Source organism: Cinclus cinclus, chromosome Z (assembly GCF_963662255.1).
Source record: "Cinclus cinclus chromosome Z, bCinCin1.1, whole genome shotgun sequence".
In the NCBI taxonomy this organism is placed as follows: domain Eukaryota; kingdom Metazoa; phylum Chordata; class Aves; order Passeriformes; family Cinclidae; genus Cinclus; species Cinclus cinclus.
In genome coordinates this window covers 7,796,914-7,869,002 of record NC_085084.1, presented here as the reverse complement: position 1 = coordinate 7,869,002, position 72,089 = coordinate 7,796,914, and the positions used below count along the sequence as shown (strand labels likewise).

At 46.2% G+C, this 72,089-nt stretch overlaps 1 protein-coding gene across 1 annotated transcript; it reads left to right on the top strand.

Moving 5' to 3' along the window:
• Positions 1-35,683: 35,683 nt before the first annotated feature.
• LOC134056899 (RNA polymerase II elongation factor ELL2-like) lies at positions 35,684-43,699 on the top strand (the record flags this gene model as incomplete). The annotated part of the gene is made up of 4 exons (XM_062513856.1): positions 35,684-35,821; positions 36,859-36,983; positions 42,751-42,922; positions 43,508-43,699. Coding segments are annotated over 4 exons (627 nt in total), but the record flags the coding sequence as incomplete, so codon positions are not given.
• Between the last annotated feature and the right edge of the window lie 28,390 nt (positions 43,700-72,089).

Sequence of the window (72,089 nt, the reverse complement as noted above, 5' to 3'; positions counted from 1 at the left end):
AGGTAAATATAATGACATCTAGAAATTGAGTATTATACATACAAACACAGAACATATATACCTATGCAAATACTAATATACCTATTGAAAGAGCCTTATACCTATAATTGCATCTATACAAAGAGATACCAACACATCTCATACCTAGGAAATACAACTAAAAACAGATAGGACAACATACATGTATACTCAGATACATATATACACATATATGCAATTACAAATATATATGTATGCATATGCATACACATATGCACAGCATAGGTCCATAAATAAAACAAGACGTATAAAAGTATTGCTATACAAATAGCAACCAACATATGTAAATATCTGTATAATTATCCAAGTCTATGTGCAAGTCCATCTATCTTGAACAAGGACGCTGAGCAGAGGATTCCAGCAGCCCCAGCTCCAAAGCCTCTCCCTCGGTCTCCTCGTCCCGTGCAGAGCAGCTCTCCTGGACAGGGACAGCACATGGCACATCTGGGAAGCAAAGGGAACACGGAGTCAGGATCAGGCCCTTTCCCTTGGCAGCACCTGCCCTTCCATCGGGGAAGCGAAGAGAAAACCTCAGCACCTCCCCAGGAGGGTTGGAAGAAAAAGCAGGCCCAGCGGGCCAGGCTGTGGTGAGCGCAGCCGCGGCGGGACTGTCCCACAGCCCCCGGCAGCCCGGCACAGCCGGCACAGCTCCCGGGCCCTGCCGGCACAGCTGCCTTGCCCAAGGACAGCCCCTGTGCCGGCCGGGGCAGCTGCGCTGAGCAGCCCCAGCACGGACAGGGCCCGCTCCTGCCCCGCCGGGCAGTGCCCACGGCCACAGCCCACGGCACCCTCACCCCCACCCTGCCTCCCCGGCCCTGTGCCCTCACCCAGGCTCTTGTGGGGCAGCAGCAGATCCCTGCTCGCTCCTCTTGCTCCTGCCCTTCAGCTCCTCCCCGCTGCCTCCTGTCAGTGCTCCTGCTGTCTTCCAGGCCTTCACTGCAGCTGTGGCACAAGTGGAGGCTCAGCAATGGCTTCCAAAGCCTGCCAGAGCTGCAGTCCCTCAGCCCTCTGTGCTCCCTGCTGGCCCCCTCCATCCCCTCAGCCCCGCCATGCTCTCAGCAAACTCCGAGTCCCCTTCAGGTTCTTCTGAGCCCCGCAGTCCCCTCACCCCCCTCAGTCCCTTCTGACCCATCCCGTCCCGTTGGCCCCACCACCACCCTTCTCAGCCTGTGCCACTTCCCTGTCACCTCAGTGCCACCACTGCCCTCTGCTGCCCCACAGCCTCAGCCCCAGCAGCACCTCCAGGTCACCGTCCCTTCAGTGTCACCGCCTCCTCAGCCCCCTCAGCCCCCTCAGTCTCACCGTCCCTCAGCAGCTCCTCAGGGGACAGTGCCTGGGGCCACCGGCAGCTCCCACCTCTCCAGGGACACTCGGGGCTGGAACTGCTGCTCCGCCCGGCCCGGCCGCCAGCTCGGACCCAGCACAGGAGGAGGGGACAGAGGGGGCACAGGGGAAAGACAAGAGATGAAAAATCGGCATGCCAGGGGGGAAAGAGCTTAAGAAAAGACCTGCACCTATACAGATATCAAGCTTTGTAAATGAACTCCCAAATATTAATACAAATATGTCTATTTATAAACATAGCTATAGATATGTAAATGCTATTCTAGATATGTATAAATGCATCTAGGCATATCTAGAACTATACATTCACATATAAAAAGATATATATCTACGACTACATATATAAATTTAACTATACAGATCTATAAATACAACTATATAGACATATAAATAGACCTATATAGATCTAGAAACATAAATGTATAACTATATCATTGTAACTCTATCAACAAACACGTTTACTGGCAGAGGGATTCACCTGCCCGATGGTCACAGGCCTTTCCTCTGTCTCTTCCTGCCACACAGGGCAGCCCTTCTGGAGAGGCTGATCAGATGGGATCTGGGAAGCAAAGGGAACACTGAGTTAATATTGGCCCTTGTGCACACTTCCCTTGGGCACCAATTGTCCTTCTATCCGGGACTGTTCAAGACAGTCTGAAAGGCAGACTCTCATTTGGAATTTAAAGCCTGCTCTTCAGAGAGCACGGATCCTTCCAAGTGTTCAAAACTGTGGAAAGCATTGAAAGCTTTACCATTTATCTTGATAAAGTCTCAGAGCTCATAGTGCAAATAGCACTTATGAGACCTTGAAACACAGTCTCAGCTCCCACAAGGAAGCCCAGCCTTGTACATTCTCTGTGCTGACACAGAGACCTCAGTCCTCACTGAAATGGCTGAAGCTGAAGGGTGCTGTGAGCTGGGTTAGGAACCAGCTCCATGAGCTGAGTTCTGCCAACTGCCCTCTGCACTGAGCAACAGCTGCTCCAACTCGACCATCAGCTCTGGCAGGAAGAGCTGGCAGGGAAGAGCTCCCTACCAGGACTGCAGGCTGTACCAGCTTGCTAAAGATAGGATCTATAATGTTCCCTCTGTCCTCTCAGGTCTTGCTAATTTGGGGTCATTCAGGCTTTTCCTTTTGTCAATAGATTTGCAATTTTTCAATTGATTGGCCTCTGATCTTTTGCTCCGTTTTTTTTTTTCCTTCTGTCTCAGGAAAGATAGCAGCAGACTGGTACTACATTTAGTCAGTGATCTGGACTTCTCTCCTGACTTTTTGCTCTTTTTTCCCGCCTCTCTTTCTTCATGGGCCAGGCTCAGACTGGCTTCCCTTGTCACCCTACAGCAAACTTATCCATGGACTTCAGCATAAAATTGGGACACCTGGCCTGTGGGCGACACAACTCCCACGAGGTCAGGTTTACTCCTGGCTCTCTTGCCCCAGCAGAGGACTCAGTGTCAGAGCCTCTGCAGAAGCGTGGAGGGCAGGGCTCAGGGAGGTTGTGTCACTGCAGGATTTGATCTAAAGGCACCCAAAAGCACCAACCCTGCAGACAGGAACTCAGCTCTTCTCATCTCCCTTCCTGTCACAGGCAGGCTCAGAGGAGCTGTCTCACACCTCCCTAATCCAATGTGGGCTCTCTCCTTACCAGGCTCCTCACGCTCTGGGGAACTGTTCCCGCAGCTCTCGGTGCCAGATGAAGCTTCCTCTGCTGCAGCCTTGTTCAGAGCGTCCTCTCCTGATGACTCAGGGGCAGCATTGATATTCCTCTTGAAAGAGAAACAGAAAGAAAGCAACCCAAAGATCATTCACTATTTTCTTGGAATCACATCAGGGATACAGGAACTCTCCTTCCCCACTCCCAGGGGACATGGAGAACAAGGGGGGAGCACTGCCCACATGGTTCACATGACAAGCATTTTCAATTCAGGATTTGAGTGACCAAGGTGAAACTGAAGCTCTCACAAAATGACCTTTGAGGCAAAACATGAACACAGAAAAACAGAAGACACCAAGTGAGGGGACGTGCCCTCAGGTTCTGACCCTGCCTTATCCCATGAGCTGTAAGAAATCAGCCAGCAGAGAGCCAGGGACCGTCCTTGTTGACACCACAGGCAAGGGCAGAGCTCGCTCCCAGCACTGCCCAGGGCTCTGTGCTGCAACCCCACACAAAAAGCACACATTTCTGCCAGGGACTCTCATCACCCCCGACCCAAACGCTCAGACAATCCATCACCAGCTGGTGATTTTTTGGAGCCTTCTGCTGCTGCCCCGTACGTATAATCCAAGCAAACATTTAGTGACCTATTGTATTTCCAGGATCAGATTTTCCAGTGGCAAAAATCTGTAAATCTGGAGGGTAAAAGTAAAAAAAAACCCGCTTCTTCCGCAATAGCCTGCCCGTCAGAATCCTAAAGATTCTAAAGATGGTTCAGAGCCTACAAAGTTTCCTTTCAGTGCAGAATAAAATTCTCTTGAAAAGTGCTACGTGTGAGTTTATGGAAGGCAAAAGACGTCCCACTGGAGAATTAGATATTAGAAAAACCTAAAAAATCCCGCTCCCTGCCCTGAGTCTGCCCTTCCTCAGTCATAGATGTACTGCAGCCAGTGGGATCAGCACATCAAGAGAAAGAGAGCCATTCTTTGGACAACACATGGAATAGCTGTGAAAAGGCTTTTATAACACTCCAGGCAAGCTGGGGAAAAGTTCAGAGAAATGAGATTCCTAATGCAAAGACGGAATCTGTCAATCAAAAGGACAGAAGGCTGCAGCTCCAGCCCATCCCCAAATGCAGCTCTGGGAGCACCTACACGCACAGCAGGGCTCACACAGCAGCTGCAGCAGCTCCAGCCCAGCCCTTGCTTTGCCTTGGCCTTCCAACACCAAAGAGGCAGAGCCCACATCTGCTGCTGCAGCAGAGGCACCTCTCACGTGCCCCTCCCTGCAAGGGACACTTGGCCTTCAGTGCCCTTCTTCAAACGCTCTTCTGTTCTTTCCCAACAAACAAAGCCTGGTAGAACCTACAAAGCATCACCACAACTGCCTCTGCACGAGGCATTCTTCCCAGGGAAAGGAGCAACCAAATGTGGCCAGCACAGGCTCACACCTCTTCATCCTCACTAAGGGAGGAGACTTTCTCATCCTTCTCCTTTTAGAAATCCTACCTTACCTAGAATAATTAGCTAGCTATACAATAACAAAACAAATTCAGTTCAAGAAGCCTTTGCTTCCTAGTCCAGCCCCTTTTCTTCCCATCCAATGGGCTTACCTGAGCAGAGGGAGACCTTTGAGGCAAGGATCTCCTGATCTCCCGAATCATTTTTTCTATTTCAAAGCCTAGATCTGCCATTGGTGATTGCTCTTCCGCAGGTGCATTCCGTGCTGAGCTGGAGGCCATCGATGCTGCACAACCAGCACTACCAGGTGGAACACTGAGGGCTGAAGTGCCTGGGTGGGAGGCTGCAGGAATCCAAAAACATTGGTCAGGTTCCAGAATGAGGCTTTGGGACACAGAGCTCTATGGCTGCCTTGGATCAAACATCGCAGGAAGCACACTGGAAAACCAGGCAGAGAATCTTTTGGCCTTCTCGGTGCCCCTTCCTAACAGTCTTGACAATTTCTGTCTCACAATGACAGAGCAGCGCTGAAAACTACTTCAAACGCTCGCTTTTCATGACCTTCTGGAAAAGCAAGGCTACAATTCTTTTCCTACCTGGCTCACCGGAGGCTGGGAGCTGCTGCTCCCTGTGCAGCTGCTGGAAGCTGCAGGGCTGGATCCTGAGCACCTCCTGCTCGGCCGGAGGCAGCTGCTCCCCGCAGAGCTCCGGCAAGCGGCTGGGGGGCCCCTCCCGGCCGAGCGGCAGCGGTCGCTCCCCGTGGAGCCCGAGGAAGTGGCAGGGCGGCAGCCGGAGCACCTCCCGCTCGGCGGGCAGCGGCCGCTCCCCGTAGAGCTCCTGCAAGCGGCTCGGCCCCTCCCGCCGGGCCGGCAGCGGCCGGTCCCCGTGCAGCAGGTGGAAGCCGCAGGGCGGGCGCCGGAAGAGCAGCGGCCCCTCCCTGGGGGGCTGCTGGAAGCGGCCGGGCCGGGGGCTGCGCAGCTCCCGCCCGTCCGGCAGCGGCCGCGCCCTGGGGAGCTGCTGGGAGCCGCGGGGCGGGTGCCTGCGCCCCTTCCGCCCCGCCGGCAGCCGCTGCCTGTTGGCCGCGCTCCGGCGCCGCATGCGGAACAGCAGGTCGGGGCGGTCGCGGCGAAAGCAGGGGTTGGCGTAGTGGAGCCAGGCGCCGGCATCGCCCGGCACAGCCGAGCCGAGCCAGCCCGGCACCTTGCGGAAGCCGTAGCGGTAGAGCTGGCGCACGAAGCTGCGGAACCGCGTGGCCCTGAAGGTGCGCGGGGCCGGAGGCCGGGCGGCGGCCGGGCTGAGCAGCTCCCGCTCGAACAGGCAGCGGTCGACGAGCAGCCCCTGGGCCCGGCCGTCCCAGCGCACGGACACGACGCGGGGGCTGTTCACCAGGCGCCACAGCTTGGCGGGGAAGGTGTCGGCGTTGAGCCCGGCGGGCAGCGGCAGCTCCGCCATCTCGCCCATCGCCGACTGTCGCCACAACGCCCGCGGCGCAACGGCCGCGGCTGCAACGGCGGCGCGCGGCCTGAGGGGGGCGCTGCGCTCGGCCCCGCTCGCGGCCCCCGCGCGGGCCGGACTTGGCGGGGACGAGCGCCGCAGAGCCGGGGCTGCGGGACCAGCGCGGGCGGGGCGGCTCCCGGGGCTGGCCGGGCACCGCAGGGCGGGCCGGGGTGAGCTGCAAACCCCTTCTGGGACGGGTTTGCCTGCGATGGAAAGGTCCTGCACATGAAGGTTGAGGTGCACATGTCCCCGCTGCACCTCTTGGTGCATCTTTGTATGGACCACAGGAATACCCACTGAGCCTGTGAAGCGCTGAGTTTGGAAAGTCAAAGTTCATGGGGGTTTCTTCTTTGTTTGTTTGTTGGTTTATTTGTTTATTGTTTTTTGTTTGAGTTTTTTCTTTCTTGTAGGCAGCATCCATTTGTGGCATCAGTCAACCCTACTTCCTGCCTGGTGCCACTGATCATTCCTGTGAGGAAGAGGGTGCTTGAGAAAGACTGTCAAAATCATATCTGGACCATTTACTCTACAGCCAGTTTATAATGTTAGAGTAGAACCCTAGAGTAGGAATGCAGAGTATGATTAGAGAGTAGGATTGTAGAGAAGAACTATAGAGTAGCATTGTAAATAAAGATATTCTCTGAAACATCAACTCATCTGAAGATTCCTTCTCACCATGTGTCAGAGACTGAAATATTCAAATTTTTGACTGAAACATTTTCTTGAAGGACTTGTAGGACTGAATTGCAATAGCTGCACATAATACCACCATATCCTGAACAGGCCTTTGGAGTGAGGCCCTGGATTGTTCGACAGTGAAGGTAAGATAAAACTCAGGAACTGGGGACATTCACCAAGCACAAGCTTAGCACCTCTGGGCAGGAGACAACAGCCACAAGGCTATCAGCTGCCAGGCTCACACAGAGCCTCACCCCAAAGGGTGGGCATAGAGAGAAGCTTTGGGGGTGTGTTGGAAAGCCTATGGTGAGAGGCTCAGGGACCACCCATCCTCCCATGTGCAGACCAGCCCCGCTGTGGGGTCCTTCACCCAGGGGAAAGCTCATCCACAGCAGAGGGGCTGACAAAGCCTGTGTCACCAGCTGACATGAAGTTGCTACATCAAATATATCCATTTCTTGGTTGCTTCCAACTTTTACTGTTAACAATCTGGAGTTGCTTTTTTACTTATTTTATTTGAATCTCAACACTTGAGTCAAATTTGTCTACAGTGATCTTGTCTTGATGTTTTAGGCTGGATTACATCTGAGTGAGTGCCATCAGAATTGAATTGTTCTTGTGAACAGTGGTGTGAAAATGCTTTTATAATTTGGGTGGTTTCAGGTCAATCTGGGCTGAAACACCAGTTTTTTATTGTGTTTTTAGTTTGCCATTTTGAAATTTCCCAGGCAATGCATCAATTGTTGTGGTGGGACTAGTACTTGTCAAATCACAGTGCACCTTCAAGTCCCAGAGACTTTATTTCTTTACAATTGTGGTCTCATTCCTCCTCTACAATCCTTTTCAACAATCCTGCTCTAAGCTTGTTGTCGTGTAAATGATCCTGGTGTGATTATCACAGTCTTCTCTCTTCCTTTTTCTTTTCACTGAAAAGATGCGTAGCACATTGATGGAACTAGGCTTAGATAATGGTACAGATGTTCAGTCACAAAAGGCTCCAAGAATTCTTCAACATCACTGGCATGGAGACAATTGAGGAAGTTCTAAAATATTCCCTAAGGGGAAAAGGACATTCAGAGACCCTTTGAATGTTCCCAAATATTCTCCTCCCTCAGTCAGTTGCATACACTTTCCCAAAAGAAGGTTATGGCATTGCTGGCCACACCTCTACTCTGTCAGCTGAATAAATCAACAGCAAGAAACTTAGGAAAAGGATTAGACACCAAACTTCATAGACCCCATAGGTCTGTGCACAAATCAATGACTGTCACTCTGGAAAGAGTGGTTGGAAGAGCATGTTTTGGAGAAAACTACAAAACTGCCAGAGTTTGCATATGGACAGATTCAACCAATTGCTCTTGAAAATCTGCTGAAGTACCTTGCCTGCAACATTTCTTTATGTGTTTTACAGAACACTTGCCAAAATCTGCACATTCCTTGGCTCACTGACAAGGTGAAACCAAGGTCTACAAATAGTCCTGGGAGGTGTTTCAGCTGACATCTTGGAGCAGCCTGTACACATTCCTCTGTAACCCTCCAAGGCAAGGTGATTTAGGGGGGGATTGTCTGAACTTCTACACTTTTGACAGCATAAGGCACAGCACTTAAACTATAAGAATGTTCAGAAAACACCCCTGTATTTATCATAAAGAATTTCAATTTGCCGCAATATTTTCTTAAAATGTGCACAACTTCATAGCAGAGGTACTTGGCTTCCACCCGCTACTGAAAAAGTTTATTTCAATGAACAAACCTAAGGCTTGAAGAAAAGAATTGACCTGAAGAAAGCCACTCCAAAGGCTGTATAAACAATGAGAGATAGAGTTATCAACAGTGAATTATTCTTTTTATTTTTAAAGGTCTAAACTAACTTTCAACTTCTAAAACTTTCTAAACATATTTGAACGAATCCTACATTTTGAACAAATATTCAACTGCTCAGTGCTGTGTGCTAACAGAACTGTTCATTACTAACTTAAGTAAGGCTCAAAGACTAATCTAATTGAAATAAAAATCCAAAGGCCAGAGATTTGATCAGGCTGAAGCATAAGTGCGGTGCTAGGACTCCACTACCTGCTTGTCAAGTTCAGATGTTTGGCTCTGAATATGGGACAGCTTTTTGTGGAGCTACTGGCACCTGCTCTTCATTTCAGAGTAGTTGGGGCTACCCTGTCAAGGAGGAAGAAAAAGAAAATGAGGGCATGCAAGCATCTCTGCAGAATTTAGAGTCTGTTGTCTTTTGATTTAAAAAAAGCCTTGAGCCAGTCTCAGCAGTAACCATGGCCCTGCAGGTCAGGTCTCACACATACCTCTTGTAACTGCTGATAATCTGCTAGGATTCGATGAAGCAGCATCTTCAAGAAAAAACCATGAAGAATGTTTCACTACCACTATAAAATGCAAACCTAGGTAAACACTAAAAATCCCCTCTGCTTGACTCTGTTCCTGTGCCTCTTCTCTGTGAACCACCACTCTTGTGGGAGGTTTGCAAAAACAAATCTCCAACTCCCAGTATCACCCAAGATCTGCAATTCAGCCTCTCAATAGGGAACACAAGGAGCACATGCTCTGAGGCTCTGCTTGGGACACATCTCACCTTCCTGTTTGTCCATAGACACCTCAAACAGCGGGTTTGGGGCTGCGTCTTGCAAAACTCAGACCCAGCCCAAGCAGTGACTGAGCACATATGGCAGTTACGCAGTTTCCATTTGTCTCACTGAGCAGCTCCAGGGGATCCAAAACAGTGCTGTGATGAAGCACAGCCTTCACAGTTTTGTCCTTCTTTACCTGGTAGACTTTGGAGCTCGATTCAGAGACTTCCACTATTCATGAAACCATCTGAAATTCCTGTTGATCTTGTCAATCTGAGTATGTCAATCCTGGTATTCCTCATACTCTGCATTGAAGTCATCCTTGTAATGCTGGCGTTGCTCCAAGGAGACTATGGCTATGTATTTTCTAATGGAAAAAATTAGTTCATTTTTCTCTGAATGAACTCCAAGTGAATATTCTAATGTGTTCCTATTCTATTAAACCACATGTGTAGTTTTACACCAAGCACATGGCAAATATCAAGCACAGACCCCCAAGCTCTGAGTCAGTTCCTCTGGCCCTCACTGTTTCTACATGCAAGTTCATGTGCTTGAAGAGAATGTAGACAGGTGACTCTAGAAATCTGCCACATTTCTATGACACTTAATTACTAAGATTTTACATAGTAGAGGTTGTCTTCATTAGGCAGTAGAGCACATTTAGGAAACACTGGCACTCATTTCAAATGTCAAAGGACCAGCAATGACCACAGCCTCAAGAAGAGAAGAAACATTACTGAATTATATTCTCTTTCAATATAGGGAAAGCTTTTAAGTTTACATTTGCTTTTGAAAATCTATTTGTAATTAATTTTTGCAGGGACTACGTTTATCGATTTGGTTGCACAGAGCTGGACTTCTGAGCTACATTTATATCTGCCTGTCTAACAGCAAAGCAGAGGTAATGATAATATTTGATTCTTCTAGTGGACAGCTGTTACAAAACTGAGTCTTGAACTGAGGCATTTGTAATGCAGCCATTAAGTAAACTCTATACATGTCTGAAACTACAACAACAAAATCCCAAACCACATCAGCTGCTAAGGAGGGCAAAACACATTAATGCCGCTGACGGAGAGAAAAATTTCTACACCATTTCTCCCTCAAGTTAACCAAAGTAAAATTTATAGAGCTCATGATACGAATCCAAGATGAAGTGGCAATGGGAATGATAGACACCAATTCCTAACACTGACACACCAATGCTTCTGGTCCTCTGAGCCTGAGCACCTGGCTCTTTTGCATGACAAAAACTCCCTCCACAAGGAAATGAATCCTTCAAAGCATCCTGAGATTAACTTTTGCAAGGTGTAAATATTTAACATGCTGAAATTTGGTACCAAGACAGACAGCATCTTGTGCCAGGGATGTGTCCCAGGCCCGATGCACCTGCCTGGTGTGCTGGTGTGTTCTGAAAAGGAAAGTACAGGTGTCTTTGCAGGTTTTGGCAGGTGCCTCAGAAGAAATAGCCTGGACTTGTGCCATGTGCCCAGTGCCATTTCCTAGCAAGAGCCCTAGCACAGGCCTCCCTCAGCTGCTCCCCTGCAGGGCCAGCCTTGCCCTGAGCCTTGCCACGGAGCATCCCTGGCTGTATCCAATGTGAGCCAGGGCCCTGCCGCGCCTGCTCCAAAGGCCACAGCTGCCCCAGAGCCCAAGGGCTGCAGGAGGCCTGACTGCCCTTGCCACCATCAGTGCTCTGACAGAAGCTCTGAGCCATTCCCAGCCTTTCATACCACACACACACACACACAGACACACACACGCACACACACACACACACACACAGACACAGACACACAGACACTTCTCCCTGCCCTCCTGCTCTGCAAATCCCAGGGGGGATGCAGCACCAGAGCTGCAGCTGACCCTGTGCAACTGCACTGCAGGAAGGGAGGGCCCGTCCAGGACAAACCCACCTCAGGGTCCATCTCAGCTCTCCCTCCCACCACACCCATCTCCTCCTATTCCTTTCTATCACTTGATCACATTTACTACTAAATACCTTTGTACTATTGATTCTGGAATATGGCCTTGCTTGCATCTTAATTCAGGCAGAGGCTTCTCTTAATAGTTAAATCATTACACCATGGTTATCCACACAGGAACTAAGAAACACAGCCCAACAATATCTTCATGAACATCCAAAGGACACTTCTCCTTCAGCCTCAACAAGTGTTTTTACTTCCTATTGGACTTTTGGTTCTACTTCAGTACCATGTCAGGCGCTGGGATTCTGGAGCTCCAAAATTTATCCGTTTTGGCACCTCATATTTGCAGGGGCAAATGGAGCCGACACTTGGGGCCAGGGATGAAGTGGAACGGGAATCTGGAAGGCAGAACCAAGGAAGCAGCTGCTGGAAGGACTTGATTGGGCTGCTGGTCAATCCTCTGCTTCTTGCTGTCCTGGATTAGGGAACATTTGGAAGGAAACCTCTGAATGGGTTCCCTCTGGGAAACAGACTGCCCTCATAGCGGCCCCTCCTCCAACTGGTTTGGGCAAAGATTTCCTTGGAGTGAAGTGGAAAAGAGGTGTTTATTTAACAGGCAAAGCAGTCCCCAGCACAAAAATGAAGAACACTAAACAACAAAACCTCTCTCTGCTCTGACAAATGAGATGACACATTCAGCAGAGTCCCTTTTGTGGGGTGCAGCCCGGCTCACTCAGGCTGTTCTCAGTCCCTCCAGAGCTGGGAAATGCCACAGCCCAGGCCAGGCATTCTGTGCCACAGGTGCCAGATCCTGCTGCTCTTCTGAGTTTTCCAGTCTAGAGCAGCTTCCAACAATTCCAAGAAAAAGGAAAATAACATACAGTCTAGGGAACTTCTGTGCCTCAGCTAGGCAAAAACAAAGTAAAAGCAAAGGAGAGCTCTCTCCTGCTGTCCACTACAGACAGCACAGTCTGTGTGTAGGAATGTGGGGGAGCAAGTGCAGTCCCTGATGACAAACTGTGCACCTCTTCTCTCCCCCTTCACTCTTGGAACCAGTCTTCAAGTTGCAGAACTTAATAGCCAACCCAAAGAGAACAAACAACTGGGGATGCAAGCATCATAAAGTCAACCCAGGACACTTGCTCATCACAGGGCTCATAAAGTCTGAATCTAGGGGCACAAAGTTTGCATGAGTTTCTGCACTCTTGTCAGAAGGAAAACCAATTCCATTCTAGAGGGGTTACTGGCACCAAGGCTCCAATAACTTGCACACAAAGTTGAGTGTTCCTCATTAAAATGACAAGATTGGGTTGGAAAGAGCCATGCACTTGTGAATTGCTCTTTGTCTCTTTTCAAAGGCATTTGGGAAGCTCTGCACACATAAGCTCAAAGCCATCATTTCAGAGAAATGTTGGAAAATTATGAAAATAAAATGATGTGGCATAAGGAAAAAATCAGCTGCAACAGGAAGGAACACTGAGGATCTTGGCAATCTCTCCTTGCTTTTCATCTGGTCTTTTGTGGCAAGTTTATCCCTTATAGTCTTTGTTAGCTTACATTGCCACTCTATACACACACCTCGGAATGTCAGCAGGTGGAGATTGTCATTTCATAGCTGAAATTGGACAAAATCGATACAGAACACTCCAAGTTCCTTGGGACGTAACCTATGGAGGTCTTACCCCAGCAGCAAGATGGGAGAACAAATCAGAGTCTAAAAAGACACATGAATAAAATTTGCAAGGAAACCACTGGGATGTGGCCAAAAGCACTTTCCCTTGCACTATCGAGGATCAGAATTCAAGTGGCTTCTAAAGAAAAAAGTGAGCCCATATGAAATGCTAAGTGGAAGACCTTCCCAGGTTACAATGCTTTCTAGAGACAATCATGTGATAGGAAATGATCATTTAAATCTGTGTGTATCACCTTTGGGAAAAGTGATCTCATCCTTGGGAAAAGTTCTCTCATCTTTGGACAGATTTCTGGTGTGAGCATCCCTGATGACTTTGGAGGTCAGGTACATACCTCATCAACCTGGGGACTGTGTCTATGTCAGAAAGCAAAGCAAGAAGGCACTGAAAGAAAAGTGGATTTGACCATTTCAAGTACTCCTAAGCACTCCTGCATCAATAAAAAGGGATGGGATAAGAGCATTGGTAGAACTTCCACAAAGGAAGCCAGCTACAACACTTGAAGATCTAGATGGCAAAATAAAGTCAACTGAGAATTTGAAGCCTCTAAAAGCATGAACATATGACTTCTTTACGCTGTATAGAATTAGAGGAATTGCCATGTAAGGAGTGAGAAGTCATGAAGGGGTAACCATGAAAAATCCTCTGTTTCAGCCCACTCTTGACAGCAACACTCTTGCATGTGGTTCCAAGCAGCAGCAGTCAGCAAGCCAAGGGCAGGCTCCCCAGCAGAATTCTCCCCATGCTCCCCGTGGCAGAGTTCCTTGTGCTGCTGCACTCCAGAGGTATAGGAGCAGCCCGTGCCCCAGGCAAAAATGGACCCAAATCTTGGGATTTAAGAGGTGACATTTTCTTGAACTTCACTGGAAGGAGAACAAAGGGCAGCAACAACTCAGCTGTTCAATCACAAAATGCAGCAAGATATCTCAGTTATGGGGACTTAACTGTGGTGGCATGGAGATAATTGAGGAAGTTCTAAAATACTCTCCAAGGAAGAAATGGGCTTTCACAGCCCCATTTGAGTCTTATCATATATTTTCTTCCCTCAGTCATTTTTCTATCCTTCCCCATAAAAATGTTATGACATTGCTCGCCAAAACTCCGCAGTGTCATCTGAATATATTAACAATGGGAGAATTAGGAAAATGGCTGGACTTCCAAGTCCCCATAGGTCTGTGCAGGAATCAACAGCTCTGTCTCTCTAGAATATCTAGTTGTGACGGACTATTTTTGAAAGAACTACTGAACAGTGTCTCCATATTGACACATTCACTAAATTTCTCTTTAAAACCTGCTCAAGTATCTTCCCTCCAACACTTGTAAATGTGTTTGACAAAACATTTGCCAAGATCTCCATATTCCTTGTCACACTGACAAAGTCAAACCACGGTCTACAAGGGGTCCTAGGAGGTGCTTCAACTGACATCTTGGAGCAGCCCATATGCATTCCTCTCTAACCCTCCAAAAGATGGTGATTAGGGGAAGGGATTTGCCCAAATTTTTATACCTTTGACAGAATAATGTAAAGATTTAAAATTACAAGAAAGACCAAAAATCACCCCTATACCTATCATAAAGAATTTCAGTTTTCCACAATATCCTCTTAGCATGTGCATCGCCTCATAGTAGAGGTACTGGGCTTCTACCCTCTACTGAAAAAGTTTATTTCCATGGATAAACCTAAGGCTTGAAGCAAAGAATTGACCAGAAGAAAGCCATTCCAAACAATGTATAAAGAATGAGAGATACAGCTATCAACAGTGACATTTCTTTATTGGAAAAGTTCAAAACTAACTGCTTTCAGCTTCTAAAACTGCCTAAACTTCTTTGGACTAATCCTACATTTTTAACAAGTAATCATCTGCTCAGTGCTATGTGCTAACATATCTAACTGTTCAATAGTAACTTAAATAATCCTAAAAGCCTATTCTTCTATTTCAAATAAAAATCCAGAGGTCACTGATTTATAAGGCTGAAGCAGATGTCTGGTGCCAGGACTCCGCTACCTGCTTGTCAAATTCTGATATTCGGCTCTGAATATGGGACAGCTTTTTATGGAGGTACTGGCACCTGCTCTTCATTTCAGAGTAGCTGGGGCTACCCTGTGAAGGGGAAAGAAAAAAAAAATAGGAAATACAAGCATCTCTGCTGAGTTTCGAATCTGATATCCCTTGCTTTAAAAAAGCCTTGAGCCAGACTCAGCAGTAACCATGGCCCTGCAGGTCTGGTCTCACACATACCTCTTGTAACTGCTGATAATCTGCTAGGACTCGATGAAGCAGCATCTTCAAGAAAAAACCATGAAGAATGTTTCACTACTACTATAAAATGCAAACCTAGGTAAAACGCTAAAACTACCCTCAGTTTGACTCCAGAGATTTTCTTCTCTGTGAGCCACCACTCATCTGGAATGTTTGCAAAAACAAAACTCCAACTCCAAGCATAACCCAAGATCTGCAATTAAGCCTCTGAATAGGGAACACAAGGAGCACATGCTCTGAGGCTCTGCTTGGGACACATCTCACCTTCCTGTTTGTTCATAAACACCTCAAAGAGGGTTTTTTGGGCAGGGCCTTGCAAAAACTCAGACCCAGCCCAAGCAGTGGCTGAGCACATGTGCCAATTCTGCAGTTTCCATTTGTCCCACTGAGCAGCTCCAGGGAATCCAAAACAGTGCTGTGATGAAGCACAGCCTTCACGGTTTAATCCTTCTTTACCTGGTAGGCTTTGGAGCCTCGATTCAGAGACTTCCATTGTTCATGAAACCATCTGAAATTCCTGCCGATCTTGTCAATCTGAGTATGTAAATCCTGGTATTCCTCATACTCTGCATTGAAGTCATCCTTGTAGTGCTGGTGTTGCTCCCAGGAGACTATGGCTATATATTTTCTAATGGTAAAAAAATAGATCATTTCTCTATGAATGAACTCTGAGAGAACATTCTAATGTGTTCCTATTCCATAAAGCACATGTGTAGTTTTACACCAAGCACATGGCAAATGTCAAGCACAGACCCCCAAGCTCTGAGTCAGTTCCTCTGGCCCTCACTGTTTCTACATGCAAGTTCAAGTGATTGAAGAGAATGTAGACAGGTGACTCTAGAAATCTGTCACATGTCTATGACACCTAATTACTACAAGTTTACATAGTAGAGGTTTTCTTCATTAGCAAGTGGAACCCATTCAGAAACATTGGGACTCATTTCAAATGTCAAAGGAACAACAGAGACCACGGCCTCAGGAAAAGAAGACCCATTGCTAAAGTATATTCTCTCTGTAGTTAGGAACACATTTGAATTTACATTTCCTTTTGAAAATCCATTTGTAATTCATTTTTGGCAGCGACTGCATTTATGGATTTGTTTGCACAGAGCTGGACTTCTGAGCTACATTTATGTCTGCCTGTCTAACAGCAAAGCAGAGGTGATGATAATATTTGATTCTTTTACTGGACAGCTGTTACAAAACTGAGCCTTGAACTGAGGCACTTGCAATACAGCCATTAGAAAAAAAAAAACAACTCTACACAAGTCTGAAACTACAACAACAAAATCCCAAACCACACCAGCTGCTAAGGAGGGCAAAACCCATTAATACATAATGACACTGATGGGAGAAATTTTTTCTTCATTCCCTTCTCCCTCAAATTAACATGAGTTAATTTTGCAAAGATCATTATATAAATCCAAAATGATGTGGCAATGACAATAACAGACACCAGTTCCTAACACTGACACACCAATGCTTCTACTCCTCTGAGCCTGAGCCTCTGTCCTGCCTCTTTTGCACGATAAAAACTCCCTCCACATGGAAATGAATCCTTCAAAGCCTCCTGAGATTAATTGTTGCAAGCAGTAAATACTTCACATGCTGAAATTCAGTACCAAGACAAAAAACAGCTTGTGCCAGGGATGTGTCCCAGGCCCGATGCAGCTGCCTGGTGTGCTGGTGTGTTCTGGAAAGGAAAGTACAGGTGTCTTTGCAGGTTTTGGCAGGTGCCTCAGAAGAAATAGCCTGGACTTGTGCCATGTGCCCAGTGCCATTTCCTAGCAAGAGCCCTAGCACAGGCCTCCCTCAGCTGCTCCCCTGCAGGGCCAGCCTTGCCCTGAGCCTTGCCACGGAGCATCCCTGGCTGTATCCAATGTGAGCCAGGGCCCTGCCGCGCCTGCTCCAAAGGCCACAGCTGCCCCAGAGCCCAAGGGCTGCAGGAGGCCTGACTGCCCTTGCCACCATCAGTGCTCTGACAGAAGCTCTGAGCCATTCCCAGCCTTTCATACCACACACACACACATGCACACACACAGACACACACGCACACATGCACACACACAGACACACACGCACACATGCACACACACACACACTTGTGCAGAAATGCTCTTTCTTGCCCACTGGCACATGGAACTGCTCCTGTTTTGTCGCCCTGTTTCCCAGACAATCCTGCCCAAGTCCTTGGAAACACAGGTGGGATCCCTGACGTCCTGACTGGCAGCTGCAATCTCATCTTCAGACATGTGAGTCTCACTAATCACATCTCTGAGTGCCTCCATCCATGTACTCCATCACCAGCCAGCATTGCTTATCCACAAGGTGGCTGAAAGAAGGAAATAGAGGCATGGAGATCAATGTGCAATGCAACATTGCTGTTTGGAAAATAGAGTGATTCTTGATTCTTCTTTCTGGATCCCTTTTTAACAGGGATAGAGAGAAGGAATTGCTTTTTTTTCCGGCACCTACTATTTTGTATCCATGGAACTAAGGCATATTCACTACTTTGCACAAACACATAGGCTAAGCATTTCTGCAGATAATTTTACTTTTATAAATCATTTCCACAGAATTATTTGTATTAGAATAAAGGTCTCTTAAAAGTCTCTGGTGGTCATCTGGGGAACATCCCATGTCTTAAACTATCCTTTGATGGTCAAAAGCCTCCTAAAACCAGTTGATTCCCCTTAAATACATTGCAGCGATCTTCTCAGAAGGCCCACTCTATTCTCAAGACTAAGATATCCACTTGCACACATCAATCATTGGTATGAGGGAATACAGGACTAAGAACTCTCTGGTAAAGTTTCAGGAATTCACAGGTTGTTACAGTCAAACACTTTTTTGACATTTTCCACTGCACTCCATTGCCAGCAGATGTCCCCACCCTGTTCCATTCCCCCTGCAGAACCCTGTACCTACTATCCATGGGCACCAGGGAAGGAGCAGCAGTGGCAGAGGACACGCACCCGCTGCGCTGGGCAGGAACCAAAACGCTCTCGAGTCACAGCTGCAGGCCTGTATGTGCACAGGATGCTCCGGCTGCCCCACTCCTCATCGGCTCTTGGCCTTTGGAAATGCAATTGCACTTTCTGCCTCCTGGAGAAGTACCACGGTTGTGAAAAAATTGGAAGGTGTGCCGTGTTCCGCAGGCACTGCAGTGTGGAGGACGCGATGCCCTAATGATTGAGAAACAAAAGAACACACTTTTGTGACAATATTACGCAATAGGAGGTAATATCAAATCCGGTCTCTAACTGGAGGCCTCCAGGGGCAGATACGGAAAAATGTCCACCCCACATAGGGCAAATTTGGTTTTATAAGTTTTGAAAATTAGCATAATTGACAAGAATTCCCAATTAGAAGCACAATAATGAGGATATTTTCCCCCTTTTCAATCCACCTCCTCTGGAGCCCCTCTTTCTTGCTAATAGCGGTATGGGCTACACTCATTTTATGAGAAAGTGTCCTGACAATGTGTTTTAACCTTGGTTCCCAGAGGAAGCAAGATAGGATAGGAGCCTTAGGAATGTGTTTTGTCTTTCTGCCTATCAGGGGAGGAAAAGTACTGAAGTTACCTAGGAACTATGTAACCGTACAGCAATAGTCTATACATCTATGAATATATATGAAGGAAATAAAAAAACAAAAAATAATTTGGGTGGCAGAAGGAGAACCGTCACCAACTCCTAATCATATCACAACCACCATAATCAGAACTTTCCAAATTGAAGAAAAAAAAAACATTGGACAATTCAGAAAGTTAATGTAGAGCTTATTCACAGGATGACAAGGAAGGGAAGCTTCCAATGGAGTTCAGGTTTAATAAAAGTTGTTATTCTGAGTTCTACTCAGGGCCTGAACTCGAGAGAGCCATCCTGAATTAGTCATCACCACCTCCTGAACTCCCTCCATTGATTTATTGCAATGATCAGAGGTGCCAGTCTCGAGAGAGGTTCAGCTGTCTTTAAATATGGATGTTGTCCAGAGGGAAAACAACAACAACAAAGGAGCCATTACTTTGCAAACTCAGCGCCTCACAGGATCAAGAGAGATTCTTTGGTTTCCAGAAATATGCAGAAATAGGACTGGACGGGACCATCTGCACCTCTGCCTTCATGACCTCGCTATCACAGGCCAATATGGCCCATAGTCCCACTAGTTCATTCATCAAGGCGTCTTCAGCAGCAGCAGCAGAAGCGCAGCTCAGAAAGCCACAGGCAGCAGTTCCCATTCCCTGTGAGTGCATGGCTGCGGGCCAGGACTGCCGGGGCCAGGGCGGGCGGAGAGCACGGGCAGCACCGACCCTGACGAGCCACTGCTCTGACACTGCCAGGGGGACCCCACTGAGACCAGGGGTCGGGAGGTGCCACTGAGCACTGAGATGGTTTTGGCCATGCAGCAAGGCAGCTCAGGCGCCTACCTGAGCCTTGAGTAGGCAGCAGCCAGCTCTGCCTGCAGCACCGTGTGGGCCAGAGAGCTGCTGTGCTTCAGACTCACAGCCAAGGCCACCCAGCAGGACAATTTCCACGTCAGAGCTGCAGAGACCTTTCCTCTTACCTTGGTGGATCCCAGGGAAAAATTTTGTACACTGTGACAGAGAATCTGCTTGTCCAAGAGACTTATGACTCCACACACAAGGAGCTCAGCACATCCAGAGCTTGAGCAATCCCTGTGGGACCAGCTGAGGATTCCATTGCAGCTGAGGGGACAGGATCACTGCCTGTAAAAGGACAATTCCAGTGAAGTACTAAGGCTGAACAACAAGCTCTGAGCCAAAGATGACCTCCAGCCAAATATTATATATATATTCACTCATTAGCAAAATATGGATGATCATTACCAGTATATGTATGAATCTGCTTGTCAGCGCAACAGGCATTTACCTCTCTACACTTAGAAGCCAGACAAGGCCACAAAATCACTGTCTGTTTTCTCCTGAAGTTATATGGTCAAAGTAAACGCCCTTAGTTCCTCCCTGAGCCCTAGCCAAGAGGAAGATGAAAGCAGATGTTCCCGCAATACAAGTTATGGTGGCTTGTTTATTCAACAGTATAAAATCTGTGCCTCTCACAGCAAAGGTGGTGACCATGCATGAGGGTGGGCAAACTGCACAGGAGTTTCCAGTTCCTGGCAGTGCCTCTCCAATCCTTTGCTGTGACAGGGGCTCCCCAGGGGACGGGTGTGTCAGGATGATGGTCAAGTATTAGGGCCACTGGTGATGTACCTTTCCTAGTCTCTACAGACAATCTTTTGCAGTAATAATTGGGTGCATTGCTTAGCTTATCCTTTTGTATTTCATTGTTGCTTTGCACTTCAATAAATGACACTTATTCCATAAGTTGGTGTTGGTGTCTTTGGTGCTGCCCCTGCCTGCTGGCAAAACAGCAACACATTGCCTTCAGAGCTGGACTTGGTGGAGGCACAAGATGGTGGCGGGGGCTGAGGCAGACACACACAAGACGGTGACCAGGGCTGAGGCAGACACACAGAAGACGGTGACCAGGGCTGAGGCTGTCCCTCCCTGGGTGCTCTGCAGCCCCTGCCTGCCCAGCCCCAGCCCTGGAGCAGCACAGGGCGGGCAGAGCACCCCCCCCCTCTCCCCCCCCCCCCTTTCAGCCCTCTGTTTAAATGGACGTTTACAGACACCCAGGGTGTGGGGAATGGAATCCCCAAACACAGGTCCTTTGTTGAAGAGCTATTTAATTGTTAAAGGTTTAATTCTTAAATGCTAATGTTCCAAGATTGTTAAGCTATAATTGTTAAATGCTAATGTTCCAAGATTGTTAAGGTATAATTGTTAAATGTTAATGTCCCAGGATTGTTAAGCTTTAATTGTTAAATGTTGATGTCCTAAGATTAACTGTTAGTCAAAGCTTGTACCCCTTCTGGAACCTACCCTGTCACTGTCTGCCCCTCCTTGGGGTATCACTTCTGCTGCTCCCAAGAGGCTGTGCGCCCAAGGCTACATGCAAATTCGAGACATCCAGAATTGTTTAGGAATAAAAGGACCCCAAGAACAACGAGCCAGTGTAAACCTAAGACTGAAAATGACATTTTTGAGTCAGCAAAACAGTGAAGAACATCAAATCAGCAACCAGAGTGTTCTTTGTCTTGTTGCTATGACTTGAATAGCAGCTGACTACCATGACAGCCCTAGGCGAGGATTTGGTTTGATGTGGTGTGGGTGGGAGCCCTGGGGGAGCTGGGGGGCAGAGCTGAGCTGGTGTTGTCCTTCAGGCTGTGCTGTGGGAGCAGCATTGGTGTGTGTGACCTCCTGGGGCCCCAGGTGGAGCTGTGATCAGTGAAGGCTTTTGAAAGGGAGTTGGTTGTGGGCGGTTGGGGGCACCTCTGGGGCTCGTGGAGGAGAGCTGCCCCTGCAGAGGAGCTGGGAGCAGGCGGCTGAGCTCCCTGTGGGGACAGCTGGTGGAGCTGGAATGTGAGGAGAGGTGAAGGAGCACCAGGAGTAGGTAAGAAAGCGGTGATGGGAGTAAGGTGGGGGGGGCAGGTGGCGAGGAGTGGGACCGGGGCTGGTAGCCCGGAGCCCTGAAGTGAGGGAGGTGTTGTGAGCACTGAGGTTCAGAACTCCTGTAGGGAGGCCGGCCACGAGGGAAGTGAGAGAGGCCTAACAAGGCCCTGAGGAGTGGGTGAGCCATCTCCTGGGGACAAAGGAAGGCCAACACACACTGTCTTTTCTATTCCCTCCACCCCAGGTCCCCTGGAGATCCTTAATGTGAGCTGGGAGGCAAAAGGGGTAAGGCCTCCCTTGTAAAGGCTACGTGGCTGGGTGGCTCTGAGCATGTGGAGGCCCAGCCATGAGTGAGAGTCACACACAAGGATCCATGCTGCTCCTGTAGGCCTGGTGTGAGTGAATTCCATCCTTGCCCTAATAGCGTGTTCCTGGGGAGAAAGGAAATCTGTGTGTAAAACTGAGTAGGTGAAGAGAGTTTTAAAGAGGCTTAATTCCTGCATTGGATGTCTAGAGGTTCCCGAGTTTAAGGAAAGGGTAGATTTCTAGTTCAACAGTTGTGTTGCGTGTCTGTAGTTTTCTGTTTGGGTAAGGGCACCTTAAAATTTTAGTAAAAGCCTGACTTGAGTTACTAGGTAGTGATTTTCTGTTTAGGCAAAAGGAATAGATACCAGAAAGCGTTGGAGAAAGGCAGAGAGTTGCCAGAAAGGAAACCGGAAGAAAGTAAAGAGTATTCCACCTAATTGCTCTCTTGTACAGATACTGCATTAATGGGACACTCGGGAGGCCACCAACGGTCTAGACCAAATAAAACTGATTTTTTATTGTCCAGAAGTCTGGCCTAACTTAGACCTACAAGGGGAGTGGCCTTGCTATGGAACACGGGATCCGTGGATGTGTTCTCAGTTAAATCTATTTAAGAACCTGAGAAACTCTGGACATGGAACAGTTTTCCTATGCAGCCTGTTGGGAAAAAAAGTGCCACAGTCAATGAAAATCAAGCAAACTACAAAAGCAAAAAGAAAGGGGGAAGATAGAACTAGTAGTAGATGGTGTCCCCTCGATTACTTATCTTTCTCCTTCTGGTTACCCAAAAATGCCTCAACCCCTCTGCCAATTGCCCCAGGTCTCCCCTTGGGCACTTCAGTTCCCCCTTCAGTCTCTTCTGTTGAGCCCTCGGTGTCATTCCTTTCAAGACCCGCAACCGCTTTGATCCCCCTACTGCCTCCTCCTCACTCCCCTGTCCCAATCTCAAATCCCTCACCCACTGCAGCAATTCCCCTTCTGTTCTCCCTGATGTGGGTGTAGTCTGCCTCCCTCAGACTTTCCAGCAGTACCCTCACCCATCACAAGTGCATCCTGCACTCACGAGCACTGTGGTCTTGTGCCATCAACTTCTCAAGTTACTGATGGTGAATGTCATTTTAGGTGGCCATAAAGAAAATTAATCTCCACCAACTGAGGAAGAGGGAACTAAAAGTTGATGAACTTAGGGTCATCAAGAAGAATAGGAATCCCAACCTGGTCAAATATTTAGACTGGTGAGTTGTTGTGCTTTTGTTCCATGACTGTTTGTTTACATACTGCAAACACACAAGGTAAAACCCCACTTTGGTCCCCGGCAGAAAAGACAGCTGTTATTATTAGTAAATTGTTATTGTTCTGCTCACCCTCACTATGGATGGGAAGAGAGTGGATCTTGTCTGCATGAGTTTTCCCTGGTCCACGTAGTTTAAAAATTGTTCCAAAAACTGGATTAACTGTATCTTACTAAATCAATAGCCTGTAAATTCACTGCCACCCCATTGTTTTGGGGCTTGGTTGTTTCACGTGTCTTCTTACACGTGGATAAACTAACAAGGATTTCCCTTGGATTGTGTTCCCTCTTTTCCATTACTGTGCATGCCAGGAACACTAGGCGCTTTTTTCCAGAAACACACAGTGTGACTGATCTGTTAGTAAACTGCATTTTTCCCTTGCTGGTCATCTAACACATCTCTTTTTCCCAGATGTGTCGTTTTCCTTGAGCCAGCAGAGAGTGCAAACACTACACAGCCTAGAGGGAATGTCTATTCCTTTTATTCTGTTCTCATCACAAAGAGACCCAGAAACAAAGAATCAACCCATATCTTTTCCAAACAGCAACGTAGTCATGCATGTTCATATCCATGCCCTTGTTTCCTTCTTTCAGCTACCTTGTGGATAAGCAATTCTGGCTGGTGATGGAGTACATGGATGGAGGCACTCTGAGCAATGTCATCAGCTGGACCTTCCTGTCTGAAGATGAGATGGCAGCTGTCAGTCACCAGGTCAGGAATCCCACCTGTGCTTCCAGGGCCTTGGGCAGGATTGTCTGGGAAATTGGGGCTCAGAACTGGAGAGATTTCATGTGCCAAGCTTTGTTTCTGTGTTGCTAGAATGCTATGGGGAAGCTAGAGCATCTCAAGTCAATTGTCTACCAGTGCCCCAGAACTCACTGTACTCTGTTCCTGTACCCTTATCTCCTGCTCTTGTATCCTCACTCTGTCTCTTTGTATTTGCTGTTCTCCACCCTACCTCTCTAAATGTTTACCTCCAGCCTGTGTGCACTGCATTCCTTGCCTGGGAAAGCAAAGGTGCTGCTGGCAGGATTTGAAACAAACGGCAAAGAGAAAAGAGAGACTCTTTTCTCACAGTCCTCAGCTGAAGAGGATAATAGTGCACCCAAAGTGCTGTTGGATTCTGAGCACATCCACTGCAGGAGCAGGCATTCTGGCTGGTCTGCAGGGGACGGTCTACAACAGCAGTTGCTGTTGCTCTTTCAAAAGCTGACGTGCCTTTCCTTAGAGAGGTCCTGCTCTGCTAGTGTTGGAGCAGCATGCTCTTCCTCTCAATGGCACAGTGTTCTGCCATGATTCCCTATTCCTGTGGAAAGGAAGTGATTTGGAGTTGTTTCCTTTCTTGTGGGATGAACTCCCATCACTAATTTTTGCCTTTTCCTCTTTCTGTTTCCTTTCCCAGTGCCTGCAAGGCCTGGATTTTCTACTCAAAATATGTGTGATCCATCAAAATGTGAAGAGCCGCAACATCCTTCTCAGAAGCGATGGCTCTGTCAAGCTGGGTCAGTATATTCTTGGTCAGAGGCAGCATTCCAGGGATGTGGGGTTTTGGGCTGCTATGAGTGACTTCCAGCTCCCCAAAAATGGTGCTGGTAGCAGTGCAGGGGCCCCTGCTCTGAGCTGAAGGCACAGTTGCAATGTGCACAGAGGTATGATAAGGAGCCACAAGCAGTCAAGAGTGGCGTTGGTCTGTGTGTGTCTTTTCCAGAGGGAGGGAGATACTATCTAAACCTTCAGGGGAATAAAGGCAACTGCTGTGAGCAGCATTTAAAAACCTAGGTTATTTTTGGAAGTGGACATTTCCCTACTCCCTTGGCTAAATCCCCACTGACAGTTCTCCAGGACATTCATCAACAGCACATTCTCAGAGTGAGAGTGGGGAATTCTTTTGCCTGGTTTGCTAATTTGAGCTGGCTTTCATGGTGTGTTGTTTTCTCCACAGCTGATTTTGGCCTCTTAGCTCAGCTCAGCCCTGAGCAGAGAAGACAGGACTCAGTGGCCAGCACTTCTGGGTGGATGTCACCTGAAGTCCTGACAGGTCAACAATATGGCCCTAAACTGGATATATGGTCTTTTGGAATTGTGGGCATTGAAATGGTGGAAGGAGAAGTTCCCTACTGGAATGAAACTGCTGTGTGGGTAAGGTGCAAAGACTTCCTGATGCCGCTGTCTTTCTCACCTGTGCCATGTTGTGTGTGCCACTGGACAAAATCCCATTGCCATCTGCTGGCACCCCTTCCACCATGGTCCCCTTGTAAAATGTCCCTTGCACATTTTAGCACATGTGCTGTAGTTTTGGTAGCATCGGAAGGGAAGTGGCAGGGAACTAGTTCAGCTACTTGCCACTTTGGCCTCCAGCCATGCCTGCTATTTCTTATTTGCTTTTTGAGCCCTGTTGGAGCTCTGTTTCTGAAGGAAAGGATTTTTTCAGTGAAATAATTAGATATGTGATAAATGTCCTTCACATTAGAGGTTGAATTATCCTAGTTTCAATTTTATAGGGAAAGTAAGAAACAAAAAAAGAATAAGAAAAAGCAGAAGGAGAAAGAGAAGGAAAATGAAAACAGAAAGGGAAAGGACAATCACCAAAGCCATCTCCAAGCAGTTCTGCTATCCGTTTCCTTTTCTGAGCAAGAAGAGGACAAAAACTTAATGAGCTTTATTTTATGGCCACTGTGCTTAAGGGACCAAGCAGCACTTCCAAGATGCCTTTCATGTAACTACCCTTGGAAATAGTAGTGTTAGATAACACAGTCAAGTCCCTCTTCCAAAAAGCCTGTTCAGCTGGTGTGAATCCTTAGGGAAACACACTTGCTTTTGCTGAAGTAGTTCCCACTAACGAGGTCAGTCAATGAAATCACCTGCCAAGGCAACAACCCCTGGATGTGGGAGAAGCTGTGGCTGCTTTGGGTTTTGGGGATTTTGTTGGTATAACAAACTCATCTCCGCCTCTCTGCCAGGGCAGAAACTGCAACTGCAGAGTGGAGGTTAAAAAAGGACATCTGGGAGAGCAGTTAGAGATGTGAAAGAAGCAGGTGGAGCCTCGTGTTTCCTTTTTGTGCAGCCTCAGCTCCTGATAGCCACCGGAGGGAGACCAAAGCTGCAGCAGCCCGACCTCTTCTCTCCTTTGCTGCGGGACTTCCTGAGCTGCTGCCTGCAGACAGATGAGGCTTGGCGCTGGACTGCCAAGGAGCTCCTGCAGGTAAAATGTGAAGGGGCTGCAGGTGAAACAGTGTGCCAGGGATGGGCTCCTCCTCCACTCAAGTCCAAGGCATCAGATGAGCCCTCCACCTCCCCACATCTTCATCTTTCTATGAACCAGAGGAATCCTGATTGAGCCTGTAAAGCACTGACCTTGGAAAGTCATTGTTCCTTGTTTATTGTTGGTAATTTCTTCTTTGTTTCTTTGGGCAGTATCTGTTGGTGGCATCAGTCGAGCCTACTTTCTGCCTGGTGCCACTGCTTGTGAAGAAGAGGATGGTAGAGGGGAGACAGATAATCATCTGTGGACCATTTCCTCCACCAACCAGTCTACGATTTTAGAATAGGACTGTAGTGTAGAATTGTAGAGTAGGTTTGTAGAGTAGGAATTATATAGAAGAATTGTAGAGTAGGATTGTATAGAGGAGATGAGTCCCTCTGCAGACATCCCTGGGAGGGCCACCTGGCACTTTCTTTGAGATAAGAGAAACTACTTGTTTACAATGACTTGTGTTAGAAAATACGTAAGCTGCTCTTCTTTTTGGAATATTATTGGTTAGGTTTGATTCTTTTATCATTGGTTATTCCAACAAAAGATAATGTAGTTGGCCAAAATGCGTTAACCCTGTTTTTCATTGGTTTACTTGTGATCCCCCCAAACCCTGTAAAATTCCATGTGTGATTCCCCCATCTTTGGATTTGTAGCCTGACCCCTACACAGATGATAATAAAGCCTGTGGGAAAAGTCTGAGCTGCTTTCCTAGTCTTTTTATGCCATCTGGAAACTCTAGGTTTCTGTGAGAAACCATGAAGCTGCTAAGTGCCTGATAGGCCAGAGCTCACAAACCTTGTAGCTTTCACCTGTGCAAGAGCAACAGGCTGGGGGGCACAAGAAAAAGTGGATTGTAAATCAGTGTTTTCTGAAACGACAACCCCTCTGGAAGATCGCTTTCTTTCTCAGTGTGTGTCAGCGGATGAAATATTCTAATTTTTGACTGAAATATTTTCTTGAGGGACATTTAGATCTGTATTAGAGGAGCTTCACAGAATACCACCATATCCTGAATGGGCCTTTGGAGTGAGGCCCTGGACTGTTCCACAATGAAGGTAAGATAAAACTCAGGAACTGGGGACATTGACCAAGCACAAGCTTAGCACCTCTGGGCAGGAGACAACAGCCACAAGGCTATCAGCTGCCAGGCTCGCACAGAGCCTCACCCCAAAGGGTGGGCAAAGAGAGAAGCTTTGGGGGTGTGTTGGAAAGCCTCTGGTGAGAGGCTCAGGGACCACCCATCCTCCCATGTGCAGACCAGACTCACTGTGGGGTCCTTCACCCAGGGGAAAGTTCATCCACAGCAGAGGGGCTGACAAAGCCCGTGTCACCAGCTGACATGAAGTTGCTACATCAAATATATTCATTTCTTGCTTGCTTCCAGCTTTTACTGTTTATAGTCTGGAGTTGTTTTCTTATTTATTTTATTTGAATCTCAACATTTGCATCAAATTTGTCTGCAGTGATCTTGTCTTGATGTTTTAGGCTGGATTACATCTGAGTGAGTGCCATCAGAATTGAATTGTTCTTGTGTGCAAAGTGGTTTGCAAATGCGTGGCCTGACCCAGCCCTGCAAAGGGGCAGAGCCTGCCTGGCCAGGGTATTGCCTGTATTCAGGCTAGAAGGGCAAGAGAGATTTCCAGGCTTTGTTGTCCATCCTTACCTGTGTGTTCCCAGACACGCATCTAAATTTTCATTGGTATGGCAATGTGTCAGTATTAAAAATCAGCCACTGATGGGGTTTTTTCTGGTCTAAAGGAAGCTCCCCAGATCCTTACAGGGAATTTTTTGCTTAACTCATTCATTCCTTCCCCCCCCCCCCAAAAAAAAGAAAAAAGTTATTACAAACCAGCTTGTTAGTTTATGAGGGTCTGTGCAAGTGCCATCTCGTAACAATCCTGGTATAATATAATGCTGGTTTGCAGATGAATCCAGTAAAAGCCATATTTGAGATGTCTTTCCAGAAATGCTCATAAGCAGGAGATTTGTAGTGGGTACTTGGACAGGACCTGTAGGGTTTTTTGGGAAGTGGGTAAATGTGTTCTGCTGGTGAATCACAGGCATCCACTACAGACCTGCAATGTGGCATGAGCATGCTGGACCAACACCTGCCTCAGATGCAATGGGCATTTAATCATTGGCATTTTGCAGCACTTTTCCCTATGTCACATTCAACTATCTATGTAGAGGCTTGAGAGCTGGCCTGTAAGCCAAACTGAGTCAGTAGAAAAAACAGCAATTGATGAATTCTAAGCATATCCATAGCAAAGAAGAAGACAAGGCCATTAGCATGGAAACTGGTTGAAAAAGGTACATGAAGGATTTTTGTAGTTAGACTAGGTACATAAGGAAATGTGTACACCTGCCTTATTAAATTGGTGCAAAACTTTTGCCAAATATATTGACACTAACTGCTCTGCACCAATGAATATAATAAGCAATTGTGGTGTAGACAACGCCTTAGGATCATGCTTTGTTCAGAGTATATAAAGAGGAGAACACGCAGAATTAAGAGGACAAAGACACCATTGTAACTCTGCTCAAGTGTGTGAGTGTGTGAGTGTGTGTGTGTGTGTGTGTGTGTGTGTGTGTGTGTGTGTGTGTATGTGTGTGTTTGTGTGTGACGTCCAACCTGATGGCGACAACTCCCGCACGTGGTTTTAACAGCTGAAGATAGGATACCTGCTTTTGGTTACTCCTGCTATACAACCCAAGACACTTGTTAATTTACGATCTTTGCCTTGAGTGGTAGAAGGTGTAGAAGTTTGGACAATCCCATCCCCAAATCAGCTTGTATTGGAGGGTTACAGAGGAATGCATATGGGCTGCTCTGAGAGGTCAGCTGAAGCACCTCCCAGGACTGCTTGTAGATCTTGGTTTTCACCTTGTCAATGAGCCAAGGGATATCCAGATCTTTGCAAGTGTTTTGTAAAACACATTTACAAATGTTGGAGGCAAGGTATTTTAGTGGGTTTGAAAGAGAAATTGGGTGAATGTATCCCTAATGGAAACTGTTTTGTAGTTGTCTCCAAAATAATCTGTCACACCCAGTCTTTCTAGAGAGCCACAAAAGTTGATTTGTGCACAGACCTATGGGAACATGGAAGTCCAGTTTTTTCCTAAGTTTCTGGTTGTTAATATGTTCAGCTGACAGGGTAGAAGTGTGGCCAGCAATGCCATAACCTTCTTTTTGGGGAAGGATAGAAAAATGACTGAGGGAGGACAATATTTGGGTTCACTCAAAGGGAGCAGTGAATGCCTCTTTCTTCCCTGGAGAATATTTTGGAATTTCCTCAGTTCCCTCCATGCTAAGGATGATAAGCCCCCATACCTGAGACATCTTGGGGTGTTTTGTGCTTGAACACCTGAGCTGTTGCTGGCCTTCATTTCTCCTTCAAGTGAAGTTGAAGAAAATGTCACCTCTTAAACCCTGAGATCTGTGTCTTTTTGTGCCTGGAGCAGGGGTAATCCTACACATCTGGAGTGCCTTAGCACAAGGAACTCTGCTGTGGGGAGCATGAATGGGTAAATTCTGCTGGGGTGCCTGCCCTTGGCCTGGTGACTGCTGCTGCTTGGCAGAGTGTGCAATAGTGTTGCAGTCAAGAATGGACTGAGATGGAGGACTTCTCATGGTTACCCTTTCATGACTTATCTTTCCTTGCCTGGCCATTCTTCTAACTAATTCTACACAGCAGAAAGAAGTAATATTTTCATGATTTTAGAAGTGTAAGCTTCACAGTCTTAAGTTGAATCTAATTTCCCATCTAGTTCCTCATGCCTTGGGGCTGGCTTCCCTCTGGGGAGCTGGGTCAATTCTTTTGTTTTCTTTGACTCTGATTTGTTCTTTCAGCCTTGCCACTGCAGTACGACCTCCATTAGCAAAGTAGGTCCCATGTAACTGGGAGTGTTTTGCATAGATTTTGTACAGTTTCAGGTACAAAACGAGAACCTCTATTTGATGACATTCCCAATTGGATCCCTAACCTGAGTATTATTTCTCTTTATTATTACTTGAGGTACTTTTCTAGCTGTGTGTGTATGAAAAGGAAAAGCCTCTGGCCACAGAAAATGGGTCTACTAAACCTAATATATACTTGTATTCTTTTGTGTTGAGGTAACTTGGAAAAATCTCTTTGGCAGTCATCTCCTGCATTATTTCTTTTTTTTTTTATTTTTCTTTTTTTTTTTTTGTGATCTCTAATGGCAGTGTTTTGTAAAACTGTGCATTGTTCTGTAAGCAGACTCTACATTGCACTTGTCCCATTCCCTGTCAGCCTAACCCTAAGTAGCAGCTTTTCCAAATTGTCCTCTGAATCCTCACTACCCTAATGGGTTTCTCTATGTTTGTCTTCTATAGCTTGTGTCATTATTGCTTGAGACACTAATTTGTTGATTTGTTGTCAGCCACCACCCTTCCCCACTAAATCCGACATGTAGGGATTTTGCTAATGGATTGTTTTCATCCTGGTGTTCTGGGACTGATTTGGAAAGGTTGACAACTTTGGATAGAACTGGCAACAAGATGCTTTGTCCTGCCCCCTCTCTAGCAGTTTTGTCTGCTACTGGGTTTTGGATGTTGCCGGGTGTTTGTGTGTACTGGTGAGCTTTGCAGTGCATTATTGCTGCTTTAGCAGAGAACTGGGCACTCCCAGAACTGTCCATACTTGCTTGGAGGTCATGATTGCTTGTAGAAGGATTGAGGAACTTAGCAGGGTTCAAGGTAGGAGCTGTCTTTAGCACCATGCCTTTTGATCTTGCAATACCACCTGTTACTTTAAGATTCTTCTCAGGGATAACCTGTGTGGCACAGAAGCTGTCATTTTTTCCCCATTCATTTTCAAGTCTGTTCTATCAATGAGGACCATGGTGGCTCCAACTCTGAGGTGAACTGGCCATCCCTTGAGTAACTAGTTTAGGGTTCTTTTGAGAAATATGCTCCTTTCTACTGGGTTCATTCCTTCATTCCCAGTCTTGGAGCTAAATATGGAGCTGCTGTGCAAGGCAAAGGCACTCAGGGATGAACAGTGCAAAGGTTTGAGTCAAATGTGGTAACTCCTGAGCAGGTGTGGTCAGCAATGTCTTGTTAAGGTATTGAATGGTTGATGGACATTCCATAATCCAGTGAATTACCTCCTTGGATTCCTTTGGTGGTTCATACAAAGGCTTTTGCAATAGTCCATAACTGGGGATCCATAATTCCCACCATCCAGGCATTCCCAAGCAGGGACATAGTTGTCTTATAGATCTGGGCTCTAGTGTTTGACAAACTACTTCCTTCCTTACTGTTCCCCAAACTACACTGCCCTTGTGAGCGTGGCAGCCAGGACACCAGACATGGGCAGATATGGACATGGTCTTGAAGACAAAGACAAGATTTTGTGATATGGAAAAGGAGCTTGGATGGAAATATTCAACGCATTTTCAATGACACGCTTTATTCCCTCTCCCTGTAATGACTGCAAGAGAGTATTATTGCTGCCAGTTGACTGAAATCAGGAGTAAGATTGGCTAAGGAGAAGCTGGAAGTAAAAGGATCATAAACTGACTATAAACTATTTTTCCAGATGTGTCAATATAACTTCAATGGCCACCTGCAGTCAGCACAACTATCAGCCTGTGATTGTGTTCAGGGTCAGCACTGGCTCTTCCATGTCAGCTCCTCCTGCAGAGCCCATGGGGGCCTGTGCATGCTGCTGGCTTGTATCCTTTTAGGAGAAGGGGATGAGGAAAGCTCCAGGGGCTTTTGTCAAAGAGATGATATTTGAGTGAGCAGGTACGTGCTGGAAGCCTCACAGACTGACCGGCCCATGGCAGGATCGAGCAGTGCTGGCAGGGCTGCACCTTGCTGCCCTAGTGAGAGGTGTTCAGCTGCACCTTCACCCAGGAGACAGCCAAGTACAGCACTTTTGTGCAGAAACACTTAATTAGCCCTGCTTTGCACAGCTGCAGCAACTGGGGTGACCGGAGCGCCCCTTCCTGCTCTTGGAAATGAGCCGAGTCCCTTGTGGAACTGGGCAGTGCGTTCCTATGTATGCCCAGTGGGAATTCCCTCTGCCATGGGTGTGTCCCATCCAGCTCCTCAGTGACATCCCACCCAGCCTGGAACATGGAGCTGCCCGTTTCCAAGGACACGAGGCCATTGTCAGCAGCACAGGGCAGGACTGGTCAGACCCTTCCGTGGCTGCAGCGAGAGCGGAGGTGTCCGAGCGTTCAGCGAGTGCTCTTCCAGCTTGGTTGGATCTCACACCCGTTGGTCAAGAGGCTGATCCACACACTGAGTGGAGGTAAATATTTACAGTTCTGGGCAGAAAGGGGGGGCTCAGTGGCAAATTCACAAAGCCTGCACCATAAGCCCCAGAACATTTTAGTATTGATACATTTGAACCAGCAAAGCTCTTTGTGTTCATTGGCTGCAAGTTCCCGAGTTCTGTTCATAATTAATATTCTGTCTGTTCTTGGGTAACGATCCTCTTGCTTCTCCTGCTTAGGAGGAAAGCAGTGTATATGATTACCATACTGTTTATGATTAATTTAAGAAGCAATTACAAAGTTAATTAACTACATTAAGCGGGAGAAAATATAGGCTAAACAAGTAATGAAATGCTCCATAAATAATCCAGGCTGGTGGAAACCCATCAGCCCCTTCTTATAATTGTTCCCATTCTTCTGTAAAATGGACGTGTGGTCTTAGAGGAAACTTATTCGTTTAGCTGACATAAAAGGATGTGAATTTCAGGTGACTCCCTGCTCCTCTTCATGTCCAGTCCCTATCCTAAGCTCTGCCATTGCTGATGATTGAAACAGAAATCTCAGTGGAATTGTTTTGAGGCAATACTTAGTGCAAATGGCAGTGCCATGGATGAAGGATGAACAGTGTCACAAGCAAAATATTGAGGGATTTCTAAAGGACTGTGGAATATTGCTTTCACAGGTATTTGCAAGTGATATTCCTGTTTAAATAAAAGTCCAGGCAAATTCCAGATGAATAGATTTTAGCTTCACTTTCAGCCCATTTTGCTTTTAGAATGAAGCAGTTACATGGCAGTAGGCTGTTTTTGTTAAAAAATATGGTTTTGTTTACAGACATTTTAGTGAGTTTTCAGCTCCCTGTGGCACATTCTGTAGCAAATGATGAGTTCAGCCAAGCAATCCAAATTTTGTTACATGTCATTAACCTGGGATAAACTGTTTCCATGTCACATCTATGCAAATAAATACACCTAGAGCTGCGGAGAAGAGAAAGGGTTTTGGTACCTGTTCCAGACAAAATTCACCATTTGCAGTTGAAATTCTTCTTGGAGCTCACTGCAGCATGTGCTTCCTTAGTGTCAAATCAATGCCAGCGCTGGGTGCTGTCCCAACTTTGTGATCTTTTTGGGAACCACTCTCACCTGGTTTGTCAGCTGAGCTCTGGCCAGCCCAGTTGTCCTCAGGCACTTGATTTCAAGGGAAGCCTGTGCCTATAAATTCCAGCAACTGGGACAGGATGACTTGCTACTTGAGCACTTGTCTGCATTGGAGGTGAAGTGACAGTCGCTGTCTCAGGGCAGTTTTGTAGCCGGCTGCTTTCAGAGGGAGAATTGTGTCACAGCAGCTGTTTTTAGTGATGGGACAGCAAAAATTTTCAACTAGAGCTCTTGTTTAAAAGTAAGGGCCTGGTGAATCACCAGGAATGGAGTGGTGGCTGGAAGTTTTACAGAGCATTTCTTTTTTCCTTTTAGCCAAGTTCCAGTGAGGCATTGCACATTGGAATTGCGCAGGTTGTCAAATTGTATAACCCACTTGGAGGTATGGTTGTTTTTCATATTTTGTTCAACATCTGTAAGAATTTCAACTTGGCAATCTATTCTTGCAGCATATTCTTGGGCCAGGTGGTGTGTTCAGAGTTCCCAGCTATAGGTGGTTTGCCCTGAGGTCAGCCTTGCAATCTCTTGTCACTACATTCAGCCATTGGCCTGTTTTCCTCTTGGAAAGCCTGCCAGTCCTTCCTTGTCCCCATACTTGTCCCCATGCTTGATGGAATTTTGGAATTTTGGAATGTTTGGAATTTTGAGCATTGAGGTCCAGGTAGGGACTACCCAATGCACTTAAGTAACCTGCCTTGGTAACTAATGTTTTGGTTTTCAAGTGGACTTTGGGGTAGCTAGGCACTCTGTTTATGTGGTAAACCTTGGAAATTGACCAAAAATGACATTGAGGAAGTCCCATGCAGAATTTCATAAGGTCAAGATGGAAAATGTTACTTTGTCATGGTCAGTAAGAAGTAACGGTAGACACAATACAGTTTTGGGTTCTTTTCAAAGAAAGTGAAAGGCAAGTAATGATGTCATCTTCCCCACAGATTCCATAACTGTGCACAAAGCCCAGTGTGCTCTGGTGGTGCCATCTGTTGTTAACCTGTTCTGAGTAGTGTTTCCCCAAGGAGCCTGGCTCCAGGCAGACATGAGGTGGATATTCCCCTTCCAGGCACTCCGTGGTGCTGCCTGTAGCAGACAGCTGAATTAGGCACAGCCAGCTGCCCTGAGAAAAAGAGGCTCTCACCTGGCTGTGGCTGCAGTCACCTGCCTGCAGGGACATCCCTGCCACTGAAAGTGCAGCTCTTGCTCTGCCTTAGCTGAGTGCTGAGCATTTTAGGGCAGCAACATCATGGTATTTTGAGGAAATGAAACTAAACCTCCAAATTTGTTTTTATGGATCTTCTGTTTATCATGTGAATGATGATGATTTGTGTAACACTTGCTGATAGTTTACATAGATCCAAAGGGAATATTGAACATTTCAGCAATTGAGGTTGAAAACTGGCACTAGTGAGATAATTGTGGAACTTGGTCTGGATGGTTTTGCTTTGGGCTGGCACTGAGAAACTCAGGTGAGTCAGGTGTGGTTGCTGGTAGGGTACAGGGTGCCCTTGCAACATGCTCCATGCAGTACCAGTTAGGGATTGGGCTTTGTCACAGAATGAGAGAATACGCTTAGCTGGAAGGGATTCACAAGAATATGCAAGTGCAGCTCTGTGCCCAAGAATTCCATCATAAGTTTAAATCAGCTCTCTTGCCTGGTCCCAATGACATTTCATTTCTGTTTTCTTTTCCTTTGGGTAAGCAAGCAGACATCAAAAGCACCCAGCCAAACACTTCATATCTTGCACCTGAGAAGAAGAAAACAATGTCCATGAAGGCTGCAGAGAATGAAGGCAATCCTTGCACTGCTGTTTCTCGCCGACCCTACAGGGACAGGGTGATTCATTTGCTTGCTCTGAGGACGTACAAGAAGCCAGAGTTACTTGCCCGCTTGCAGAGAGATGGAGTCATGCAAAAGGACAAGGGTACCCTTGGAAAGATCCTCCAGCAGGTGAGATTGTGCCGTTTGTTCCAGCAATTTTTTCCACCACGTTGTTCTTTTGTCCTTAATTTATATTTCTTCCTTCAATCTTTCTATAAGAAACTTTTCTCTTTTTTAAATTCTCCCTGTTCCCCATGGCTGTTGTTGAATTATGCCAACATTAATATACCACATAAGAATACATCTTCTTCAGCTATGAACAATGTCCAGGGAGGATAATTCAAATGGATACAATTTTGGATGCACAGCCTTGCTTATCAAATGGATTCACAGACTGACTTCCCTTCCAACACAGCCTTAGTTCTGCTTTTAAGACATGAAATCCTCAATTTTTGGTATCTTTGTTACTCCTACATTTTTTCTATGCTGGGGGGACAGAGACATCAACACAGACCATCAGATGAACATCAGTGTTTATAATGTCTTCAAAGAAAGAGAAAGGCCAGATATGAAGGCATGGTGGTGCTGTGTTGATGAGGTATTTAATGTATTGTCGGGGTAAATAGAGAGAGACTTTTCCTGTCTTCATCTCAGCAAGATCTCTGAGGAGGTGACAGGTGATAAAATCTAAACCAGCACTATTCATGTCATTGGTCTTGAAGTATTACTACCTCATTTTAGCTTCTTGAGTAGACTTTGTATTTGTCTAGAGGGAGGGATGAACCTCATTTATTGTCAAAGGAATAGAGCAAGCCATGTGCACTGCCTTCTCACAACAGGACTTGTCAGGAATGAACCCTGGCTCTGCCATGTGAAGAGGGAGGGATACTGGGCCTGACAGCCTCTCCTTACACATTGCAGCACTAAATGTTGTTTTCAAAGCAACACTTGCCTGATATCAATAGACATACCTGGTTGTTTCAAGTCGGTGAAAGTTTGACATGGCTTGAAACTCATGTGATAGAGGAATAATTCATCTCTGTACCAAAGGACATTGTTTAGTTTGAGTTGGGTACTCACAAACAGCTGTCAGGACCAATTGGATTTCTCTAGTTTGCATAACACAACCATAATAGATGTTTCTTTTCTTGTATGTCTGCCTGTAGGTAGCCAACCTGAACCTAAAGGATAATTCCTTCAGTCTGAAGGAACACCTATTTCCAACCCTTCAGACTGATTGGCCTGGCTACACTGAAATCGATAGGGAGAATTTGAAGTTAATACTAGCTAGGTAAGTTCAGTCTTTAGAGGAAGGAAAAGAGACTTTTCAGAGGAAACACCCTGGGAAATGAAGCCGAGCTTGTTAGAATATGCTGAGTCAGCAGCAACCCATCACAGTCATGGAGTCCAACTCCTGGCCCTGCTCTGGACACCACAAGAATTACACCCTGTGCCCAAGAGTGTTGTCCAAACACCTCTTGAAGCCCTGCTGTAGTGACCACTGGCCAGGAGAGCCTGTTGCAGTGCTCTAGCACCTTCTGGGGCAAGAATGTTTTCCTGATATCCAGCTGAAAGCTCTCTCAACTCAGCCCCATGCAGTTTCCTTGAGTCCTGACACAGAAAGTCTGTTTTGTCGACAAGGAAAGAACTATGTCAGTTGATACTTAATCCTTGTAACCTGAAATGTTTGACCATCTTCCTAGCAAATCAGCTCCATCTCAGAAGCCCACCAGGACCAGCCAAGTGACATCTCCAGGGCCTTCTGAGAGAGATGCTCCAGCAAGACCTACTCAGGTATTGGGTGCATTTTTGCACATTCTTTGTTTTGTATTAATGTTCAGACCTCTGCTGATGGGGATAAAGCTGTGATGGGAATGTGCAAAACCAGGGCCAAAATATGCTGTGCCTCAGGCATTGTGACTGCTTGGATGGGAAGGTTGTGATCAGAAGAGAGGGTCCTGCAGGGCTGGAGCAGCACTGTCCTGAGCCAACTTTCTGCTCTGCCTGGACACTTGAGCTCAGCAGCCACTTTCCACTCTTTCCCTGGAGAAGGGCTCAAAGGGCTGGCTCTGCATGCATGACAAAACTGTGGTATTCCCTCACTCCCTTCTCAGCCTTAATTTCTCTCCTCCCTCACTCTGCCTGGGAACAGCATGGCTGTCCTGTTCTACTCCATCCTCAGCCCTCAAGTTTGCTGTGGGAGTGGGGAGCTTGTGGCCATGTGTTTTGTGGCTTGTGAGCCAGCACCTCTGAGAAGGTCCTTGGGAGGTGGTGAGAAATGATTGAAGGGCACTGAGGGAAAAGGAAGGGCTCATAAGTCAACACTTGTGAAAGTCTGCTGTACAAATCTAAGAAGTTTTGAACCAGCAGCTTTGAGTCTAAAGAGTGGAGTGGCTGCTTGAGTCAGGGCAATTCTACCTAAAAGCACCTAAAAAATTTCCTGACATGTGACTGATGTCTTTGCTCATCCTGATGACAATTCACAACCAACCACCACAGCCTGTACTCCTGGGTTGGGTGAATGAAGCACTGATCTTGTCTTTAACGGGTAAAACCCTAAACCAGCCAAGGGTGTCTTTAGTGCATCATGTAGGTGTGAGCGAGCAAGAACTGAGTCTTTTCCTGGTGTGTACAAGCAGGAATTGGGAGTTAGACAAAGCCAACTGGAGCTGATCCTGATCATAGAAGAATGAATGAATGAATGAAAGAATGAATGAATTAATTAATTACTTTGTTATTCTTGCAGAAACGCTCTCTGGCTTCTGACTTTACTGATCCTGTGATGAGCAAGAAGAGGCGAATTGGTCACCAGCAATTCACCAGTCACATCCAGCCAGCAGCTGCATGCCTCTCTTCTTCCTGGGTGCTACCTTCCACATCCCTTTCTACTTTGAACATGTCTCCAAGGGTCAGCTCCATTTCCCCCTGCGCCCATGAGGTGCGCCAGGAAGAAAATTTCCAGAGTTCTTGTGTCCCAGAGTGTGACATGCTGCAGAAGGAGGTCCCCAGTTCACATGGGAAGAAAAATGAATTGGGAAGGCTGAAGCAGTCCCATCCTTTGCATTTCGATGAAGGTATTAATATGCTGCTTCTCCTAAGTCCTCTCTGGAGAACTGTGGTGGAAAGATTTGGTTATGTAGAGAAGCTTCTGCCCAAATTGGAGCGCAAATGAGATCCTTTTCAAGTGTGCAGATGTTATTAAGAGTAAATGCAAAGTAGGGAGCTAGAAAAGAATAAGAGAAGAGAGGTGGGGCTTGGGGAAGAGAGAGAGATGTTAAGTATGAAGATGTCAGCACCACATGGATTCTCTGTCATCCAGCCAGTCTTTCTTCAGCCTTGGTCTTGTCGGTGATGGGTGTCCCCAAGTCCCTCTGGAGGTACCACCTTTATACTGCCCAGGATTTGAGTAGCCACAGATACAGATGGTCACAGATGTTCTTAGATCTTGGCCTGTAAGGGATGTAAGCTGTCCTTTCCTTTCCCACAGTCCCTCCAACAGAATTTCTGTCTGGTCTCCTAATTCCAAGTCTTCACCTCTGTTAGGTCAAGGCTTAGTGCATTTCTTCATGCCGTCTGTGCTTTTCTAAAATTCCTGTTCTGATGGCTTATCTTATGGGAACATCCTTCTTTGACTGTGCTCTGAAATAGTGAATTGTGTTCTTGCACGGTGTGAAAAGGGAGCTTGGAAACCTGGGACTGAAGACATGAAGGCACTGCTCTCTATTACTGCTCTACATTATCCCTCATGCACCGTCCTGAAAAATCAAGACTTTGTTTTCTGCCTTTGCATTACATTGTAAGTCTTGTTGTTTAAAAGACAGCAAGAGCAAAGCCCAGAATCTGTGCTGCTGGAACCTTATCTAAGACATCATTCAATTTTAGAACTTCTCCCTCTGTATTGGAAAACCAGTCAAGAAAAAGAAATGTGACCCATGGATTATTGTTGGGGAAACCTGCTAAAAATGAGGAGCCAGGAACTAGAAAGACATAGAGAAGGGATGTTTTCTTTTAGTTTGATTTCTAGTAAAAGTAACAGTTGACTGAGGCACCACTTTTTCCACCAGCAGGTTTTCAAGTCTGCATGTTGAAGACAGAAACCCATTACACATTGATTGCAGACTAGTTTGCTGAAATATGTAGATCAAATCTCAATGATTTCATCATTTTTCATTGAACTCAGCCTTTTCATGGGAACACCAAAAGCTACCAACCCTGGGCTGGGGTTCCTGAAGTTGTAGTTTGGGCTTTGCCAGGAGCTCCTCTGTATCTTAGCTGCAGAATTGCTCTCTTCAAAAGCTTTACAAGACTGAAGATGACATTTAAAAGCTAAACAGAAGGGCACAAAGAACACGTGACTTCTGATCCCAGGGACACACCCAGTAGGGCAGAGTTCAGTTGCTTTCTCTGTGTGTTGTCTCTTTTGGAAGTTGAATTTGCAAATCACTAGTTGCGTTTAGCCTGGAGGCATGTTCAGAGTGTGCAGATGCCTCTTGAGAGTGGTGGTGTGCTTGTAGGGACAGGTGCTTTGAGATGGTCTTTCCACATTTCTTCTGGACATACACACAATGCCAACAAACCTTGGGATGACTTTGGAAGGACTCCTGCTTGAATCTATAAATACATGAGCATTGTTCTTCAGGAGCCAGTTACAAAACCCTGAGCAGCTGGTGGGGGAAAATTCTGGATTGTGTTTCAAGTTGGGGCTTGGGCTGAAGCTTTTGTGTAGACTGAATCATGAGAGCAAATGCACTTTCAGGAATGAAATGCTCTCAGCAAAGCTGCTCTTACAAGTTGTATTGAACATACTGTGACTTTCCTGCAGACAAAAGTGCAGAAACTTTGCATCCACGCTTTATTTCATCCAAACCTCCGGTCACTGGAATGGGCAAGGAAATGGCAGTAAAAATATTGGATATGAAGAACTCCATCATTTTTCTCTATTTCTTGTTAGAACCTCCATGTTGGTCTGTCTCTTTCCCCCTCTGTCCCTCTCAGGCTGTTGTCTTTTGTGAAGCTGTATCTGTTGCTGCAAGACTTGAATGGTTGTGCAGATGCCACCTCATGCCCTCAAAACAGAAGAGCTGAGCTGGGCTTTATCCTGTGCTAGTGCAGAACCTGTAGAATAAAGTGGCCATGCCTTCTGTCTAAAGCTCAGAACTGGCTACTGTAGAGAATGTTATGTCTGCCCCATTATTGAGTTTTGTAGGGTTTGTTTTGTAGGGTTTCCTGAATAATTTCCTGTGAGAACAAAGCTCTGAAGGGCTTTTTCATGGCCATCCCGGAGGTCTGTTTTTGCTTTTTAAAGATCTCCTGGTGAAGAGTGTCCAAATTCTGCTTTTCTACAGGAGGGAGAAAAGAGACTTCCATTGTGTCCACATGGTCTGCAACAAACAACCAAGCTGACTACCTGAGGTGAGTGAAATAACAATTAAGCCTTGGCACTGGCAGTGGGGTGCCATGTGAAGCTGTTTACAGTATTGAAAGGATGATTTGGAGTAGGTTTTGCTGTATCTCCCAGGCTAAGAGCTGAGATGGACCCCGAGGTGGGTTTGTCCCGGACGGGCCCTCCCTTCCTGCAGTGCAGTTGCACAGGGTCAGCTGCAGCTCTGGTGCTGCATCCCCCCTGGGATTTGCAGAGCAGGAGGGCAGGGAGAAGTGTCTGTGTGTCTGTGTGTGTGTGTGTGGTATGAAAGGCTGGGAATGGCTCAGAGCTTCTGTCAGAGCACTGATGGTGGCAAGGGCAGTCAGGCCTCCTGCAGCCCTTGGGCTCTGGGGCAGCTGTGGCCTTTGGAGCAGGCGCGGCAGGGCCCTGGCTCACATTGGATACAGCCAGGGATGCTCCGTGGCAAGGCTCAGGGCAAGGCTGGCCCTGCAGGGGAGCAGCTGAGGGAGGCCTGTGCTAGGGCTCTTGCTAGGAAATGGCACTGGGCACATGGCACAAGTCCAGGCTTTTCTTTCTCTGGTACCTGCCAAAACCTGCAAAGATCTCTGTACTTTCCAGAACACACCAGCACACCAGGCAGCTGCATCTGGCCTGGGACACATACCTGGCACAAGCTGTTTTCTCTCTTGGTACCAAATTTCAGCGTGTGAAGTATTTACTGCTTGCAACAATTAATCTTAGGAGGCTTTGAAGGATTCATTTCCATGTGGAGGGAGTTTTTGTCCTCCAAGATAACCAGGTGTTCATGCCCAGAGGAGCAGAAGCAATGGTGTGTCAGTGCTGGGAAATGGTGTCTATCATTCTCATTGCCAATTCATCTTGGATTTATATCATGAGCTTTATAAACATCACTCATATTAATTGGAGGGGGAGGAGAATGAAGAAGATTTTTCTCCATGAAATATCCTTAAGCATTAATCAGTTTTGCCCCCCTTAGCAGCTGATGTGATTTGGGATTTTGTAGTTGTAATTTCAGACTCGTTTAGAGTGATGTTTTTTTTAATGGCTGAATTACAAGGGCCTCAGTTCAAGGCTCAGTTTTGTAACTGCTGTCCACTGGAAGAATCAAATATTTTTATTAGCTCTGCTTTGCTGTTAGATAGGGAGACATTAATGTAGCTCACAAGTCCAGCTCTGTGAAACCATATCCATAAAAGCAGTCCCTACCAAAAATGAATTACAAATGGATTTTCAAAAGCAAATGTAAACTTAAAAGCTTTTCCTATATAGAAAGAGAACATTATTTAGCAATGTTTCTTCTCTTCCTGAGGCTGTGGTCATTGTTGGTCCTTTGACATTTGAAATGATTGCCAGTATTTTCTAAATGTGTTCCACTTGTTAATGAAGAATACCTGTCCTATGTAAACTCTTAGTAATTAAGTGTCATAGAAATGTGGCAGATTTCTAGAGTCACCTGTCTACATTCTCTTCAAGCACATGAACTTGCATGTAGAAACTGTCAGAGCCAGAGCAACTGACTCGGAGCTTGGGGGTCAGTTTTGACATTTGCCACGTGCATGGTGTAAAACTAGACATGTACTTTATGGAATAGGAACACATTAGAATGTTCTCTTCGAGTTCTTTCAGAGAAAAATGATCTAATATTTTCCATTAGAAAATACATAGCCATAGTCTCCTTGGAGCAACGCCAGCACTACAAGGATGACTTTAATGCAGACTATGAGGAATACCAGGATTTACATACTCAGATTGTCAGGATCAACAGGAATTTCAGACGGTTTCATGAACAATGGAAGTCTCTGAATCGAGGCTCCAAAGTCTACCAGGTAAAGAAGGATTAAACTGTGAAGGCTGTGCTTCATCACAGCACTGTTTTGGATTCCCTGGAGCTGCTCATTGGGACAAATGGAAACGGCAGAATTGGCACATGTGCTCAGCCACTGCTTGGGCTGGGTCTGAGTTTTTGCAAGGCCCTGCCCACCATGTTTGAGGTGCTTATGAAGAAACAGGAAGGTGAGATGTGTCCCAAGCAGAGCCTCAGAGCATGTGCTCCTTGTGATCCCTATTGAGAGGCTTAATTGTAGATTTTGGGTGATGCTGGGAGTTGGGGATTTGTTTTTGCAAGCGTCCCAGAAGAGAGGTGGCCCACAGAGAAGAGAATCTCTAGAGTCAAACTGAGATTATTTTTACAGTTTACCTAGGTTTACATTTTATGGTGGTAGCGAAACTTTCTTTATTTTTTTTTTCCTGGAAGATGCTGCTTCATCAAATCCTCTCAGATTATCAGCAGTTACAAGAGGTATGTGTGAGACCAGACCTGCAGGGCCATGGTTACTGCTGAGTCTGGCTCAAGGCTTTTATAAATCAAAAGACATCAGATTCTAAATTCTGCAGAGCTGTTTGCATGCCCTAATTTTCTTTTTCTTCCTCCTTCACAGGGTAGCCCCAGCTACTCTGAAATTAAGAGCAGGTGCCGATTCCTCCACAAAAAGCTGTCCCATATTCACAGACAAATATCTGAATTTGACAAACAATTATTGGAGTCCTGGCACCAGACATCTGCTCCAGCCTCAAAAATCAGTGATCTCTGGATTTTTATTTGAACTAGAAGAATAGGCTTTTAGGATTATTTAAGTTAGCACTGAACAGTTAAGTTAGCACATAGCACTGAGCAGATGATTATTTGTTAAAAATGTAGGATTAGTTCAAAGAAGTTTAGGAAGTTTTAGATGTTGAAGGAAGTTAGTTTTGAACTTTTACAATAAAGAAATTTCACTGTTGATAACTCTATCTCTCATTGTTTATACAGCCTTTGGAGTGGCTTTCTTCTGGTCAATTCTTTTCTTCAAGCCTTAGGTATATCCATGGAAATAAACTTTTTCAGTAGAGGGTAGACGCCCAGTACCTCTACTATGAGGCTATGCACAGGTTAAGAGGATATTGTAGTAAACTGAAGTTTTTTATGATAGGTATAGGGGTGTTTTTGATCTGTATTTTAATTTTAACTCTTTACCTTATTTTGTCAAAGGTATAAAAGTTTGGGCAAAGCCCTTCCCCAAATCACCTTATTTTGGACGGTTACACAGGAATTCCTATGGGCTGCACCAAGATGTCAGTTGAAGCACCTCCTCCTTGTAGACCTTGGTTTGACCTTGTCAGTGAGCCAAGGAATATGGAGATCTTGGCAAGTGTTTTGTAAAAGTCATTTACAAGAGTTGCAGAGAAGATACTTCAGCAGGTTTTAAAGAGAAACCAGGTGAATGTGTCAATATGGAGACACTGTTCAATTGTTCTTTCAAAAAATGTCTGGCCCAACTAGATTTTGCAGAGAAACACAGCTATTGTTTCCTGCACAGACCTATGGGGACTTGGAAGTCCAGCCATTTTCCTAATTCTCCTGTTGTTAATATATTCAGCTGACACTGTGGAGTTTTGACCAGCAATGCCATTAACATTCTTTTGGGCAAGGATAAAAAAATGACTGAGGGAAGAAAATATATGATAAGAGTCAAATGGGGCTGTGAATGCCCCTTTCTTCCTTGGAGAGTATTTTAGAACTTCCTCAGTTGTCTCCATGCCAACACAGTTAAGTCCCCATAACTGAGATATCTTGCTGCATTTTGTGATTGAACAGCTGAGCTGTTGCTGCCCTTTGTTCTCCTTCCAGTGAAGTTCAAGCAAATGTCACCTCTTAAATCCTGAGATTTGTATCCTTTTTTGCCTGGGGCCAGGGCTGCTCCTACACCTCTGGAGTGCAACAGCACAAGGAATTCTGCCACAGGGGCCTTGGGGTGAATTCTGCTGGGGAGCCTGCCCTTGGCTTGCTGACTGCTGCTGTTTAGAACCACATGCAAGAGTGTTGCTGTCAAGAGTGAGCTGGGACTGAGAATTTTTCATGGTTACCCCTTCATGACTTCTCACTCCTTACATGGCAATTCTTCTAACCAATTCTATACAGCATAAAGGAGTCATATTTTCATGCTTTTACAAGTGTAAGTTTCAAATTCTCATTTGCCTTTATTTTCCCACCTACATCTTCATATGTTGTGGCTGGCTTCCTTTGTGGAAGTTCTACCAATGCACTTATCCCATCCCCTTTTATTGCAGCAGCAGTGCTTAGGAGTACTTGAAATGCTCATTTCCACTTTAAGTGCCTTGTTGCTTTGCTTTCTGACATAGACACAGTCCCCAGGTTGATGAGGTATGTACCTGACCTCCAGAGTCATCAGGGATGCTCACACCAGAAAGCTGTTTGAAGATGAGAGTAGTTTTCCCAAAGATGAGAGCACTTTTCCCAAAGGTGATACACACAGACTGAAATTATCATTTCCTATCACATTTGTGATAGGATTGTAACTTGGGAAGATCTTCCACCGAGCATTTCATATGGGCTCCCTTTTTTCTTTAGAAGCCACTTGAATTCTGATCCTCAATAGTGCAAGGAAAAATGCTTTTGGCCACATCCCAGTGGTTTCTTTGCAAATTTTATTCATGTGTCTTTTTAGACTCTGATTTGTTCTCTCATCTTGCTGCTGGGGTAAGACCTCCATAGGTTACATCCCATGGAACTGGGAGTGTTCTGTACAGATTTTGTCCAATTTCAGCTATGAAATGACAATCTCCACCTGCTGACATTCTGAGCTGTGTGTATAGAGTGGCAATGTAAGCTAACAAAGACTATAAAGCATCCTGTGGTTTGAAACTTGACAAAAAGCCCCAGATGGAAAGCAGAGAGAGATTATCCAGACTCTCAGTGTTCCTTCCTGTTGCAGCTGATTTTTCCTTATGCCAGCTCTTTTAATGTTCATAATTCTTCAACATTTCTTTGAAAAGACAGCTTTGAGCTCATGTGTGCAGAGCTTCCCAGAAGCCTTTGAAAAAAGCCAAAGGGCAATTCACAAGTGCATGGCTCTTTCCAACCCAATCTTGTCATTTTAATGAGGAGCTTTGTGTGCAGGTTATTGGAGCCTTGGTGCCAGTAACCCCTCTAGAATGGAACTGGTTTTCCTTCTGACAAGAGTGCAGAAACTCATGCAAACTTTGTGCCTCTAGATTCAGACTTTATGAGCCCTGTGATGAGCAAATGTCCTGGGTTGACTTTATGATGCTTGCATCCCCAGTTGTTTGTTCTCTTTGGGTTGGCTATTAAGTTCTGCAACTTGAAGACCGGTTCCAAGAGTGAAGGGGGAGTGAAGAGGTGCACAGTTTGTCATCAGGGACTGCACTTGCTCCCCCACATTCCTACACACAGACTGTGTTGTCTGCAGTGGACAGCAGGGGAGAGCTCTCCTTTGCTGTTACTTCCTTTTTGACTAGCTGAGGCAGAGAAATTCCCTGGTCTGTGGTTCATTTCCATTTTCTCAGTATTGTTGGAAGCTGCTCTGGACTGGAAAACTCAGAAGAGCAGCAGGATCTGGCACCTGTGGCACAGAATGCCTGGCCTGGGCTGTGGCATTTCCCAGCTCTGAAGGGACTGAGAACAGCCTGAGTGAGCCAGGCTGCACCCCACAAAAGGGACTCTGCTGAATTTGTCATCTCATTTGTCAGAGCAGAGAGAGGTTTTGTTGTTTAGTGTTCTTCATTTTTGTGCTGGGGACTGCTTTGCCTGTTAAATAAACAGATTTTTTTCCACTTCATTCTTTTCCCAAACCAGTTGCAGGAGGGGCCAAACCAAAACTTGGTCAATCTTACTGAAACCTCTCTTTCGCCATCTGTATTAACATTGACAGTAGTTTGACTAACAGAATGGAGGTGACATGAGACAATTTATTATAACCTGTAAACAAATTTCCATGGGGTTTTTATTAGACTTCTTTTTTTTTTTCAGTTAGTTATGGTGATATATTTTGGTTTGGGGTTTTTATATTTCTGTAAGGCTTAAATGTGTCCTAAAGTTCTTGTGCATTCTGGAGGCTGCACGGTGCCCTCTGTGGGAATTTGCTTGTCTATACACAAGCTCAGAGACCAGCATGTGTCAACTCAGGCTGAGCACAAAGCAAGCACAGGAGCAGTCTGCAAGGTGTTCTGTAACAATGGGCATTTTTAGCTGTTATCCAGTGTGTAAGAACTACATACCCTCTGCCTCAGATTCTCCTCATATTGCACACTGTTCTTGTTCTGTATGATGCAGCTCTCTTCAATTCTCTTACACGGTATCTTCTCAAAAATTCACATGATGTTTGCTAAAAGAATTCTGCCCCAGCTGAAAAGCACAAGGTACACTATGCTCTGAGCAATAGCAGTAGATAAATGGACATACACAGACTTCAGGGGCAGAAGTGGCATTAAATCTGTGACAACATGTAGGAGTAAAAACACAGAAATCCACAAATAGTTGCACAGCCCACACATCTCCCCTTGGTTCTGCAGAATGGCATCAAACAACGCACAGGGATCCAGACCACGAACTGGTGCTGCACTTGCTTGTCAGTGGGCAGAGCTGTGGGAGGCAGGAATTAAAGGAGATTCTGGACCAGGAAGAAGAAAGGGAAAGACAGCTTCCAGCTGGAGACAGACTAGAACTGCTCTGCTGACCCAAGCAGAACAGGGAACAAGTTTTAAATTAGTTGGAAGGAAGAGTTTTGCAAAAGGAAACCAGGCTATGTAGGCATTAGTGTTCTTTCCACAGCACACAGAGTTTAGAGCAGGAAGATACATCAGATAAAAACATTCCTGCAAACTCTTAGAAAAAAATCCTTTATGGATAGTTATTTCACAAATATGTCCATGTAGGAATGAAAAACCTGCACAGCTACATGTGTCATTAAGAAGGATACTCTGTAGATTCTCACATTAACATTTGCATAATTATCTCTGAAACTTGCCAACATTTAAAGATATTTTTTTCTCCTGTTGCCTTTTCAAAACATACAAAATGTAATGAAATTCTCTTTTTGAACTGAAGACTTCTGCATGCCAAAGCAAGCCATGATTTGCTTGCTCCTAATCATCTTTTCCCTGTCTCTTAGAGGCACTGCTGCATAAATTGTTTATGCAAACTTGAAACAGTTCATGAGTGACTCTGAAGATAAAAGTATTGAGCCAGTCTCAATGGAATTCATGTCCTCTGCCTCTTAAAGCTGAAAGAATGTACTTATTACATGTGAGAATTAAGTCTTGATACCTAGTAAATAGGAATAAATGAAATATACTGACTAGAGCATCATGTGACAAAGGATGATTACATTTTAGTCTTATTTGAGCAAATTAGTGATCCAAGAGAGAAAGGACTGCTCAATTATAGCAGAGAAAGTAGGTTAAAAAAATGTCTATGTGTGGTGCAGTTGGAGTCAAACATTAAGTGCGTGGGTTTTGAAGTTGGGAAGTGATTCTGTATCAGATGACTTTAACACAACATTACTAAATGCATGATATTCAAACACATTGGCAACAAATAGCATGATGTAAGAAATTTTGGTATTCCTTACATTGAAGGCTGGATGGGGAGAAGGAAGGCATGGAGTTTCCAGGAGTGTGCAAATCAAGCACTTCATTCTGGATCACTATGGAATCTCCATTAAGCAACAATACTAAGTGGAGGGCTCTTAATCCATTTAATATTTTACTAAAATTCAGTGAAACATACTATTTTGGTGTGTAAAAACTTTGATGTGGAAAACAGGAGTGTGCTGAGAGAATTTAAAGTCTGGCCCAAAGAGTGGTCAGAATTTCAAGTCTGGCCCCCCGTTAAATAAAAATCAGAGTCTAAAACTTTTCAAATTAAATGACCCTGTATGAAGTAGGAAACACAAATCCTTCCCTTGAACATTTAATGGCTTGTTCTAGCTCATTCCTGAAAAAGGTAGGCAAAGAAGACCCCACAGGAATCAAAGGAGCAGAAGGGTACATCCCTAGAAGGCAGCTGTAGCTCTGCAATAACTTGGGAATTAGAGAGACATCAGTGAGCCAATTTTGAGTCAAACTATTAGTGAAGAAGCCTGTCCCAAAGAGATGACAGCTTTTCTCAAGGAAGTTGAGCAGCAGGATATCATGGCACATGTGGCTGGCAGGTATAAAGGAAACAGGGTGGGAAATTTGTGGAAATTCACCCTGAGATTCACTGATCACAGCAGGATGAAGAACCCATTTTATCAGACTCTGGGCCTCAGTAAGAAATGAAGAAGCCTCTGTTTCTTATATTAGGCCCTGTTGTCCATTGTCAGGTGGTAGCAGCTGCTCAGCAGAAGTCTCTGCTTTAACTTCAGCTCATCACACCTGGGGGCAGCCCTAGAAGTGCTCCACACCTCAGCTGGTGCCAGAGCACAGGGACACCCAGACACCCTCTTTAGACCCTTGTGTGCCATTAACTAAAGGCATCTCCCCAAACCAAGCTATCCAATTCAGCACTTAGCACAGAATATGTCACTGCCAGGGAAGTTAGCATGTAAGAATTCAGAGAAAAATGCAATCATGAAATGTATTGGGGATTCAATATAACGCAGGATAAATTCAAATTTTGGTACTTACCTTCATAAATGAGCATATATACTAGCTGTTTTCTCTGGAGTGTACTTCAAGAGTGTGCACTTTCCATAGCAGTAACATTCTTCACTTCATGCATTCATAGCCACCAGAGCTCTCACACAACTTGTTGTTTCTCTTAAGTGTAAGGAAGGCCTTAGTTCAAATGAACCGTGCTGCTTCCTCCAAAAGATACCAAATTATGGCAATAATACATGCAAAGTCATAGGTTCTTTAAGGCAGGCCACTGGTATCTAAAATAAGGATGGTTTACATGTAGCATCATATGCACATAAGGTAACAATCAATTTTCTTATGTTTGAGAAAAATATGTTTTGTGCTCCCAGAAAGTACACAGTCAAATAAAGCCAAACTCAGATACAAATGCTTTCTTCACCATGAAAATGGCCAAACAAAGAATAGCTGCCAGTGATACATTTCCTACGGCCCTGTTTGCCCCAGGTGTGGATACAACCAGCGTCTGAGCTGCTCAGATCATTCTGGCCCGTTGATCCGAGCCTGTCCCAGAGTGTCACCAACAAGGGCATGGAAGTTCAGCGTCCCGTGCTCTATGCCCCGTGCTCCTCTCTGGGCTCCTGAGAGCTCCTCCAGGGACAGGATAAACCCCCGCCAGTGGGGACCAGCTCCTGCTGTGTCACCAGGCAGCCTCGGATGGTGCTGGGGCAGCAGCCCATGCAGGGCTCGCTCAGCGTCAGCCCCGGGCACTGTGGGCAGTGCTGCATTCTCAGCAAAGCTCTGCTGCAGGCTTTGCAGAAGTGTGGGTGTTCTGTTGGATTGATCCCTGCAATCCCCAAATTCAGAGCCCGCAGCAAAGTCCAGCTGGCTGTGAGTGATCTTCCCATTTGTCCCGTGGCCTTTTTGGGAATGCTGCCAAGGAGCCTGATGTCTCTTCTCCCCACCTGGAGGCATCAGCACATGCCAGGGACCTGTCAGTGGCACCAGGGTTAATCACAGTTCCTAGACTACTGCAAACAGGGTGGTGTCAAAACATGCATTCGCTAATTCCTCTGTGCTAATGCCTGTGCCCAGCAGGAAGAGTGCAACATCTGTGAAAAGCTCCTGCACATCCACAGCAGCCTCAGTATCTGTGTTGGTAGAAGCATTGCAGAAAAGTGTGCTTGTGAATTCTCAGCCAGTCTGATAAGCCTTTCAAGGGTTTCAATCGATCAATCAACTGATCAATCAATCAATATTTTTATGGTTTTAAAAAAAAAGCAATTAGTGGGAGCATTTAAAGCAATTAAATTACATAACGTTCATATATCCCAAATTAATATTATCATGAGAATTGTGGGGGAGACAAATTCCTCACAAACTAGCACAGCTGTCTTTAGAAACACCTTACAGGTAATGTTACAACACAACCAATAATTCATGTTTTCTTTGCAGGTTGCATTAAACACAGCCTACAAACATGTGTAACAGGAAATCATTGTAGGCAGAGTTCTTAGGTAACCAACTGCAGCAAAGGCCTGTTGTACCTGTCTCTGTAGCTCTCTTACCTCGTGTCTCAGTCTTCAAGTTGCAATAAACAACTGAATGATCCCAGCAACTCTGAGTCCTTCCTCTTATCATCCTGAATGGATGGGCAAAAGTGGCATTAAACAATACAAACAACTCTTCCATTCTATCATAACTTAAACCTCAGAAGTTTGGATTTTGTGTCTTGTAGGGCAAGCAGATGTACCAAACACACAGGAGAACATGATTTGAGATGATGCTGTTTGGTCTGGTATGCTCAAGAGCTGCTTTCCCAAGGAACTGATGGATAATCCCTCTCTAAACCTCAAGAACTGCAGAATGAGTAAAGCCTGAATGGACAAACTTGCATTTCACGTGGTACCTGGTAATCCGCATAGACTCGGATTAGTGTTGGATAAAGCAGGTAAAGGATACTGGAAAAACATCCTCTCCTGATGTGATCTGTGATTTCCAGGTAAGAGAAAAGTCAGTTTTCAGAAGACAAAAAGGATGTTTACATTGAGGAATTCCCTAGACCTGCCTGAGAAGGTTGCCCTTCAGGGAAGGCAATGAAGCAATAGACAGATCAAAAAGAAATTTAGCTTAAAATTGAGAATAATAACACAGAAACACATGTTTCAAATATTAACCCATTTTATACACCTAAGGGCTACAACTCAGTATCTTTTAATTCAACTTGTACAAGTTTTCAATCATTTTTTTTCACATTTACTTTTAAGTGGGACTGTACAAATAATGTCAGGAAAAACATGAAGTACACTTAATGCTGACTAAAGCAGGATGTTAAATACAGGCAGAATCAAATACTGTCAAACTATGTCAAGTATTTTCTGAAGCAATCTGAAGTCTGCTGAGAAGTCACTGACTGAAAGGAATAGTATCAAAAAACCAGAATAAGTGTAGAAAAGACAGGGCTGGTATAGGAGAACAAGTAGGGTGTGGAACACAGAGCCCAGTTGGTCGAGACATTCTGGCTTTGGTCAGGTACAGACCATGGAATAAGAAAGCACAGATATGAAGCAAAGAGCTTCATGTGCAGCTATCAGGTTTTTTGGAATTATGTGCTTTTGTAAGGCTGCCAAGTAATGCGAACAATAGGCTGATTCTGTAACTGGGGGGACATTCTGGCCTGGGGATGTGACTGCTTGGGGCTGCAACAGTCTAGAAGGCTGACCTGAGAGAACAATACATTACTTCAGTGACTGCAGTGACTTCAAGAACTTCAGTAACTTCAATGACTTCAATGTCTTCAATTCTGATTTCAACTCTGATTTCAACTTCAAATCTGACTTCTTTCTGCTTGGACTTTGGCTTCTTGCTTGGATTACTTTTTGTACCCCTCCTTTGCAGTCCCATCTCTCAGTCATGCAGCAGACTGGCTATCACATCTTTAATAAATATCCATGTAGAAGTGCCTTATATTATGATCAAAAGTTTGTTCAGTTGAGGTGAGTGAAAGGATTCTTGCTGACTGCAGTGGGTTGGAAACCGCATACTTTGAGAGAAGATCACAGAGAAAAGATTGAAGTGATCAGCATATCCTTTGTATTCAGTCTCTGTTTTCTCCAGTCTAAATGAGATACATACTCATAAATCACAACCATTCTTCTGTTCTCTTTAAGTCTTAGTTTGGTATTCCAGATGGCTCTTGAAATTAAATTGGCTTTCTGGAAAGCAATTTGCTATTCTTCTAGTAGTCACACAAGTAGAGACAACAAGGGTTGAAAGCTCAGAGTAAAGAGTCAAAAAGCAAATTTGCATGGGTTATTTTGTGGTTTTCTATTGCTACATCACATACATATGTGAACTTCTCCTAATGTGAGTTTTGCTATCATCATTCATAAATATCACAGTGATTCAGCAAAGGGATTATTTTATTTCCAAAGTCAGTGCCCTTCAAGAAGCTGTCTTCTCACCAATGGAGACCTCAACAAAGCTTCTTGGATTTCTCCTGGGAGTTAACAGCAGATGTGCCAGCGGAGCACCTCTGCAGCTCCAAACATCTCCTGCAGCCCCTTATGCCTCAGTGCTGAGCTAGATTTATTTATATACATATTTTATATGAATTGATTTCTATATTTATTTCTCTATTTCTCTTTCTATTTCTATTTCCATATCTATTTCTACAGAAAGAATATGAGCAGCTCATCTCAACCTCATCAGCTCATCTCCTGTACCCAAGACACTTGTCCTGCACCCCATGTCTTAGGGGTGCAGGTGTGTATGGGAGACCCATTTCCTTCTGGAGCAGCAAATGAGGCACAACAGATCCCACAGGGAAGATTCAGTGGATCAAAAGGCCCACTTTAAGGCACCTGAAGCAAGGATGAGATCTCCACCAGCCCTAAAGGCAGTTTGGACACCCAGCTCCCCTGGAGGCACAGGTACGTGGGAAACTAAAGGACAACCCTGAATGATGAACTATCTAACTGTAGTACACCTCAATTTTCCCTGGGGAAATAAGGAATGCAAAGAACATGCAGTCCTATTAGAGAAACTTCATGGAGCTGTCTGAGAGTGTTTGATAGCATTTTGAAAGGTAGAGGCCATTTTTTATTTGCCTATCCAAAAGGGCTTTTGTGTTCCACAGCTTTTGTGTCATATCCGTAGGTCCTTTATGGACATTTTGTATTTAAAACGGTTCCAGAGGGCTGTGCTGAGACCACGGAATTAAATTCTAGATATCTGGTTATCACAGGTTTGACAAGCCTTCATATACAACCGTGGAGGAGCCCAGAAGAGTAAAGACAAAAATGGAAGTCAAAGTGATTCTGGGTTTAGATGGCTTAAAATAATAAGAGGGGAAGAAGATGAAAGCTTTTTTATTATTACTTTTCCTAGATGGAAAGCATAAATTCTGGGATCTAAAATTTCTCTTACAATCCACAGCTGCACTGTCCTTTTACGAAAAGCACAAATATTAGCTGATAGAATAAATCACGCCGCACATGGATAATCAAGAAATTTTATAATGTGGTCTAAACAAGAACCAATCTTTAAGATTGAATTACATTGCTGCTGCCTCAGCAACTGCCAGATGAATGAGTACAATAATCAACTAGGTCGGAAACTGACTTTTTCTGCCTTTCAAAACAGGATACAGTGATACCGGCCACTTGTGTTTATAATTCTGCATCATGTGTTTTAATTGTCATTTTATGATTTCTTACAATATCTGTCAATCAGGTTTTCTTCTACTGGCCCATTTTCTGCTTTATAGCCCTGGCTATTTCTGAGATTTGTTTTGCTCTCAGCAAATCTGCTGGCAGACAGCAAATCAGACCTATGTTTTCTTGCAATGTTCAAGAGCTCCTGAGAATACCTGACACTGGCAATCTCTGTCATTCACAATGCTTTCTGACCCTTCAGTGCCAAATCAAGTGACACTGCTTCAATACTGCAAGCTGCAGCAATGAGTTTATCTTTTAAATCTGTGGGCTGAGACTAAAATGATCAGCATGAATTATTCGGCAACATAAAAGAAGTGATGAGTTTTCAATCACTATACATTTAATCCATATAAAGCACATTTTAAGTATAATTAAGATGAGCTAGATAAGCTCTTTTTATTGTTATCAAATGAAGTTTTCATCTTCGGCACCCAGGTCTCTTATCTCCATCATTTATGAGATCTTCATATTAACTGCTCTACAATATCCCAAAGATACTTTGTGCAATGCTCCTGTTAATAATGTCTATTGTTTACCATTCACAAAGTGACAATTTTGTTTCTCTTCAGCAAGAAAGAATTAAAATTATTATTTGAACGATCCTAAATCAAACTTCATCAAACTTGTCAATTTTTTAACCAATTAATTTTGGAAAGGACAGTAGTATTTCTCTTCCTGATTTTACTAAGAAAGAACAAAACACGAGGCTAGCAAAAACTGTAGATGAGATCTTGTTTATGTAGAGCATTTCTTCAGCTGATACTTCATACCTGTACATATATACGTTGTATTTAGATTATAGTGTATTTTCCTAAGGGCTTACAAACTGATGTAAAATACCTATCAGGTCATTGCTTTAAAAGATTTGCTCTCTTGCCTTCTTTTAACAGCTTTGTTCCTGAGAACCATGGGTAATTGTAAATGATAAAGAAATTGCATGGTATCAATTAGTCCAGTGGGTTACTGGCATTAAAATCAAAATCAAAAATATACACACGCCTTGTTTACTGGGAAGAAGGAGAACAAAAGAGAAATCGAGATTTTGATACCTGGACATTAATCAGATTTCGTGGAAATATTGCACAGATTGAAAGAGAATTTGGATTCAATTCTAAACCAGCCCTGCAATTCTCACCCTTAACTGCTTTAGCAAAATGCCTTGATACTAGAGGTTCCTTAGAAAATAAGTTGAACTAAAGTTCTATGGAACCATGCTGTTGTAAAACCTTTCTTAAATTTGCCCTTTCTTCACAGAGAAGCATGAATGTTCTAGAAATCTGCTAAAGGAGAGAAGACATGGTTCTAAATGCTGAGCACTACCTTTTGAAACACCCAGGGTACATAATGCAGAGATAGCCTAGAAAGTAAAAAATCAGTATTAACAGTGGGGCAACAAGCGCTGAAGTCTTATCATTGATCCCATTTATAATCAGGTCTGCTCTTGGCAGTGGATTTGAGCTCCAAAAGCCAAGCAGAGCCTGCAGGATGGGCAACTGATCTGTAACTGCAGTTCCAGGAGGGGTCCCGTTGGCAGCTCAGGAACAACTCCCTTGTCCATCAGCAATGTGCCCGCTCCTCCTGCGTGCTGCCAGTCCTTCCCTTGCAGTGCCAGCAGGAGCTGCTCCCTGCCACCGGCCAGCTCCTTAGCCTGGAGTGCCTTCCAGTGCTGGCAGTCCAAGCTCCCTCTTGCCTTGAGCCAAACACGTGCCTGCACCTTGGGCTGGCTTTGCCAGGTCTCTTTTTCCAAGCGGCTGACTCCCAGGCTTCTGCCCAAGCCCAGGGACATTGGTTATTTCCATCACCAGGTAGTTTTACACCATGAACCATTTTGATTTTAGTCAGGAGGTGAATCATTACAATTCTGGTGTTTTCTTGTTCCCAATGTCCTGTTAAGACCAAGAATGAGCTGTTCCCACAGCTTAGTTGGTGGCTATTCCTACACCATTTTATTCCACACTGCATGACTAAAGAAAAGCTATCCTTGTCCTTCCTGTGTTCCAGCTCACTGAGTACTTCCTACATGTGTGTGTATATATATATATATATATATTTGTATATATGGATGTCTGCGTATAAAGAACCAAACATCAATGGAATGACCTGAAAATCCACAGAGCACAAGCTCTGTGCCCAGTGGAGTCCTGGAGTTTCCTCAGCAGGCTTTGCAGGGAGTTCTTGGTTGAACGTGTGCCTCTGCTGCCATCCCAAATCTGCCCTTTCCTTGCCCAGCCTGAGTGCACGTGGGACTTGTGCTGGGCATGGCTGGAGATTTTCACAATCAAAATCCTCCAGCACCATCGCCTTTACACCTGCTCATTGCTTTGGACAGCACAAATCACACAACACCCATCTCAGCCGACAAATGTCATTTCTTGCACATTGCTACAGCCACACTGCTGATCGACAAACACACAAGAATATTGATTTCAGCTGAAAAATAGAGTTTTTTACAAATTGTGACACCCATGCTGACAATACAGAACGACACCAATCTCTGTTAAGGTCAAAAAAAGGAATTTATTACAGAAGTACAACGCTATGGAAATATATACAAATACTAACTGCAGTTAACAAAAAGATTAATTTATTGCCAACATCTACAACAACTCACTATACACAAAGATCAATTAAGTGTTGAACAACCTAATTTATTACATACTACTACAAGTGTACAGGCCATATAGAAATACAAATATATGCATTCCCTCTCTAAATAGGTAAAACTCTACCATTCTACAACTCCATACACATTGAAATAGAACTCAATTAATACATATATACATATAACGATACACAGATGTAAAGATAGATTAAATATTACATATTAAATACAATATAGATAATCAGATATATAAAGAACCCTATCTATAAATTTAAAAATATCCATGTGCCAAGCTAAATAGCCATATAACTGCACCAGTACAAATACAGAGCTCTTCAATTGGATACACATGTAAATAGAATGACATCCAGAAATTGATTATTATACATCTAAAAATAAAACATATAGACCTATGCAAATAACAATATACCTATTTAAAACACCATCTTCCTATAACTGCATCTAAACAAATAGATACATATGTACAGAGAAATGTATACAAAGGAAACAGACCTAAAAGTAGACCGAACACCATACATGTCTACTTAGACACATATATACACTTATATGTAATTACAAACATATATGCATGTATATGCATACATATATGCATAGCATAGGTCCATCAATATAACAACAGACGTATAAATATAATGCTATACAAATAGAAACCCATATATGCATATTTCCATATAAAAATCGCTGCCTATGTGCAAGTCCATCTGTCTTGAACAAGGACGCTGAGCAGAGGATTCCAGCAGCCCCAGCTCCAAAGCCTCTCCCTCGGTCTCCTCGGCCCGTGCAGAGCAGCTCTCCTGGACAGGGACAGCACATGGCACATCTGGGAAGCAAAGGGAACACGGAGTCAGGATCAGGCCCTTTCCCTTGGCAGCACCTGCCCTTCCATCGGGGAAGCGAAGAGAAAACCTCAGCACCTCCCCAGGAAGGTTGGAAGAAAAAGCAGGCCCAGCGGGCCAGGCTGTGGTGAGCGCAGCCGCGGCGGGACTGTCCCACAGCCCCCGGCAGCCCGGCACAGCCGGCACAGCTCCCGGGCCCTGCCGGCACAGCTGCCTTGCCCAAGGACAGCCCCTGTGCCGGCCGGGGCAGCTGCGCTGAGCAGCCCCAGCACGGGCAGGGCCCGCTCCTGCCCCGCCGGGCAGTGCCCACGGCCACAGCCCACGGCACCCTCACCCCCACCCTGCCTCCCCGGCCCTGTGCCCTCACCCAGGCTCTCGCAGGGCAGCACCAGCTCCCTGCTCGCTCCTCTTGCTCCTGCCCTTCAGCTCCTCCCCGCTGCCTCCTGTCAGTGCTCCTGCTGTCTTCCAGATCTTCACTGCAGCTGTGGCACAAGTGGAGGTTCAGCAATGGCTTCCAAGGCCTGCCAGAGCTGCAGTCCCACAGCCCTCTGTGCTCCCTGCTGGCCCCCTCCATCCCCTCAGCCCCACCATGCTCTTGGCAAACCCCGAGTCCCCTTCAGGTTCTTCTGAGCCCCGCAGTCCCCTCACCCCCCTCAGTCCCTTCTGACCCATCCTGTCCTCTTAGACCCGCCGCCACCCCCCTCAGCCTGTGCCACTTCCCTGTCACCTCAGTGCCACCATTGCCCTCTGCTGCCCCACAGCCTCAGCCCCAGCAGCACCTCCAGGTCACCGTCCCTTCAGTGTCACCGCCTCCTCAGCCCCCTCAGCCCCCTCAGTCTCACCGTCCCTCAGCAGCTCCTCAGGGGACAGTGCCTGGGGCCACCGGCAGCTCCCACCTCTCCAGGGACACCCGGGGCTGGAACTGCTGCTCCGCCCGGCCCGGCCGCCAGCTCGGACCCAGCACAGGAGGAGGGGACAGAGGGGAAAAACAAGAGATGAGAAAGGCATCCGGCAGGGGAAAAAGAAAGTAAAAATGCAGCCTAAGCCTGCACAAATATCCATCTATCCACCTAAATATCCATATAACTTTAACTACGCAACTATGCAACTTCATCAATATTACTTCATATTACTTACAAGTTTATATACTTACTTATGTTTACATTACTTATAAATATTACTTGTATGTTTAAATATTTTGCTACGCATATACAAATGCACTCTGCCAATCTATAAATGTAACTGCATAGATATGATTCTATCTAATCTATAACTCGATATATATATTTAACTATATAGGTCTATAAACATATACATGCATAAGCACAACTCCATAAATCTATAAATGTAAATATAAGCATGTATAAATATAACTATATAGACACCTATACATCTACATATAAAAAGAGGGATTCCACCTGCCCAATGATCACAGGCTCTCCCTTGCTCCCTCCTTCGCACGCAGGGCAGCCCTCCTGGCAAGGTAGATCAGGTGGATATCTGGGAAGCAAAGGAAACACTGAGTTCATATAGGCCTGTGTCCATCTGTTCCTTTGGAATTAACTGTCCTTCTATCAAAGAGTGTAAAAGATGGCCTGAAAGGCAGACTCTCACTTGGGAATTGGAAGCCTGCTCTTTAAAGAGCAGGGATCCATCCAAGTGTTCAAACCTGTGGGTAGCACTGCAGTATCTCGATAAAGTCTCAGCACTCACAGCGCAAATCGCACCCAAATCCAGACCTTGAAACACAGACAGTCTCAGCTCCCACAAAGAAACCCAGCCTTGCTCTTTGTCTGTGCTGACAGAGACATCAGTCCTCTCTGAAATGGCTGAAGCTGAAGGCTGCTGGCAGCTGAGTTAGGAAACCAAATGGGGACACCCGGCTTGGGGCTGACACAACTCCCACAAGGTCAGGTTTACTCCTGGCTCTCTTGCCACAGCAGAGGACTCAGTGTCAGAGCCTCTGGAGAAGCGTGGAGGGCAGGGCTCAGGGAGGTTGTGTCACTGCAGAATTGGAACTAAAGGCTCCCAGAAGCACCAACCCTGCAGACAAGAACTCAACTCTTCTCATCTCCCTTCCTGTCACAGGCAGGCTCAGAGCAGCTATCTCACACCTCCCTAAACCAATGTGGGTTCTGTCCTTACCAAGCTCCTCATGTTCCTGGGAACTGTTCCCACAGCTCGCGGCACCAGGCAAAGCTCCCTCTGCTGCAGCCTTGGTCACAGGCTCCCCTCCTGAAGACTCAGGGGCAACATTAATATTCCCCTTGAAAAAGAAACACAAAGAAATAAACCCTTCTTACCAGTTACACAAGACATCTGGTCCAACAACTCTGTGGCTCACATACTTCATCTCTTGTTCCTAACAAGAAATGTGGATCCCAAAAACCTTGAAAAGTCAGAAAGATTTGACTTCTCCAACATGGTCCAAAAGCTGTCAAAGCTGACAGTGTTGAGTGTGGGGGTGACACTGAACACATAGATTGGCTGCTGAGGAAGGAGTCCTGCCAGCTCCTGGCACAGGGATGTGCTCCTCCCTCCACAGCCCTCTGCAGAACAGTCTCACACAGGCTGCAGCTTTGCAGGGACTGCGTGGCAACACACAACTCCTCCCACACACATGCCCAACAGCAAGGTGACCGAGCTCTGGGACATGGAGAGCAAGACTGGCCAGTTTGCCCAGTGGAGGATTTCCCAGACAGAAACTGGACTGCAGGCACCAGGTTACTGAGAGGACAAGAGAGCTGCAGCTCCAGCCCATCCCCAAACACAGCTCTGGGAGCACCTACACACACAGCAGGGCTCACACAGCAGCTGCAGCAGCTCCAGCCCAGCCCTTGCTCTCCCTTGGCCTTCCAACACCAAAGAGGCAGAGCCCACATCTGCTGCTGCAGCAGAGGCACCTCTCGCATGCCCCTCCCTGCAAGGGACACTCGGCCTTCTGTAGCATTCTCCAAACACTCCTCTCTTCTTTCCCATCAAACAAAGCCTGGTTGAATGCACAAAGCTTCCACTTCCTCACCGCTAACGCCCCTGCAGAAGGCATTCTGCCCAGGAAAAGGAGCACCCAAACTTGGCCAACACAGGCTGACACCTCTCATCCTCACCAAGGGCACACACTTTTTCATTCCCCTTCCCTTAGAAACCTTCCTTCAGCAAGCAAATCCTTCCCTGTCCATTCACAACTGAATTCAAGAAGCCTTTGCTTCTCAGCCATGTAACAACTTTCCAAAGTTCTCTGTCCAGTCCCTTTCACCCCTCTTCAGTGCACTTACCTGAGCACAGCGAGACCTTTCACGTGGGGAGGACGAAAGCATCTCCTCCAGAGTCTCAAGCACCATGTCCAGATCCGGGGGTGGCAACTCTTCTTCCCCAGGAGTATTCCAGAGCCAGCTGGGAGCTCTCCATGGTGCATAAGCAGCACAGCCAGCTGGAGCACTGGGGGCTGAAGTGCCTGGATTGGCTGCAACAATTCAAACGCATGGGTCAGGCTCCAGAATGCAGCTTTGGGACACTGAGCTCTATGCTGCCTTGGATGAAACATCACAAGAAGCACACAGCAACCTCACTTCCAGACCTGTGTTCAAATTTCCCAGGGAATGGGAAGAGTGACTTCTAGCTCTTGAGAAGTCTTTCTTCTAAAGGATGTATATGTATATTAAAGGATGGATTCTAAAATTGATCTACACATACAAAAAACCACTTGACAATCACTGCCTTTTCTATCTCCCCATTAGCTTTTGGATTTGGTGGCTTTGCAGTTTCTCATCACAACAAACCACAGAAAGTGGATTCACCCAGGAGGAGCCCAGATCTGCAGACACACATGCTGAATTAAAGTGTGAGTTTATTCTAAAAAGCAGCCTTGCGGGTGAGGCTGTATTCGGCCACTGCAGCTGTTCTGGGAACACACAGAGCTCACTGAATTTTAATAGCATTATTTGAAGGAGAGACAACCTAGAAACACTGCAATACCCTATCGGGCTCTTAGTTTGGCTTCATTCCGAGAAAGATGGCCATTTACCTTGCACTGACCAGTTGTAGACAAAGGGGTTTTTTTCCTTGCCCTTGCACCCCTACAGATTGGCTGTCTGGAAAATGCCCAGAACCCCCCCCCAAATCTGCAGCAAGTACAGGAAAAGCAGACAGAGATGGGTTCTGTTTTCATGGTTCCACTTCCTAGAACACCTGCCCCTTTCCTCCTCATTATCACTTGAGATCTACCCATGACAGAGCAGTGCAGGGAAATATTTTAAGATTAATTTTCATGACCATTCTGAAAAGCAAGGGTAGAAACTATTTCCCTACCTGATGGGCAGTAGGTTGGCAAGCGCTGCCCAGGAGATGCGCAGCTGCTCCGCTCCCGAACTGTCACCAAAGTGCTTTGATGGTGCACAGGAACCGGTGGAACAATAAGCTCAGGCCGGAGTTGAAATCTGTACGTGCCTGCCTCCACTGATCTGGACTCGCCAAAAAGTCCAGAGGTGACAAACACTTTCTCAGGAGGTGCTGGGGAAGCCTGATGCTTTTGAGCACCTGCACGTGTCCTGGAGGTGCCTGGAGGCACCTCTGCATCCTCAGGTGAGGCAGCACTGTTGGCTGGGATGTGCTGCCCTGAAGAGGTGCAGCTGCTGCTCTCTCCAAGGGCCCTGCAGGCAGCTTCAGGCTCGATGTGAACCAGCGGAATGGTGAGCTGGCTGAGATTAAATCTGCGCAGGAGCTCCCTTGATGTTTCCACTGCTAAAGCCCCAGAAAGTCCAGAGGAGGCACAGACTTTCTTGGCAGGTGGTGGGGAAGCCTCAGACTCCTGAGCACCTGCACGTCCCCTGGAAGAGCCTGAAAGCAGCTCTGCGTCCTCAGCTGAGGCAGCAGCAAAGTTCTGGCATGACGGAGCTATGCAGCAGTGAGGGAAGAAGAAAGGAAGCAAAGGAAAGCCTGGGTCACTAGTGGTCTTTGCGTGTGTTTCCCTTGGCAGCAAGTGTACTTCTGTCAGGGAAGACAAAAAGCTCCTCCCCGACCCCCCCCACCCCCCCCCAAGTAAGGTGAGAAAGAAGAGGAAGGAAAAAAGAAAAAAATATTCTGGGGCTATTCAATACCCAGTTCCTTGCCTACTTAGCTCTCCCCTGTTCATTCAACTGCCTGGGAAAAGTGTCCTGCTGCCATTCCCTGGCAGGAAGCAACTGCCAGGAACCCAACTGCCAGGTGTCTTCCCCTGCGCCCCAGAGGAGCAGGAGGCTCCCTCCGGCTGGGCCCGACCACGACCGAGCCCCTCGGCTCACACGCACTCACGGAGAGCTCCCCAAGCATCCCCGGGCCGGGCACGGAGCAGCAGCGGCCACGGCGCCCGCAGCTCCCACCCCGTCTCACCGGCTCTGGGGGGCTGCCCGGCAGAGAAGGCGAGCAGCGGCCGCTGCGTGTGGAGCTGCTGCAAGCGGCTGGGCTGGCGGCTGCGCACCTCCAGCCCCGCCGCCAGCCGCTGCCTGTTGGCCCTGGTCAGGCGCTTGATGCGGAGGAGGAGGTCGGGGCGATCGCGGCGAAAGTTGGGATTGCTGAAGTGCAGGCAGCCCCCGACATCGCCCGGCACCTTGTGGAAGCCGTAGAGGTTGAGCTGGCGCACGAAGCTGCCGAAGTGCGTGGCTTGGAAGGAGTCCGGGGCCGGCCCCGCCCCTTGGGCGCCCGCTCCGTGGGCGCCGCCCGGGCTGAGCAGCTCCCGCTCGAACAGGCAGCGGTCGACGAGCAGCCCCTGGGCCCGGCCGTCCCAGCGCACGGACACGACGCGGGGGCTGTTCACCAGGCGCCACAGCTTGGCGGGGAAGGTGTCGGCGTTGAGCCCGGCGGGCAGCGGCAGCTCCGCCATCTCGCCCATCGCCGACTGTCGCCACAACGCCCGCGGCGCAACGGCCGCGGCTGCAACGGCGGCGCGCGGCCTGAGGGGGGCGCTGCGCTCGGCCCCGCTCGCGGCCCCCGCGCGGGCCGGACTTGGCGGGGACGAGCGCCGCAGAGCCGGGGCTGCGGGACCAGCGCGGGCGGGGCGGCTCCCGGGGCTGGCCGGGCACCGCAGGGCGGCCCGGGGCGGGGTGAGCTGCAAACCCTTTGGAGGTCAAGTGCGAGAAGGGGAAACGGAAAGAGAGAATGGAAGACGTTCTTTTTGCCCCTTTTTCCAGCCAGCTGATTGCTTCTTTCTCGCTGTCTATGCCTGTCCTCAGCAGATTTGGCACATTTCTCACTCTCTGGAGATAGAAGCAGCAGCAGCAGGAAGGGGCAGCAATTTTGTCAGCATTTTCATCAGACCTAGAGTCCTGCCGCCTGGAAGGATGTTGCTTTAGCCGAGGCATTCATTGCTTACAGTGACAGTGAACTCATGCTGCTGTCTTCACCAAGAGGTTTTGCATTCTGCTTTCCTCAGAAATGTTTTCTTCTCTTTTTTTTCCCCACAATCAGGGGAGAGTTACAATGTAAAAATCCCTCCCACCACCAAGTCTCTTCAATGTAAACCAGCAAAGGTGATCTAGCAATGATCTGCTTAGTGTCACTTCTTTTTATTTTAAACGCTCTCTTGAAATGGAAACATTTTTCAGAGCAGGGAAATATAGACCTATTTCTCCCATCTCTTTTAATTCATGCCCCTTTTTTTATGTCTTTCCATCATTTCACCATGAGGCCTCAGGTGAGTATATTGGGTGGAATGGCAGAAGCTCACCCCCCACACACAGTGGGTATTTTCCTTATGTCCAGCTTGCCTGGAGTTCTGGCTGACACTGCCTTCTCTTGCCCTCCTTCCAGGTCCCTCTGTGAGGAGCCCAGCCCTGTCACTTCAGCCACTGCCCTGTGGGTGACATGCTGACACAAGGATTGTTGGTCTCATCACATTCTGGAGCAGTCTTTTGGAGTGAGTGTTTCCAAGATGCCCTGTCATCTTTTCCTCTGTGTGCTGGCTTTCTCAGAAAAATTGAAATGCGCTGCCTAGAAAATCTCTTCCCGTTTCATCTTAAATAGCTTCAAACAGAACGTGAATTACAAATGTTGCACCTTGGCTGGATGGTGTTGGTCTTTTTTTCAACGCAGTGTAAGAAACCTGCCAGAAAGTAAGCCAGCAACTGAATTACAACAAAATTCCTGATGAATAGGCCAGCAGGAGAAGAGGGGAGTTCAGAAAAGAGGGGACATCTGTCTTGATGTTGCATGGCCCTTATTTCCCACATGTCCATCTATGTGCTGCTGCATCAAGCAAAGCCTCTTTTTTAAGGCTTCCTCTGTAATCTCTGGGAGTCATGAGACCCACAGGAATAGTGGCCCTGTGGCCTGCTAGAGATGAGGAAGCAGGTGGTTGAAAAGTGCATTGTCCACTGGAGTGTTTAGTCCCACCTGTAGTATAGTTGTGGTTACATGGACTTTTCCACAGTACTCTGTGGCTAAGAATGAGAAGTTACCATTAGCTATGTTTCAAGGATGCTGAAACTCATAAAGAAATTATTATTGAGAAGTTGTCAGAAATGATTGATCTTTTCAATATATCTGTGATACACTGGTGTGTGTTTCAGCTGGAACTCTCCTGTGTGCCCTAGTGCTAGCAGGTGAGATCTCTTTGCAGTGTAGGAAGACACAGCTTTCCCTTTCTGATTTGCACACAGCTCTGTCACTGCCTTCACCTTTTCATCTCCAATGCTTAGATAGTTTTCCCTCCAACACCTGTGCCAGCAGTATTCCTTGAGGTGATGGAGGCGTGGTAGGCATGCAGGATCCAAAGTGTTCCTGATTGTCTGGGAGCTAACTCTTAGTCCCTGAATGAATCCTTTCCTGTTGATTTCTACACTAGACTTGTGGCAAAGGGTGTTCCTTGCCTGTGTTTTTAGGTCACTTGGTCCAACCACAGCACCATGAATAGGAAAAGCTGAAGAAAATAGTGTGTGTTTTTCTGACCAGTTTAGCTGGAGTCTGTATCTGGGGCTTCCATTGCTGATGAAAGGGAGAACTCTTGGCAAGCTGATTCCTGGAAAGCAAGTGATGAGTCATTGAATTTAGCATGTATTTCATAGATTTCTGGGCTACAGAATGGGAAAGAGAATGTTCATCGTTTTCTTCCTTTTAACAGGTGTGCTCTTTACCATGGATGGGAAGATTTAGGCTTCAAATTTTACCTTTGCAGAACTGAAAATACTTGCATAGGAGATAGAATGCCATCAGAAAAAGGGGCAATGTTACTGCAAGAGCAGGTACAGAGTATGGTGAATGGAAGAGAGACAGATAAAAGTGATGAAGGGGTCTGGTATCTCTAGGCCTTACAGAGCAGAAACCACGGGAGAGGTGGACACAAGGTAAGTGCTCCGTGGGCAAGAAGTGACTGAGAAACATGTGGTGAAATTTTGTGATAAGATAATGTTACCAGGTAATGTGATGTCATGAAGAATGTGTAACCAGTGGGAAATTGTTACCAAAATTAGAGCCCTCTGTGATTGCCCTACAAGGTAAACCCCATATAAACACCTTGTATAGTCAATGAAACTGGCTTCAGGAGATGTTCCCCATCTGTCCAATCACTCACAACAGAGTAGCCATACTCTTCAGTCTAGTGAATTCAAAACACCTGAAACGAACACTTAGGGGGCCACCTTAGTCTCTGGACTTGAGAGTGTAGGGAGAGAGAACGTCAGGCCTGTTATAACAAAAACAAGACTGCAAACAAAAAGTCGTGGTAAATGCCTTGAAAATGCATCTCAGTTTTGGAACAAACTTGGCATGAAATGGTTCTTTGTTGAACTTCACCAGCAACTTCTGCCTCTTTCTCTGCTTCCTTACTTGGGTTTGTTTTGTCTGCAAACACCACTTCAGGTTGTTGTAGTGCTGCTCCCGCCTGACTCAAATGTCACTGTACATTCCCCAGTCTCAGCTGAATATCTCCATGAAGTGTTTTGTGTGATGACTGCACAAGTCTTGTTAAACCTGAAGCTGGGATGCTTTGGTTTGAGTCCCCCTGTCTGCTGGACATGCTGCTTAGGTCTGCCAGGATCCTTATCCTCCCTCAAGTGAGCTGAGCTAGTGGAAGCGTGTCAGGGACATTGAAGAGCCCAGGGAGCTCAAGTGGAAGAAATTCTCTTCGTGTGTGCCCATTCAGGCTGGCTGTGACTCTGCCAGGGGGGAGTGGCATTTGTTGCCTGAGTAGCTCCAGGAGGATTGAAGGTCAGGATGAGATGTTGTGGTGAGGGCTGTGGCAAAGGAGCAAAAGTGGGATTTTTCAAGTAATAATCACATCTCATCCTGGCTGCTGTCACAGGTAGTTTAATCACTGCCCTAAGGTAGTTCAGAAGTGGTTGTGGAATATTGCCCTTGGTCTTGAAATGGTATGGAGTACTCCTCATCCAGATGGGTGGCTGTGACCCTGTGTGTTTATCAGGGACACGCAAACTGAGAGAGGCAGACAAATTCTGCAGGGCTCCTGGGATTCAGGTGTGTCCTCCTGCAAGATACATCTCACTGTTCTTGTCCAGGAGTATCAGCTTGACCATCTGCATCTTGCAGCTCATGCCAAGGGAAGTATGGGGGACCTGGACATTTCTTGGACTCTGTTTGGGTTGTGAGTTTAATCTTCAAAAGAGCTGAGCTGTTCAAAAGAGCTGAGCTGTTCGTAGTTGCTATAAAGTTGTTTGTTGGAAAGGCACGTGGGTCTCAAAAAGGAAAGGTTCCCAAGGGTTCAAGTCCCTGCTAAAATCTTTCGGCATAGAGTCCAGACCAACATGGAGCATTTTTTTTTGTTATGTCAAGGCATGGTTGCCAAATAGTTGTGGTGACATCAGAAGGTTGTTTTGATGCACCCAAGACCTCAGTGCCAGAGCAGCTCTTGGGTGTGCCCAGCACAGCAGCATCCTCCAGTTTGTCAGTGGGCAGCTGAGCACAGTGACAGGGGCCTTGTTTTTTCTGGTGTTTCTGAACTGTCTGCAAACTGCACAGGAGCGCTACAAAGATTGAGCAAGTCATTGCTGCAGTTTGCACTGTTTATGGCAGTGGTTGTTCAGGATATTACCTGACTAACGAGGCATGTAAGTAGAGATTTTCCATGGGTATAACCTAATTTGTCTTTTAGATGTCTTCCTGCTCTTTCTTAGTGACTGGGTTGATTTTGAAACAGAAAGAGCATTAGGATGCCACTGGTTTGGTAAAGCTCCTTTCAACCTGTTCCCCTAAACACGGGGTGTCTGTAGCCAGGGGGCTGCGGGCAGCATTTGCAAGGGAACCTGCAGGGGTTGCATTCCCTCCCCGGGAGAGTCTGTGGCAGCAGAGTCTGCCATTTCCTCAGTTTGCTGGGTCAAGCAGGACAACTTTGAAAATGCAGACTGGGAGACCTTCTCAGAAGCCCTTCTAAAGACTTTGTGGTTCTCCCCAGCACTGAGCAAAAGCTGCTTTTATTCTGAATTGTGACATGAAAGGATTGGACTATCTAACCTGACCCTTTACTGAGTGCTTAATAGTGATTGCCTTTACAATGAAGTGCAAACTGCAAAGCAGTGAGTGTCAGCTCCTGAAGCCTGGAGCTGCTCCTGAGCTGTTTCACAATAGAACTGCCATAGCTCAAGGGGATTTGGGGGAAGTTTTTCTGGGCAACTGTTTTCAGCAGCTTAATGAGAATTAGTGCATCCAATTTATTTGAGGAAAAGGTACATGAAAGAGAAGAGAAGAGAACAAAAGGTGCTTTATCTGGTGGACATGAGCATTGAGAGTTAAAAAACCAATTGTGTTCTCTTCCTAAGTTAGCATTCATTTACTGTCAAAACAGACCAAAGTGTAGGCAGGACAAAAGATATTGTCCTATTCTCTTTCTGGCTGTGTGAAAGAGCTGTGTCTCCTGGAGGGATGTTGTGAAATGGAAATGCCCTCTGTTTGGCTTGAGCTGTTCTGAGGGATTCAGCAGCCCAGATTTCTCAAGGAATCTGGTTCATTTTCCCTTGCCCACTGCAGGTCACCTGAGGCAGATATTGAGAGGTGAGTGAGAAAGGAACATTTGTTGTTCCTGGTGTTTTGGAATTGTGCAGCAAGCTGTGAACTTGACCTGTGGCAGTTGAGGACCAGCTGAGTAGGCTGAAAGAAAATCCATTTCCATGTCTGCAGCAACAACAGCAAAGGCATCGCTGGCTATTTCCTAATGCTGCATTTCAGATCTCTTAAGGAACTAAAAGCCCAGTTTTGCAGAGAGAATGTTGTTTCCTGACAGTAGTCAGGGTGGATTATGGAATTCAGAGCAATTTGCAGTTCTGTTGAAGAAGAAGAAGAACAAAAACAAGAAGAAAAACAAGACAAAAACGTAAAAGGAATAGAAAAAATAAAGGGGAAAAAAAGAGAAAATGAACAAAAATAAGGAGAAAAAGAAGAAGAAAAAGGAGTAGAAAAAGAAAAATATGAAGAAATAGCGAAAGAAACAGAATAAGAACAACGACAAGAAGAAGAAATAGAAGTAGGACAAGAAATAGAAGAAGAAAAACAAGAAACAGTAAGAAAATGCAAATGAAAATGAGAAGAAAATAAGTAACCACCAAAGAAATCCTCAAGCAGTTGTGCTTGCTTTTCCCTTCATTAACCAAAGCACGTCAATTTTCCTGCATACTGTACCATCTTTTCCAAATCCTGTGTGTCTTCAAATCTTTCAGGCTTTCAAATCATCTGTACATTGTTGTGTCATGTCCCTGGGTGACCCGGCTAAGTTTAGGATGTGTTTTTCTCTGACTGCAGTTAGAATTGCCCACCAAAGCCTTGGGTGTTTCTTGGTACTTTAACAGTAGATGAGCTGCAGTCAGGTGTGTGGCTGGGATCCAAGGGCTGTGGTTGATGCCGGTGCTGTGTTCCTTTACTGCAGGAGCAGGGCCATCCCTGACTTGCACAGTTCCAATGACAGTGAGCATTTCAGCTCCCCACCATATCCAGAGGTTGAGCTCAGCTGCAGAAGGACGGGATCAAAGCCCCTTTGTGATCTCTGGGGGTGTGGGTGAAGTGATGGAAATTTTCCTCTGTATGGAAGAGGAAAGTAACAAAGTCTCTGGTCCCCATCTGTTTCAGTGCCAGCAGCACCCAGCTGTTACTATTGCAGTGGGCATTTTCATGGAGAGTCCTAGGCCTCTTCCCATTGTTATTTCTCTCTAGTTGAGATAGATTCTGCATCTGCATTTTTTTTTTCTAGAAGAGAACAAAAAACTTGATTTTTGTTTAGTGGGAGCTGTGCTAAAGGGACCAAGCACTGCAGAGATTCCTTTCGTGCCATAATGCTTGGAAATAGTATAGCTAGAGCACACTGCCCTTCCAAACAGCTTGTCAAGCTGGTGTGAATCGTCAGAGAAATGAAATGTGCTTTTGCTGATGTAGCTGCCACTAAGTAGGTCAGTCACTGAAATCAGCTGCCAAGGCAAGATCCCTTGAATGTTGGAAAAGCTGTGGCTCCTTTTGGGTTTGGGTGTTTTGGTGGTGTAGGAAAGTCATCTCTGCCTCTCTACCAGGGCAGAAACTGCCACTGCAGAGTGGAGGTTAAACAAGGGCATCTGGGAGAGCAGTTACAGATGTGAAAGAAGCAGGTGGAGCCTCGCGTTTCCTTTTTCTGCAGCCTCAGCTCCTGATAGCCACAGGAGGGAGACCAAAGCTGCAGCAGCCCGACCTGTTCTCTCCTTTGCTGGCACCTCCTGAGCTGCTGCCTGCAGAGAGACGAGGCACAGTGCTGGACTGCCAAGGAGCTCCTGCAGGTAAAATGTGAAGGGGCTGCAGGTGGAACAGTGTGCCAGGGATGGGCTCCTCCTCCTCCACTGAATTCCAAGGCATCAGATGAGCCCCCCTCCTCCCCACCTCTAGTCTTGGTGCTGTTGAAAGGAAAAGGGCAGGGAATCCCTAGACTGGGCTGGGCTGGCAGGGAGCTGTAAAGGTCATCTGGTCCAAGTGGCCTGCAATGAGCAGGGACAACTTTCAGGAGGTCAGGTTGCTCAGAGCCCTGTCCCACCTGAGCTGGGATGGTTCCAGGGATGGGGCACCTCCCAGCTCCTGGGGCAACTTGTGCCAGTGTTGCTGCATGCTCCCAGTAAACAACTTCTTCCTTAGGCCTACTGGGACTTGATCCCCTTTTTGTTTCCAAATTGTAGCCCAGCAGTATTACATTATATTGTAAGTGGACATTTTAAAGGAGGTGTCCCCCACTCCCTCAGAAACCACATGGAAGTTTTGGAAAGTGGCAGTAAAGTCTCCTTGGGGCCTATTCTTCAGGTTGAATAACTCTAGGTCTCTCAGTCCATCCTCAGGAGAGAGGTGCTCTGTCCTCTGACTGTTTCTGTTGCCCTGTTTTGTAATTTGGTGGTGGTTAAGTAGAGCAATGCTGGGTGCAGAGGCATGAAACAGCATTGGAAGAAGCCAAGGAAGCCAGACCTGACTGAGCAGTCTGAGATTTGGCTGCGGGAAGGAGGGGCTGTGGTGGGCTCAGAGTGAGCCTCTGAGGGGCCGTGCTCTGTGCCCCCCACCCCACTCTTAGAGGTTTCTACCAGGCAAACAGGGACAGCTGAGAGGGACTTGTCCCAGCCCCATCTGCTGCCTGGCCTGGTCAAGCAGACAGGAACTGCCCCAGGGTTTCTGCCAGGCTGTGGGGCAGAGAGGGAACTGCAGGACCCAGTGCCACTCGGCTGTCCCTGCTAGGAAGGAAGGAAGGGAGGGAGAGAGGGAGGGAGGATTCCAGGAAGGAAGGATTCCAGGAAGGATTGCAGGAAGGAAGGATTGCAGGAAGGAAGGAAGGCATCCAGCACAGGGAGGCACATGGCATGCAAACACTGCTCTGTCTCCATGTGGAAATTAGCATGATGCCTGTCTTCAAAGAGAGGCACCTACATGAGTCTTTGGAGTTTCCTGAAAGGAAGAAACCTCAGAGACCGAAAGCACCATTTCCAGAGCTCTGGCAGGAGAAAAATCCCAGCAAGGTGAAGACAACCAGAATTAAGAGATGAGTGGGATTCTGGGCTAGGTTTGCTTGTGATGGCAAGGTCCTGCACATGAAGGTTGAGGTGCAGATGACCCCAGTGGTCCTCTTGCTGCGTCATTCTATGAACCACAGGAATCCTGATTGACCTTGTGAAGCACTGACCTTGAAAACTCATGGTTCATTGGTTTTCTGTTGTTTGTTGTTATTTGCTTTGTTTTGGTTTTTTTTTTTTTCTTGTGGCCAGCATCCATTTGTGGCATCGGTCAAGCCTACTTCCTGCCTGCTGCCACTGATTGTTAATGTGAAGAAGAGGATGGTGGAGAAGAGACTGTCATAATCCCATCTGGATCATTTGCTCCCCAGGCAGTTTACCGTTTTAGAGTAGGACTGTAGAGTAGGACTGCAGAGTAGGATTGCAGAGTAGGATTGTAGAGAAGAATTATAGAGTAGCATTGTAAATAATGATATTTT